Source organism: Lactuca serriola, chromosome 3 (genome assembly GCF_051521515.1).
Source record: "Lactuca serriola cultivar US96UC23 chromosome 3, Lser_US96UC23_V15, whole genome shotgun sequence".
Classification (NCBI taxonomy): Eukaryota; Viridiplantae; Streptophyta; class Magnoliopsida; order Asterales; family Asteraceae; genus Lactuca; species Lactuca serriola.
Genome location: NC_136410.1, coordinates 185,910,628 through 185,982,716, shown reverse-complemented (window position 1 = coordinate 185,982,716; position 72,089 = coordinate 185,910,628). Strand labels below are relative to the sequence as shown.

General features: G+C 35.6%; 2 protein-coding genes across 2 annotated transcripts; both read right to left on the bottom strand.

Annotated features, from left to right (window-relative positions):
- Positions 1 to 37,310: 37,310 nt before the first annotated feature.
- Positions 37,311 to 39,816, bottom strand: LOC145093443 (basic salivary proline-rich-like protein (DUF1421)). Its single transcript, XM_079031572.1, has 3 exons — positions 39,281 to 39,816; positions 38,565 to 38,843; positions 37,311 to 38,437 (listed from the first exon to the last, which is right to left on the bottom strand). Exons 1-3 carry the CDS (start codon positions 39,572 to 39,574, stop codon positions 37,475 to 37,477), a joined length of 1,536 nt encoding a protein of 511 aa, XP_078887698.1. The 5' UTR covers positions 39,575 to 39,816; the 3' UTR covers positions 37,311 to 37,474.
- A 12,567-nt stretch (positions 39,817 to 52,383) lies between these two features.
- On the bottom strand, positions 52,384 to 55,276 carry LOC145093442 (Raffinose synthase family protein). The gene is made up of 4 exons (XM_079031571.1): positions 53,987 to 55,276; positions 53,594 to 53,771; positions 53,137 to 53,504; positions 52,384 to 53,054 (listed from the first exon to the last, which is right to left on the bottom strand). The coding sequence occupies exons 1-4, from the start codon at positions 55,181 to 55,183 to the stop codon at positions 52,485 to 52,487; spliced, it is 2,313 nt and encodes a 770-aa protein (XP_078887697.1). The 5' UTR covers positions 55,184 to 55,276; the 3' UTR covers positions 52,384 to 52,484.
- Positions 55,277 to 72,089: the final 16,813 nt, after the last annotated feature.

Sequence of the window (72,089 nt, the reverse complement as noted above, 5' to 3'; positions counted from 1 at the left end):
CAGTAATGTTGGCTAACTATTAAGTGAATATGTTAGGTTACATGTTGCGTGGATTAGATAATTTTAGAAGGTTAGGTTTAACTCTATTATGCAGCTCTTATTTGAGTCCAACCGTTATAGTGTAGATCTTGCAATCGAAGAATTGTCTAGTGCCTGTGGCATGTAAGTTTATTCGTGAGGTAGTTAGCAGGTATTAAAGGAAGTTTCATTTGCAGCTAATGACGGTGAGTGGTGTGAAGGGAACCTTAGGAAAGCCTAGGAAGAACATTAGAATGTGCTTATGTGAGCATTTTTAAAAGAGAGATTCTAAAAGGGGAATCTCGAAAGATTAGCAATGTTGGTAGAAGTTCCTAGCATCGCAGAAGTAAGTTAGTTAGAGGATGCCTTTTTATATTTTATGGCCTATAGAATGTTATTGCGTGAATGTTGCTTGCTTTGTGCTTTGTAGGACCCATATTAATGTGGGTTAACTATTAAACTAATACGTTAAGTCACATGCTGCAAAAGTTAAATAATTCTATAATGATTGATTTGGCCATATTGTGCAGCTCTCGTTTGAGTCTAACCATTGTAGGTTTGGGTCATTTATTTGAAAGATTATTTAAGTTTTGTTACATGTAATTGTATTCATGAAGTAGTTAGTTGATATTAGTAGGGATTCTTTAGTAGCTGATGGTAGGGTGAGTTGGGAATCCTAGGAGAATCTAGGAAGCAACTTAGAGGAATTTGTGTGCTATTTAGCAGTGTATATTCATTTGAGAGTGAGTATATGTGATTGGAACGGACAGTAGTAGACATGAGTAGTTACTTAGAGGATCCGGAATGATTCGTGAGGATAGTACGGATAGGTGTGGAAGGTAGTATTGGGCCCGTAGTAATGAAAGCATACGATACATACTCGAATCAAGGAAAACTTTCAAAGATTCAAAGGAGCTAACTGAGGGTAGATTGTATGGTTTGGCACCATGATTCATTGCAATGTGTGTTCTTCTTATTCGGTTTATTGGTTATGGTTGTTCAGGATAATGAACGGCATGGTGATTGCTTGGACTTAATGGCCATGTTAGTTTCGTTTTGAATGATGCAGACCTAGATGATTTAGTTAATTTTAAGTTCTCGATGGCCTTGCTCGCATTAGTGTCAATTGAGTAGCAGGACTCAAGAAAGAAGTGGTTGTGATGATCAACTCGAGGAATGCAGTCGGAGGCTGAGTGATTGGAAGATGGAATGGGATGTTACTATCTACAACAAGGATTATGTCTTTCTAGCCTTCATGTTCAGAGGAAATAGCGAGAGAGAGAGAGAGAGAGATAGAGAGAGAGAGAGAGAAGACATAGGGTTTTTAGAATTGGGATGTAGACCCAACATGGGGTTAGATACTTGCGGTTTTTTGTGGCAAGTATGGCAGTGTGGGAATGCATAATAGGATTCTAGTGGTATGGTTGCCTTGAATTGAGATCAAAGGTGTGCTTCCTTTGAATTTAGTTAGGTTAGGTGCTAGTTAATTATTTCAGGTGATCAAGGAGGTGAATTGGGAATGACGACCTTTTGTTGTATCTGATGTATTCGGGCTAAGTGAATGATGATTCTTATATTTTTGAGTAATGCTCGTGATGAATTGTTTGCTGGGGATTTATAGGTGACATTTATTTAGTTATTCAGTTGAGCAAACATTTAATACAATCCCACGATGCTCAAACCATCCGATATATCAGAACAGGTACTAGTAATAGTATACATGATCAATCATTTATTCCAATCCTACCATATTCATGACTAGAAAAAAACTTTGAGATTCACTCAAGTCCTTGCTATGATGCATATGAAAAATTCCTTTCTTGGAATTTTCCATGTTGAAACTTTTCAACACATTATTCATATATGTGCTTTGACTAAATCCTATTAAACATTCCAATCTATACTTTTAGATCCAAAGTCCAAGTATCAATGTCGCTTCCCCAAATTCCATCATAGCGAAATAATTCCTGAACTTTTACACTTTGAAATTTAGGGACATTGTTTCATATGAGCATTATTGTCATCAACATGCAACACCAAGAATATAACGACACTCCCACTAGCTTTGACATGTACTCAAGACTCATTTGGACTTCTAGAAAGACTATACTCTTGTACTCTTCTCATGTAAGCATAAATTATTGCCACATGATGATTGTCCATATATATAAATAGAATCCTCAAGCTTACGCACCTTGTTTGGATACTTTGTATGTTAAAATCCTTTCAAGATACATCCTTTGAAAGTTTCTATTAGGGAAAGTCATTTAAACATTCATTTTACCATATCTTGTAATCAAAGAATGTAGAAATGGTAACACATAACCAGATAGACATTTTCTCATCTACTGGTGAGAATGTTTCCTCATAATCAATTTCATGAGTCTGAGCGAAACCCTTTTCCACCATACTAGCTTTGAATGTGTGTACATTCCTATCCTTTTTAGTCTTCACATTGAAGATCTAATTGCAACCCACTATCATAAGAATATGTTTCAAATAAACCAATATCAACCATGTTTATCCTTCATGGAATGAATTTTGCTATCCTTAGACCTTTCTCATTGGCAACCTCAAGGCCCGCTATTGCTTCCTAGTAGCTATTCTTATCCAAACTGATTAGTTTTTTTATCACTAACCAACGTGCCTCCTTCTATAGTTAGATGAAATTCATAAAAATCAGGAGGTGCACTAAATCTACTAAATTTAAGAAGAGGTAAGGCAATGCCATTTTACTCAACTAGTATTTCAATCTCAGGTTGAGAGCTAGTGCAAACTATATTTCCATTGTCAGTCATATCTCGAATTTCTTCAAGGTCAACATGACTCCCACTGCCTTTTTGATGTGTATATGGTATTTCTCTAAAGGAACACACCTTTCGAGCTACAAACACCATATTCTCATGGGTCTTCAAAACAAATATCAAAAGTATTTAGTGAATACCTGACAATGTAACACTTCTTAGATCTCGATTCAAGTTGGTCATCAGATTCTCATCTAATGAAATACCTTACAATAACAAACCTAAATGTGATAGAACTTTCCAACTCCACGTTTCATGAGTTGTCTTCAAAATCTACTTAGTCTGTTACAAGGTTCAAAACATGCTCTACTATTTCAAGTGTATATCCCCAAAAAATGTAATTAGTAGCAAATCAGGACTCATCATATATCAAACCATATAGTATTCAATTCTCATTTTAGCAACACCATTACATTAAGGCGTCCTTGTAGAATCTAGTTATGGAAATCAGTTCACAATCTCTAAGATAATCAAAAAAACTCGATCCTAAGGCATTCTACTTTCCTTTCAGATCGGAACCCTTTTATCTTCTTGCCCAAATGATTCCCTACTTTGTTCTGATACTCCTTGAAACTTTTCAAAGTGTCCAACTTATGATTAATCACATAATCATAATCACATATATTGAAACTACTAGTAAATATGATGTAGTAGTGTTTGTGATCCCTTGTGACGGATCTAAAGAGTCCACACACATTAGTGTGTACAAGATCCAACAATCTTTTGTATCCATTATATATCCATGTGAATGGTGATTAAGGTGTTGTTTTTTTTTTCAAAGAGAAAATGTCTGAAGTCTGCTAACCACCTCTGCAACCCTCTATAGCAGAAGAGGGGGACCAAACGGCTGCAACATGTAATAAAAAGTTTGTTTGTTTTTTAGCCTCTGCAGACTGCTGCAATAAGTTAAAGTAAGGTGTGAAAAGGTTTGAAGCAGAGGGTCAAGTGTTGCACCACACAGCACTCGCGCAACAGTTTTTAAGTCAGAAGTCTTCTGAAAAACAAACAACTGCGAAGGGCCAACTATTGTGCGTGTGTTGCGTGACATAACAATAAGTGGTTAGAAGAGATTTTTTAGAAAAAACAAACAACACCTAATTCAACTTGACAAAAAACAAGACTCGCATACATCACCCAACCTAAAGTCGAATGATTCCAAGTCCAATCCAATTAGATCTTGGTGATGTAATTCTTACTTATGTGGCTAATACGATTATGCCACAAGCACGTTCTTCTCTAAACTATTAGAGGAATAAATATTTAATTTAACATTTCTATTATTAGAAACACAAACTACAATTTCATGAATGTTAATTCCAAGAAGATGTTTTAGACCTAAAACCATCATCTTTATAAACCAGAATTGTCACCTTTTTAGTATCAAATGAAAACTGAAATTCATGTTTATACAACACATAAAATGAATTTAGTTTTCTAACATTTCCAAAGAGTAATAGCAAATAACTTGATCTTTCTTAACTCCATTACTAAGCACAAGCTCGAAATCCTTAATCATTGAGACATGCGACATTTTTCCATTCCCAATATTTGATTTAGCTCTTGATGCCTTAGCTTCCTTATTTCCTTTAGATCTTATTATTTCATCCAAATATGATTACCATATCATGCATCAAGGATCCACAAATTGGATGTATTTGGAGTTGATTATTCAAGTACTTGATGTAGAGTCAAACATTTGACTTTACCATCTCAAATATCTTTCAAGCACTTAGGGTAGCTTCATTTCTTATGATCCTTTTCATTACATTAATTGAAATTTACCTCCTTTGAATCATGGTTGCGTGGAATAGAGGACACGTCACTTCCATTCCATCATAATGGAAGGTTTATGTCTAAACCGTTCCTTTCTATTTTCGATTCAAATGTTTCCTCTTCCTTCCGCCAACATTCAAAAAGGTGATAACCACAATTGGATAAGAAATCTAATACTTTTCTAGTTTCCACAGTTTGGAGAAGGTGTTAAGAATTTCATCAATTCCTTCTTCATATTATTCATATGATAAATCAAGAAGAAATTATCATAAGAACTAATGAAAGATCCAAGCACAAAATCTATAGCAAAACTCTTGTCAAGGGAAAATTCAGATTCTCGAGTCTATCTATGTAGCTCTTGGTGAGCACATACAAAACTCTCTCCTTTAGCTTGCATGTAATTAGGAGCTTTTTGATGATTTTCAAATCACTCTTGTCTTGCCTTTAGTTAAAACATTTCACTCAATTTAAAATTCATTTCATGTGTTCACATGTTCACAAAAGATCCTTTGGAACATCGAGGACATAAATATAATGACACAAGAGACCTTTTTGAAAAATCTACATATTTATGGGAATAACAACTTCTTAAAATTTAACACATTATTGATTTGAGGAATACGTTTATTGAGGACATCTTTCCCATTTTTCAATCGAGGAAGATTCCATAGGAAATGAGTTATTCCTGATGGAGAACATAGAGAACCTAGAATTTGAAAGTGTGCGAGGAGATGGGAGAGGATTTCCATCTAACCTAAGAGAGAAAGATTAAAGAATTCGATTCAATCCTTTATTTTTAACCTAATTTTAAATTAAAACTAGGATCCATAAATCTGATTCGTAATATGAAGAGGAATGTCATAATAACATCACAAAACTATTTTAGATAGGTAAAGTACTTTACCAATTTCAATCACAATGAAACTCTTAGATCTTTTGAGATTTATTGAACTATCAATGGTGTGTTAATCTTAGATTATGATCTTCCATTTGTGACTGGGATGTCGATGGCTCACACACAAGATGTGAATAATCATGAAAACCCGAGTAACACTCTCATTCTCATTTATGATCTCACATTGACATGCCGGTTAACCACACACGCTCCATCAACAATCATAAACTCAAGTTGCCACATCATTTCAACTTTGTAGTCCCAAATTAGTGTGTTGGTTAACCATTCATGATCCACTAACGATTCACAAAGAAACAATGTGTGTTATCATGGATTAGCATACAATGTCATATTTTATTTCGAAGTAACTATAGTGAGATTTTAATGTATGTTCTAGTACTTATATGATATACTTTTAACGTGATTAATGTCCTATCATAACCCTTTTGGATAACGACAATCCACCACACAAAGAAGCAGCGGGTGAAAAGGACACCATTGAACAATCATGTTATAAGTTGTTTCCTTATACCTGTCTTACAGTATGGTTTCGTGAATGAGGCCTAGTCTTTGTTTGACTGGCATATATATATATATATATATATATATATATATATATATATATATATACACACACACACACACACCTTAATAAACATTTAGCCTTAAATGCTGAATTTTAAAACGTACAACCTTAAAGCACCAAATACAATTGTTGAAAGCATAGGTATCCTAAATCTTGCACACTTTTGACCCAACCCTTCCCCGAGCAATCGAGTATTTGTTTGAATCTCTCGGCAAACATTTCGGCAAATATATGTTGTTCTTATCTTGACCTAGCCCTTTTCAACCAATTTGTAGTTTAAAACCAACTTTGTCGCCTTTTCTTGAAAAAAAACCTAGACGCCTTATTCTCCATCATTTGAAGAAATGGTATGCACCAAAGACAAAACAAACAGAAACTATTGCATCCGAGGTCTCGGCTTTATCCGCAACCATCTTCATTAACCGTTTGCACGAACTTGGCACCAGTAGCATTATACTGCCACGTACTGGTGACTTGAAGAGGCTGATTCAGTAGGATCAACTCCCTTCTTAGTATATTCACGGCCTATGTTCTCAAATTTGTAAGGAACCTAACCACCACCGCCACTCATTGGTGCGGTTTCTATCTCCTTAGCCATCACCACATCACAACTCACCGCCTTTTGTACCATAGGATGGATCTATAGAATTCAACTTTTTCCACTTGAATGTATCAAAAATGCAGTAAAGGCGTCATCTGTACTCACTTTTTTTTCAAAATATGTACTTACGTTTGGATTTTTATGATATATATGAAAACAAATCTCATTTTGAAGATATAACGGCATACATGTATGCTCTCACATGCTCTTTTCACAACTCTTCTCTCACATAAGTGTTATACAAACGGTTTGTGGTGTTAATATTTTGTTGTTCTTTAGTTCATAATGTGGTTCTTATTTCTTAGGCTCGATTTGGCATCTTAGCTTTAATTTTTTGGTGTAGAAACCCCTCTCTATAAGGTACCTACCAAAGCTTTTTAACGTTTTCTTAATTGTTGATGTATTTGTTGTCTTAATTCTTAAATATTTTAAATAGAGGTCCACATACAAGTTTGAAGTTGGATTATGGGTAATTTGTTATTTCATTTAGTATTGAGTCATTCAAAATAACTTTATTTACAACTTTCTTCCAAATTCCTGATAACTCGCCTTTTGGAACTGGAACTAGCAATTTTCAAACCACGATCGATATGAGTGGGATCATGTCTAGTTCGTAGAGTTTACAACCAATCATAACTTGTTCTGGTTTTTGTTCCTAGATTCTGGAATTCATACTCATCGGGTACTCGATGGTTATTTGAAATGAATTTATATTGAAATTTATATGTTAAATACGTAAATACTAAACAACTAGATATCGGTCAATCGAAAAAATATACAAAGTGGGAACTATATGTATTAATGTTTAAGAAAACTGGGAAATATATAATTGTTAGTATATTTAGACTTTTTGAATTGATTTTTAGGTATTGAATTTCTTTATTACGTGTTGTTTCTTATATTAGGCCGAGGTAAGTTGAAAAATCTTTGTTTGTATAACCATGATATTCGGTATTTTTAATTTAGAATCTAAAGACTAACTTTGATGTTGATACTTATATACACAAATTTTAGTCTACCATATGCTCAATGAAATGTTTAAGGGATTTATTTTTTATTAAAATATAGAAGTTGATCTAGATCCGGTTCATTTCCCTTTCCTTTGATTTCCCAATTTTTTTGTTGATATTCATAATGTTTGTTTCCTGATATAATTGATTTGATTGTTCATTTATATGTTCCCATGTTTTTTATCACGTAGGTTTGATTTTTCCATCATTTTCCATTGTGCATAGATCCATGTAATAATAAAATAGATATTTTGCATCTTTTTACCCTATTGATGTATTTGTTGCAAGAAATACAATAGAAATGGACTTTATGCTTCCTCATAGTGGGTTCATGTATATGATTTGTTTATTGACTTTTTTCTTTGACTAAGTTACTACATTTTTATTTTTTTGTTTTTTTGTATGTATACTTTTCTTTTACTTTTCTCGAAGTTGGGTTATTTATTATATAAAAATATGGCTTATTTGATGTTGTGTTTATTTTGTAAGTTATGATAAAACTTTAGGGTGATTACATATTCCATATTGGTTCTTCAACAAAACCAGGCCCTTGGACAAAACCAGGCCCTTTAGGGTGATTATATATTCCATATTCGTTCTTCAACAAACATTGATATTTTATGTTAATTAGTCATCTAGGTGTTACAGGGAGATGTTAAGTTAAGCCAACAAGATTTGTTTCTTTTCAATCAGCCATCGTTTGATTCCTTTCTAAAACCATCATTGATATTGGTTTTTTTATACAAATAAAATATTAGAAAAGGGGTTCATTTTCTTCACCTCTATTGTGTTTTTTGTTGTTGCGGGTCTGTTGATCTAAAGCAAGAATCGACTAAGTGTTTTATGGCTTCAGTTACAATAAAATGAAGAAATGATGCTGAAATGAATGAATAATTGAAAGTAATTTGCAAATTTTGGTGATGTTTTAATCTTTTGTCATGGTTTTTAACGATTATAATGTATTGGTAGTTGATTTATATTTCAATATATGGTGTTTATATTTTCAAGCGTTTGATTTGCGAAAACATTGGTGTAACGCAAATTGTTGGGACATGTAGGTTAGAAGAAAGCTCCTATCTTTGGCCCAAGTTAATTCGTACTTCGGTTTTATTTTAAAAGAACCGTAAGAAAAAAACTTTTTGTTTCAAAACACATATTCTGTTTTTCTAATGTCATTTACTTTCATCATTATATCGTTAAATGAAACATTAAATACTTTATTTCTTAAAAAATTTTTCTTATGATAAAGTAATCTTTATCATAATTGTAGGTTAACTTACTGTTCTTTCACTTTTTACCATAGGTCCATAGCTAGCTACCACATGGGGTTTCCATCTAATTCCTTCAACATAGTCCTCTCTTTTTATCTTTAATTGAATATACTTTCACTTATGTATATTCATAATTATTCTCAAAAAAACTATAAAATCCATCAAAATAGATAATAACGATTACAAATTTTATGATATGGATTTATAGCAATTTATCTCAACACACATTACAGATTTATGCAAAAGAGTGACATGTGGTAGGTTGGCATTCAACTCAAGGTATATGATGATGCTATTAACACATAGTTTCAGCTTCTTCTGTCACTTGACCAAATAAACATTATATTGTACTTTTGTATCAAGGACGATTTTGGCAATCAACTTTCTATTCAATTGTAACAAGATTTGAAATATGATACAAAAAAACAATTTTTATAATAAGAAACCTCTAAATTTTTTTTCTTTTTTGGAGTGTGATTCCATTTATGTTATTGTTTGTTTGTTAAGAGCTTGAACCAACGCATCCATGTTAGACTTTCGAAATACATTAACTCAAAAAGTATTTGTATGAATTTTCACGATGAATAAATGTTTTAGCTTATTAAATTATCTATGGGACATATATTTTTTTAATTACATAATCATGGATCGAACGAAACAAGATCAAACAAGTATTTTCGTATTTTCTTTTAAGGGGTTCAAAAGTCACCAAACCACATCACAAAATGCAACTTATAATTTCTGGTGTGGTTTATAATATTCTTAGGCTACATTTTATGATCTGGTTTGTAGTTTTAACTCTAAAATGCAATTCAACGGCCAGTAAACTCTATACATCAAAAAACTATGTTCATGTACATTTATAAAGAATCCTAACTTTTCATTTTAATTTAGACAAAAATGGAATTGTAATGCTTTTATTAATTTCATATTGTTTAGATGTAATAAAGTTTTATGCAAAAAACTAATTGCCACTACAAACTAATATTTGAAATAAATTATTCTCACCCAACGCTTAGAGCGGGTAAATGGCTAGTGTGTGTATTATAAAATCTTTTAATAATACAAGGTTTAAATTCACTTAATTAACTTTTAATTAATTAATATTCAAACCAATTTCAGATTTAATATTTATACTTTAATTAAAAAATTAATTAATTCTATTCAATCTTTTAAGGATTAAACAATTATCTTAATTAATCTTATAATTAAATAATATTAATTTCCTTTATACTTCCTCAATTTTCGAATTAGGGTTATCTAATTATCTAGTCTAAAGGTTCAGATTTTAATCATATGAAATAATAATTAAGATCTAATAATTATCCTACAATTCGAAAAAAAAAAAAGTAAATCCCGAAACCCTACTGCAACCAAAAACACGTTGCCCCGGGAGCCAGGCGTGTCGCGCCTTACGACTGATAGGGTTTTTCGGTTCTTTAGGCATTGATTTCAAGTTTCATATATGCACAAATAACTGAAAATCTTAAGCTCATATACCACTTATGGGTTTCTAGGTTACAAAGAGGCGTAATTACACAACATCATCATAATCAAATTATGGATACATATAACCTAGGAGTCTATGTCATTTTCACAATTTATACTTGTGAAACAAATTTCTAACCTATGTAAATCGAAAGAAACAAAGTTAGAAAACATACCTTTTGAAAAAATTGAATAATGTAAACAACTCTATTTGAATCTCTTTTGGAAAGCAAGCCCCAATAATTTTGATGTCTCTAATGGCTCACACCCAAAATCCTAGAACACTAGAAATCAATACGATAAATGAGAGAAATTCGGATTTCTCCTTCTTCGATTGAATAATCACGAAATTTTGAGGCCAAGAGGCTTTATTTATAGATAGAGGATCTCCAGGATAAACTCTGATTTGAATAATAAAATATTTATATTTTACTTGTTCATGGCAGTTATCCTTATTGGCTGTAGGAGGCTTTCAAAAACCCCAAAATTGTCTATACCATGGAGAGTTCTAGAATTGCTTCTTTTGTTCAGCTATTGAACAATTACAATTTAGCCCTTGCACCATTAATTAATTCCAGTTAATCCCGAATTAGTTTCAGATTAATTCTGATTAGTTAATTAATTAATTCCAACTATTTATAACTAATTTATTAATCATATAATTAATTAACAAATCATTTTAACTCTCTACTAATTTTATTTATATCTATTTCTAGTTATTGAGGGTAACCTAAAAATGACTTTAATTTTATTCACTAATATTATACCAATTTAGTTAAAACTTTAGACACATTAATCCAACATATTTGACATGGTCAAATGTTGTTAGTTAAGACCTTAGACACCTTTATCCAACAAATTTGACATGGTTAAATTTTGTTCTTTGTACAGGCAATTATAAAGGCCATTGTCAGGTGTGGTATGAACTATACAATAGGTGTGTGTAGTGAAGATGGGATATTTTTCCTCTTATGTGTTAAGAGCTAGACATCTAATGTGTATTACCCAAAGTTGAACACCAAATGAGATTGATTGCAATCCAATTCTCATGTTCAGCAGGATATGTGTAACAAAATAAAAGTGATAAACTTACCTTATACAACAATTGCAGCTTTGATCATTTGGGAATTGGATACTGATAGAATGGCACAAATTCATATATATTACTAAGGGCAGTGGAATATTGATAGACGTTTCCCACTGTCTGTATCAAATTATGATGAGTCTTGTCCAAGTGGGGGATTGAAAGATTATATGCTTAAGAATCATTATAGGATGATATTTGCTAAATAATATATGATCATAAGGGTTCATACTAACAACAACTTGATGTTAATACATTACTTATTAGAATTTTATCATTGATACATATTTATATTTCTTGTATTTAATTGGAAAATTATTATTTTGTGAAAATAATGTTTTACGAACATAAAATGAATTATTGTTTTTAAGAAATAATAATAAAAAAGAACATTAACTATTTGTATACATATAATATGAATATATAAGTCATGTATACTTATTTGGACACTTCGAGTAATCATCTAAATGTAACAAGTAATTAGCTACTTAGGAATTAAAGAGAAAATAACCATATAGTTTTAACTTTCCTAGTCAAAATCGTAAGTACACACAAACATGGCTTGTATGTTGCTTTTTAGCTTTCCTCCTTCACCATATGTGTAATAAGATGTCATGCTTTAACTTTTAAGAATGTATGGTCCTTTTGTACACATATCTTAGTATATAAAGAAGTTTAAGGGTGAAAAAATAGCTAGTTTTTCCATCTTATTTCTTATCTTCTTTTGCTCCCAAAAAAGAGAACATGTTTATGCTCTCCCATATCCTCTATTGCAATGTGTTTTGTAGAGTTTGAGTGCTTATAAATTGATTCTCCTTAATACTAACTTGGTATTAGTTATTAATGTCTTAAAAAGAGTTTAAAACAAGAAAGGCTAGCATCCATGTCAAGTTGAGTTATTGTTGGTGTTTCTACTTAGGTGGAGTTCTACATCTACATTCTTCATCAAATTCCAAAATACCAAGATAAATCAAAGTCTTGAAAGGTTGTCGATATTTTGTTTCTATAGATGTGTTTTAATCTTTCCATGCTTTGCGGAATTATGTTTTGTGGGTTAAAATGGTTTTGAGATTATTCACATTTTTAAAGCTTCCGTTGTCGTTTCTAATGTCTTTAAAAACTGATTTTTGATTAAAACCTAACATGTATTCCATTAAATTTATTTATTAAATAACCTTTTCCTTGGTTTAAATTCGTGGGGGGCAAAGTGTAATAAAAGGATTCTTTATCATATATATGGGTTAAGGAGTAATATTGTGATTCTTTGAGGGCCAAGTATAAACTATATGGACTATTTAAAGAGGAATAGCCCTAAGATATAGCTTTGTAACCATATTTTCAGCCATTAACTCAAATTAGAGACTGTTTGTGATAGGGCTTCTTCCTTTGGGGATTGAAGTTAATTCAAGTGAAGAAGAAGTGTATTTTTGAAGAATTTATAGTGAAATTGGTGTTGGATCCTCCTCATCAATCTCTCCTACGATTCCTCAAGATTTCTATAGGTTAGTAATCTATTTTTTAACCTCTTTTCTATATGTAAGTCATGGAATTGGTATGATGTGTGTATTTGTTGAGTTTATGAACAAATGTGGTGGTTTTAACAAAAGTTAGAAATCTGGATAGAAGTATTTACCTGTCTTGCAAGGGCTGTAGAGGCCATCCTGGTCTGCATTAGACAAAATTACCACAGGAACAAAGTTTTGTTTAATCAAGTCTAGTCCCCAGAAACTCTGATATCAACCCATTTCAAGTTGTACATTATGTTTTATTCTCAAAACATTGAATAAAATTCGGGCTGGAAAATCTTAAAACTCAATAAAGTAGCACAAATTGTAGTCAAGGTTGTTCAGTTAGTATTCACTTGATAAATAGTTGTTATTGGTGTACTACTAGGGGAGGTATTGGAAAATTCAAATGAGTATGACACTTGAAGTAATTGTAGGCATTCATCAAGGTTAAGGTGAGTTAACCTATGTTGCAAATCTAATACATATGTGGGAAATTGCATGTCTTAGAAAGATTTGGTTGGTCTAGAACTTGATATGCTAAGTTGTATCCCTGTTTATGTATGATATATGTGTTATAAATGTGATGCTTCACTATAGAGAAGTTATTTAGGATATTATGCATTCTAGATAACTCTTTGTATTGTATTGGCGTGGATTGTGATGTTATGTTCATGCTAGTGTGAGGAACATATTTGAAATGTGCTATGTGATGTTTTATGTATTCTATTATTCTTGATATATTCTTGTCTATCATTTAGGAATTCGCATGGTAGTGATGTAATGTGCTTTAAAATGTTGTGTTGTGCTATGTGACAACCCGAAATTTTTCATTTGTACAATCATTAAAGTCAAGCACTTCAATTAAAAGTCAATTACATTTCTGATAATTTTTAGCCAATTTAAAGTTCGTTTGAGTATTTTTAATAATTATTCTTTAGACGAACAGGTGAAAGGAAGTACCGTCTCGAGTCTTGGAGTTTCAAAACCGCACATACCACCTAGTTAAGAAGATCACGGCCACACTTTTAGAGTTTGGTCCGTAAACTCTTCCTAAACCGTAAACTCATGCCTTAAGCATGATTTTACTCCCCAAACTCCTCACTTCTTACTTTCATTCTCAAGAACACCTCCCATTCTCTCTCAACTATCATCCCGTCTTTCACCCGATCTCCCGAAAATGTAAGTGTTTCTTGACTTGATTTGTTGTTATAACATAACACCTAGTGATTATACATCATTTCATCCATTCATTTTTCATGTTTTGCTTAGATCTTCAAAGCACCAAGAACACACACTAGTGTTCTTGGGCCTTTAGCACCTCTTCAAGCTTCTACATAGTAAGTACTTCTATCCTAGAGTCTTATAGAGCTTGTTACACTTCCATACATCAAGAAAACGTCCAAGAAACACCAAGAACAAGGTGTTTATGGTCCAATATGTTCTTCGACCGTAAACCCTAAATTAGGGTGCCAAAGTGTGCCTTAGTCCTTCATAAGCCTTGAAAACTTACTTAAAACCCTTCCTTGATGAGTTAGGGACTTGAAAACATCAAATAAACATAAACCATATGAGTTTACGGTAGTAAACTCAAAGGAAAACGGTCTAAGAACCGTAAACCCTAAATTAGGGTGCCAAAGTGTGCCTTAGTCCTTCATAAGCCTTGAAACTTACTTAAAACCCTTCCTTGATGAGTTAGGGACTTGAAAACATCAAATGACCATAAACCATATGAGTTTACGGTAGTAAACTCAAAGGAAAATGGTCTAAAAACCGAAAACTCCATTTAGGAGTGAAATGGTGCCCTAATCTCTTCCATAGACTTATACTTTAAGTGGAAATGCTTCTAAGGGACTTGTAAGGCTTCAAAACAACAAATGGTCAAGGAAGCATGAGATTACGGCCATAAACTCATGAGTTTACGACCGTAAACTCATTTGTTGGTGGTTATAAAACCGTAAACTCCAATATGGGGTTTTCCTTGAACCCTAAACACAATAGCTATGCCCTACAACACTTAGATGCAACCCTTGTGACTTTTAACACTTAAATAAGGTGTTTTCATGTCCTAGGATGTCTTAACATTGTTAATTAGTTGTTAATTGACTAATTAGATATATATATATATATATATATATATATATGTGTGTGTGTGTGTGTGTGTGTATGGTTATTATATGTTAACTAGGATCGTTGGTGTATTCAAAGTCCTTATGTAACACCTAGCACCTTGTCCAACACTTCCGGCACTTCCAAACAAGCCACTCACTACAGGTGAGTTCATACCCCTTAACTAACCTTTGAAATGCTTTTAAATGTTTTTAAATGCTTTATGGGGGAAATACAAGTTGAACCATGTTGGTTATTAGATCAATCACATGTGATTAATAACTAACATGCAAATGGATTTTTCATTCTTTAAAATGTTTTACCAAACAAATGTCTCCAAACTCTTTATCAAATTCATTTTTTTATACTAAGCCTTTTCTTTACAGTTTTTAAACTTATATATTGTTAAAAACCATGTCTACTACATATATAGTTATATAAATAAGGTTTGAAGGACTTAGGAGAGATAACCCACTTTACTTCCTGTCCTCGTTTGGTTGTGGTCCTAAAGTACCTGGTTGTTTGTCCGAGTGTCGTTGAATCCTTACTTATATATTATGTATATATGTATAGATATAAAGATTTATATCTCAGTTCAGTACATTCAGTCATTCATCAATTTTACTAATAAACTATAATAGGTATAGTTTAGGGGTATACTACTTACTACTTCTAGTTCAATGAAACATACAAGAGTCGGTTCATTCAAGAGTCATTCTTTATTACTACAAGAACATATACAACTATACTAGAATGAAAACATATACAATTATACTATGATGAGAACATATACAACTATACTAGAAAGAGAACATATACAACGATACTATGAAGAGTAACAATACATTACATATACAAGTATACGGTAACACAAATGTGATCCACTGTATCGGAGCATGCCTTCATTGTCATGGCCCGAGTTGTAGCCAGAATCTCCTGGAGGGAGAGCATGAGTTTGCGTATAGATCTATACTGTATTGACTATCCTACACCTTGTTGCTAGCTACAGTCGGACCTACAGGTCTGCGGGTGCCAAACGTCATACCTTCTTACGACTTACAATTGTCATGTTTTTCTGTCGATAGTATGGTACAATTAATCACATTATACCTTAATATAAATCTGGTTTAAGGTAGTTAGTACAGCAGTAGTTCCTATAATACAACACTACAGTACTACATTAATTTACCCTTTACATTTAATTGGTGGTCATTTCACTTAAACATTAATGTACAAACTATATTTTGATAATGATAGTTACACTTGGGAAAATTACACACTTTTACAAGAAACAAACATACAAAACAGTTGTGCCTTGGTATAAGGCTACTTTTAATAGGAAATATAGGATTTTCTAGGAGTTACAAACTTTTACAAACACTTACAAACATTCACATAATTTTATTGCACGCGTTTACAAACTCATACTTCAATCAGCGTTCAAACATTTTGATACAAACACCGACACTAAATACTTATGAACTCACCAGCTTTAATGTTGATAAACTCTTTCAAAATAATTTGTATTCTCAGGTCAACAGTAGACAGGTACCGATGCCAGCTTTTGAGAAGATGGAGCGCATTCAAGACTCATCTTTATTTTGATACATATTTTTGGTGTCTATAACTGTACAGAACACACTTGTATTAAAATTATATGTTTAATGCAATGGATGATGTTGTTTACTTGTTTGCTATTATACTGTGTTGTGATACTTTACATGACGTCCTCCGCCCCAGAACGTTTCTGCCGTTCTCGGTTTTGGGGTGTGACATGCTATGCATGATTACATACTTAAGAATAGTGAATCAATATGCCTAACAACATTATATAACAAATAAACATAAGTAACTAGTGATGAATAGTGAATAATGTTGTATAAATCTTACAAGTGAATTAATAATAAATTAATTAAAAATGGGAATACACTTAGAGGGGGCTAGGGTAGTAACCTAAACTTAGGGGTGTACCCTATCTGGATTCAACGATTGCCTAATAGTTTAAAAGAGTACCTATACGATAAGAGATTAAGCCATAGCAAACTCGAGTGGTTTCTATAAAAACCATTCGATACATGGTACACTTGCGATGGGACTATATGGATGTTTCTAACGATGATGCCAATATCAAACTGCACGTGAAATGTTAGAGTAGCGAACACAATGAATTGAGGGCAATGTTATCGGTAGAATCGTGCCTCACTTAGTGCATTGGGTCAAGCCAATTACGTTAGTAGTGAATGGGGTAAGTACCTTTAGATTTAGCGACAATATAGACCCATAATAGCAAAGAATAATGTGATGAATTAAGAGATGAATTAAGTGAAGAAATAATGTGATGTACAAAGCGATGAATAAAAAATAGTAATTATAGTGAAGAATAATTCATATATATATATATATATATATATATATATATATATATATAAGAAGGAAAATCCTTAGTAACAGTAAAGTTCCTAAGGTTTTGACATATTTGGTCCCCTATTTATTTCTCTATGGTCAATTTTGTCTGGCCTTTCATGTTTATCAAAATTGCCCCACTTCTTTCTTGAAATTATAGTTTGCTCCCTCTAAGTGTTTGTAGAAATCTTATGTCTAGGTCGGTATGGTGGACAAGTGTTTGACACGTGTTTTGTTTCTAGAATTTTCCACCGCCTCTCCGATAAAATGCCCTTTCTATCCTCTTTCTCCATTCCACTATTCTTTCCGATCACGTGTCTATTTTGTGTCCATTGAAGAGGCGTTCCCCATCCCGTTGTTCTTTCCAATCACAACAAACTCTCACAAACCCTAATTTATTTCAATCACCATCTATTTGACCATTAAAACATTTACAAGATTGAACAATTCCTACATGCCATCAAGCTGCCCCAGATTTTAGAAACGAAGTCAACCTTAGCTTTACCTAATATTGTTTTCGTTCATTAGTAGAACTTCAAGTCAACCAATGGTTGGGTCTCCTTCTACTCAAACCATCACCGGTGCCGCTACTTATTTGACCCCTCCACCGTCTCTTACTGTCTATGTTCTCGTGCTCTTCTCCTGTCTCTCTCTCACCCTAAATCCGGACGGCGACCCATTTTTTCCTATATCCACCATCGCCTGCTTTCGCTAATATCCACCTCTGAACTCTCACGAACGCAAATGGAAACAATCTGTGTCGATTTCCCTATTGGTCTATAGGGTGATCTAATTTCAGACATGATCTTCAGGTTTGTGTTATAACTCTTCTTTCTTACTTGGATTCTCTAGGCATATGCTACTATGACGGTACGGTCGGTGGCAAGTCAACCTCAATTTCATAACATTTTAAGGGTTTCAAATATTTTTTTTATTTATGTTAGAGTAAAGAAGAGCAGATGATTGATATATATATATATATGTGTGTGTGTGTGTGTGTTGAAAAGGTCTGATACTTCTTCTGAATCAAGTAAGTATTGAATCAAATAGTTTATAGAAATTAGAATCTATGGTGAAAGAGGTTATGCTTGGTGAATACTCATCCTACTAGTTTCACGTGGTTAGCTTAATTTTTTATACCATTATCAATAATTTTTCATTTATGTTTGCCTATGGTTAGGTTGATCTATAAACACATGATAAAGCTCATGGAGTTGATCTGAAGAAGTGAATTGAAGCTTATTAAACACAGTACTAGAAAAACAACCTTTTCCGACACGCAATGTGTGTCGTAAAACGCTCAGACGACATGCAAATATGAGTCAAGGAAGACCCTGTCATAATGAAAGACAACACACTTTTGCGCATCGTCTATTTACGACGCGCATTGTGTGTCAAGGAAAGCCCAGTCATAAAGGTAGATGACACGCATTTTTGTGTCGTAACCTTACGACATGCGTTTAGGACACGCATTGTGTTCATTCAAGCCCCTGTCATAAACGAAGATTACACGCATTTGCGTGTCATAAACTTCAACAACCATTTACGATATACATTTACGACGCGTCTTTATGATACTCATTTACGCATAATACAAAACTATGGAAACAAATATATACCAAAACAATCAATTTCATCCAATAACATCATGTCAAAAAATTGTAATACATTGGTATTAAGGGGATCTGATTTTACATTGTTATTAAGAGGTTTTCCTTAACTATATAACCTAATACTTGCTATTAAGGAACACCTCCTTGTTTTTACTTCTTATTGTTATGCTTCTGTTCCCACATGATACCTGTTTTCATCATCAACACATTAGTATTCAGAAAGGCTTCAGGCATCATCAATCTATGTTATAAAATATTAAAATTTAATACACATGTAGTAAAATACCTTTTGTGTGTGTGTGTGTGTGTGTGTGTGTATATATATATATATATATATATATATATCATACAATTACAAAAACAAGTAGCTCACCTGTTTACTTAAGAGTTTGGAAAGTAGCTCCATAACAAAGTCAACCTGGACCATGAATATTATGAAACGAAACCAAGCCACAAGTTACAAACTGATAAACAAAGTCAACCAAGTTTAGACTAAGATGATGGGATCTAAAATGCCATACCAATTTAGGAAAAGCATGCATCGCCACCTGGACTACTATAAAGGGTAAGAAGGTAAAATCAGTTGTAAAAAAAAGAATAATAATGTAAATTCATTGGTAAAATGGTAAAAAGGTAAGTAAACTCAATTGTAGAAGGGTAAAGTTAACTAGCCCAAACCAATTAAGGTTAATCACAAGAAAAAATTCCATATAGTAAAAACTATATATATATATATATATATATATATATATATATATATATATATATATATATAATGGGAATGGGATCAAAAGAAGTATTGAAGTAAAAGGGTAAAATGGTAAACTGACATGTAAAGAAGCAAATCTATTTCTGACAGGTTTCCTCCACGGACTTCATTTTGATTTCATGTTCAGACCAGCGGGCTTCATTTTAAAAGCAAATTTGTACTTTCTTTCTCCTTTTGAATCTGAGACATGTCTCCCTTGATGATCAGATTCTACAGCTCTATAACATCCGAGGGCATAGTCGGAATATTATCTTGCAACATACCTTATACACTAAAAAAATAACTCTTAAGCTACAATACTCCACATCCATTTTGTTATTATAATTATATTTAGTTTCTAAAATAAAATAATGGGGCCATATTCATATAATTGAAAAGGTAAAACAACTTTCTAATAATAGAAGAAAATTCACATACCAAAGCAACACACTTAGAAAGTTCAGTTTAGAGATAATAAACCTGAAGTCTTCATCTTCATATGAGCAAAATATTCCCGAAGTCCAGCAACACTATTTAACATTTGTAGCAAACAATGCTGCTGAAATGATGACACATAATCCACACCCCCATCCCTTCAGATCAATCTGCATAAGATGTTGAATTTGTGTTCTTGGCCTCCCTTGAGCAAAACATCACAACTGCAAGATGATGAAAACATACAATCATAACTACATGTCTAGGAGAATGTGGATGGTTGACTATCTGTGATTGGTTATCCTTCAGTTTTGGTTTATTAGAGTTCAATGCCTAAAAAAAGTTTTTAAAAATTAGATTAACACACAAGAAAGTCTATTTACTTTTAGTAAACTCCAAAAAAGGTAATAACTTTTCATTTAGCTGGACCAAAATCCTTTATAAATTTATAGAGAGCTCGTTGGCATTATTCTCTTCAACAAGCCTGTGCAAAAACGTGGGTCATTACTCATATAATAATATGATTATAAGCAAACATACCTCTCCAGAAATTTTCTTAGACTTAGATTTCAAAACCAATGTGCAATACTTTCTGCATTAATAAGATTATGAAATTGATATAGCAATTAGCAAGTAACTTTAGAAAGAAAGATTAAGGAATATATTTGAAACCTATAAATAGACTGGTCTTTTATGAAAAATTAAGGAATATATCCTATCGTTTCGACCATATGCAAGACATGCCGCTTTTTCATTGTGGAATTTCTCCCATTTTTTCCCATGAAATGACTGAAAAAAAATCCTCATTTTCACATCAACATTATTTGATATTTACTTTTAATTCAACTGAATCATAATTTACTGAAGACAACACAACAAACTAACCTTGTGAAGCTGCACTATCTGAAGTGGATCAATCATGTTTATAAATGCATACCCCATATTGTACCTATTATGTTAAAAGGTACACATGTATAACTGTATATGCAACTTCACCTTTTATATGATTATATCAATGGATGTTTAAAAAAATGTGAAATAATACTTGCCTTGAAGTCAAGAGGCAGATAAATGAAATCATAAGTTCCTTGATTATGTTCACCAATTGCAGCCAACAACATTGTTGAACTATACCTGCAATGATAAGTAACAACACTTTTAATAAACCCTAAACCCAAACATATTGAATCTTGATGATATATATTATATAGAAGAAATTGTAGAATGAGAAATAATTACTTATTTGGAATATTTTTTTATCACCAATGTTGTTCTAAAGTCTTCACCACACAAGACACGTTCAATATCAAGTTCATAATTTTTGTCATCTGTGTGAGTGTGACAGGAAACAGTTTCATGTCTACCATGTGATGTTCTTCTTGTTCTTCCCCTTGGCTTTATAAAAGATAATGGCAATGTATTTTCTATTTCCCTTTTGGGAGATTTATGGGCTTTAATAATATGTGGAGATGACATCATGGAATTAGGTGATGCTACTGGAATAAGATCTGGTTTACAAGACTCCTCCATATAAGATTGTGGTGATCTGATTTCGATTTTGATCGTATGTTGTTTATGTATAGGTGAAAATGAGAAGACAGGTAGCAAAATTTTTGACAACCCATGAAGATTGGGGAAGCTATGAGCACAGATGTTATGATTATGAACATATGGAGGAGAATGTGACTAGATTATAGGGTTTTGATGATGATGATGATGATGATGATTATGGAAGGTGTTAATGTTATCAGGTGAACCTCTTAACATGTGTTCCATTTGTGGGATATATGGATTCAACATATTATAGAAACCTTCATGGCTAATGCGTTGTGATTGATGATGGAAAGTATGGTGTTCACAGGGAATTGAAAAGTCTAAACTAATTTGAATTTGATTAGTGTTATTAAGTCCTTTAGCAATTGCAGGATTCTGTTGAGTGAAATATAATTTAGAATTTTCTTCCATTTCCATGCCTCCACTACTGCTGAAAAGATCAAAATCTTCATCATCACCATTGACAGTAGTAGTACTATAAGTAAAACCCAATTCATCAAGCACCCCAAAGAAGAGATCTTCTTCATCAGGAAGAAGACTTTCAATAGTTTGTGAATTTTTGGTACAAATTAATGATTTTTCCTCTTTAAGGGAGGTAGGTTTGGGTGGAGTAACTACAGAAAACTAATACTTAACTAGCTATGCATATAATAAAATAATCATGGCAACTACTCCAGTTTTACTAGTATTAGTGCAGACTGGATAATGCTCACCTTGCTTATCAACTTTGAGAGTTGATTTTCCAGCATGTTCCTTGAAAATTAAGGGACATTATCTTTCAGAAACTTAATAACAGTTAAAGATCTTTCAAGAAGACAATAAAGGCACCAGGTGTCCCGTATAGGACATGAAAGAATAAAACAAACACATTAAATATTGAAAATAGTTAAAGGGGTACCTCACTGGGAAAGTATGTTCTGTGATTGTATGTATCCTGTTGATCCTTAACAACAACTGGCATGATAGGCAAAAGAAATGTAACGCCCGCAAATCCGGGCTAATCAAATTAGAGGCAATAGGAGTCGAAAATGAATTTTCGACAAAAGATTATTTAGAATAAATAATCTTAACCAAGTTGTAGAGTATGTCACAAGGTTTCCGTACATATAAAGAACGCCGAAATCCGAGTTATAACGAAGAAGTTATGGCCCGTCGAAGTTTTACGGCAAAACTGGCACGACACCGGGAAGCGTAAATAGTAAATTTACGATAGAGCGAGATTTAGCCTTAGCGATCTAAACGTAAGTCATAGAATATGTTAAACTAAGAACATCGATAGAAAGAACGCCCAAATCTGACTTCGTATGAAGAAGTTATGATTTTTCGAAGTTTCGAACTAGCAGTATACAGCCCGAAATTCGAATATTTGATCAAGCGGTTTTTAGCCGACACGACCTGAACGAGAATCGAAGATCTCGTTAAGAGTAGCGTAACGAGAAAAAGATGGGCAAAAACGGATGTCGGATGAAGAAGTTATGAGGATTTAACGGACCAAATCGTGTCCCGGCCCGTTAATAATATAAAATTTAAAATCGAGCCAAAATTAGCCGACGAAGTCTAAACGAAAGTTGTAGAGTACGTTCCCACCTTCGCGTGGATATAAAGAACGTCGAAAAAGGAGCTCGTATGCGAAAGTTATGATTTTTAGAAGTCGAGAATGCAATTTGTGAAGGCTGATAAGGAGCTGATGACGTGGCGCATTGTGGGCCGTCCATCGCTGATCAGATCTCGCTTCGGATGAAGAACACGTCGCCCTCGCTTACGCCCCGCGTCCGAAGTCTGTACGCCCCGCGTACCCTCGCCCTGATCCACTCCGAGTGTTAGACAGTTGGACCCTCGCTGGCACTCTTATCCAATGACTACGCCCCGCGTAGGTCCGAGGTACGCCCAGCGTACCGAGGCCTCGCAGGGCTATAAAAGGGGGCCGATTTTCCTTCATTTTTCACACCTTTCTTCACTCTCTCTCTAACTTCTTTCTCTCTCTAAGTGTTCTAAACATCCCTAAACCCTAGTTAAGCCCCTTAGCACCCTAGGGAAGCCCCGAGGCTCCCGGAGTCCCGAGAAAAAGGAGTTTTTCAGTTTCGAAACGCTGCTCCAATTAAGTCCCGGTTTTCGATAAAATTCGCTGTAAGTGTGCTACGCTTATGCAATTTTTAATATAGCTTTCAAATAATTATAGGAATGTTATTAGGTCCTTAAAATAATTATTTGGGCTATTATTATGAGTTATATCGAGTATTATTAACGCTTAATAATAGTCAGACTAATTAATTTGTCGCGGTTATCGTTAAACTAAACCCTAGTGGTATCGGTACTAGGTTTTATCGAAGGAATGTCGTTTTGAGAGTATCGAAGCGCTGTCCGAGTACTGAGTCACCACCTACTCAGGTGAGTGCATAGTCCCTTTCATCTTACACATAGATATGAAGTATTTTATATAAACTACGTGCTATGTGTACATATTATCTGAATACTTGATGTCTATGCTGGATGAACGTTTTATACATGTTTTAAAGAATTTAAACTGTATACGTATTTTATATATACGAAAATGTTGGGTATGAGATGGGTAGATGAATGATGAGAGATAGAAGATGACGTGAGTATACATTGGCAGCTACAGACTTAGTGCCTATGGGACAAACACCGGTAGCTATGAACTTAGTACCTTTTAGACGTTGGTAGCTATGGATTTAGTACCTGTTGGGAATTGGTAGCTATGGACTTAGTACCTATTAGTTAGACGCTGGTAGCTAAGGATTTAGTACCTGTTGAACATTGGTAGCTATGGACTTAGTACCTATTAGATAAAGACCGGTAGCTATGGATTTAGTACCCGATGAATAGACTATAGCAGCTATGGAATTAGTGCTTTATGAACAAACATTGGCAGCTATGGATTTAGTGCCAGTCCTATAACCCTGGAAGTAAGGGACTTCGGAATAAACGAATGCAGGATAGATGACTCTTAGGTTAAATCCTTAAGAGTACAGAAGATAACGGGGATGGGTAATGGGGTTAATTGTTTGATGATTAAACATAACAATTATATTATTGTGGGTTGAAAACCCTATGTACTCACCAGGTTTCCCAACCTGACCCACTCAGTCTATGTATATCACAGGTGACGAAGTGAAGTGACATTATGCTGAGAGATTTAAAGAGATATAGATCACTAGTGTAAATCATTGTAAGTTCTGTTTATGCTTATGTTTCGGTATTAACGATGACATCCCAAACGTTTTAAAATGAAATAAATACGTTTCCTCGAAAATGTTTTAATAACGTATTTACCATGTTTTTCTGGGAACAAATTCCGCAACCTTTTTATAAAATGAAGTACTCTGATTTTTATAAAGCATAAACAAAATCGGTCTTTTCTGGCCGTGATTTTGGGGATGTCACAGTTGGTATCAGAGCATTAGTTTAAGCGAACTAGGAATATGGATTTATTTCTAGACTTAAACTTAGAATGCTAAGCGATGATTGTGAGGTGTGAGCACTAGCTTATTTTAGGAATGATGCCTAAAATGCTTTTATGTGCTAAATACTTGTGCCTGATATGCTGTTAGTTGTTCGGATCTATGGTCTGTTGCCGACCGGATCTGGAAACCTTATGTGTTTAGGATTCTAAACGTACGAATACGATATTAGAACTAGCATGTAAACGTTTCGGAGTGATAAGGATGATTTAAACGTCAATCCTAAGTAAAGGTCTAGATTCACCTCATTAGGTGTATAGATCAAGATGGTAAGAACCCGTAGCGGAAACGTAAACGCAAATGGGAACAGGAACCAACCCCCAGTGGTTCAGCAAATACCTATTGTAGAAGAAGTTGCGCCTGAGCCAGTCACCATGGCTGGAGTTCAAGCCATGATTCGGGCTATGTTGGCTGAACAAAGGGAAGAAATGAGACGGATGTTGAATAGGGACGAACCTACTATGCCCATTGAGCAACCCGAACTGATTCCCGAGCAATCTGAGGAAGGGAACTACAGCCGCCAAGTGAGTCAAGTAGGGACTCAAGGTGAGCAAAGGGATGGCCCAGAAGGGAGAAACAACAAGGATGGGCGGATGTACAAGAATTTCTTGGGTGCGAAACCACCAAGTCTCTCAGGAAGCCCAAAGCCGGTTGAGATTATGGATTGGATCTCTGAGATGGAGATGGTGTTTGAAAGTTGCAGCTGTAACGAGAATCAGAAGACTGTCTTCGCTGTAAGACAACTGAAAACTAGAGTCTTGAGCTGGTGGAAGCTATTGGCAGATACGATGCCACGAGGAGAAGCCTTAAGGATGTCGTGGGAAGAGTTTTTGGAACAGTTGAAAATGCAGTACTGCTCAGAGGTAGATCTGATAGACCTAAACAACGAGTTTCAGAACCTGAAGAAAGGGAAGATGAGTGTTGATGAGTATGCCACCGCATTCACCGAGAGGATGAAGCTATTCCCCTACTTGGTGCCTACTGAACTCTCCAAGATTGATAGGTTTGCTAACGGACTGCCCACTGACTTTGGCCCAATGGTCAAGATGGCAACTACCTTGAAAGCAGCTGTTAGGGCAGCTAAGAACGTAGAGGCCCAGATAAGAGAAAAAGGTCTAGAAAAAGATAAGGCAGGAGAGAAGCGGAAGTTTGAAGGATCTTCGAGGTCGAACAAGGAAAGAAAATTCTCAAAGCTTGGAGGAGGAGATGGAGGTGAAGCAAGATGGTGTGATAGATGCAAGAAGAAGCATAGTGGGAAGTGCAATGAAGAAGTGACTTGTTACAAGTGTGGGAGGACTGGTCACTATTCCAAAGACTGCACACATGATGATAAAGTATGCTACGGATGTGGAGGCAAGGGGCATATGTCCAGAAACTGCCCAAAGAAAAATAAAGCAGTAAGACCAGAAACGCCACCAAGGCCAAGGGCATTTCACATGATCCTCGACGAAGCAGAAAACCGTGCGAGGAATCAAGGATGAGGACTTCATATCAGAAGATCAAGTTATGTAGTAGCCATAGTATTTTATGATGTAGCCTAGTAGAGGCATAGTCTAGGGTGAACTTGAACACCTATGTAATCGTTTCAAGAATTAATATAAAACCTTCGTTTTGTTATCTGATGTGTCGAATGATTGTGTGATTTGCTGCATGGTGACTTGGGAAACTGCGAGACAATACTTGGGACGAGTATGAGTAGGTGTGAATGGTAGTAGAGGCCTATACTACCGGAAGCACAGGACTCACACTTGGATCAGGGAAAGTCACAAGGTTACCAAGAAGCTAGTAATTGATTTCGTTTTATTCAAGTGTGTTGTTACCATCGTTTCGGTAATGACTAAGAAGATTGTTGATATTCCGACCCTTGTGGTCATATCAAATCAAGTCCGACTACGATGAGTATGTTGTGTGGTTCAGAGAAACAAGTTTGATGTAGCGTCCGACATTAAACCAAACGGTTGAAATTAAAGCGATCAATAGAAGTATCGCAATCGTTGTTAAAGAAGTTGGTGGTTAGAAATGCCTAATGTTAAAGTGTGATTATATCACATTAGAACATGAAGGAAGGCATAGTCTGTTTTAGAATTTAACTCTAAGAGACCTAAGTCTGAGTGTTGCAACATACGATGATAGGTCATTAGAATATGACACATCGATCTATAGTAGTAATAAAAGAACTTATCTCAAGTCCGTATCCAGCAAGGATCGAGATTGTGACTTGAAGGTCATAATTTGGAGTCTAACCTGAGGTAGAGAGCAGGTGCACGATCGAGTACTCTTACAGTCAATGAGTTTAAGAGATAGAATTGAAGGAATATAGAAGTTATAATTATTACCTAGGATGAAGAGATGACGTAGGGAGTCATTATACGACCATGTTTCGTTGATGATTCCGGGACGTAATCATCCTAAGGGGGAGATAATTGTAACGCCCGCAAATCCGGGCTAATCAAATTAGAGGCAATAGGAGTCGAAAATGACTTTTCGACAAAAGATTATTTAGAATAAATAATCTTAACCAAGTTGTAGAGTATGTCACAAGGTTTCCGTACATATAAAGAACGCCGAAATCCGAGTTATAACGAAGAAGTTATGGCCCGTCGAAGTTTTACGGCAAAACTGGCACGGCACCGGGAAGCGTAAATAGTAAATTTACGATAGAGCGAGATTTAGCCTTAGCGATCTAAATGGAAGTCGTAGAATATGTTAAAATAAGAACATCGATAAAAAGAACGCCCAAATCTGACTTCGTATGAAGAAGTTATGATTTTTCGAAGTTTCGAACTAGCAGTATACAGCCCGAAATTCGAATATTTGATCAAGCGGTTTTTAGCCGACACGACCTGAACGAGAATCGAAGATCTCGTTAAGAGTAGCGTAACGAGAAAAAGATGGGCAAAAACGGATGTCGGATGAAGAAGTTATGAGGATTTAACGGACCAAATCGTGTCCCGGCCCGTTAATAATATAAAATTTAAAATCGAGCCAAAATTAGCCGACGAAGTCTAAACGAAAGTTGTAGAGTACGTTCCCACCTTCGCGTGGATATAAAGAACGTCGAAAACGGAGCTCGTATACGAAAGTTATGATTTTTAGAAGTCGAGAATGCAATTTGTGAAGGCTGATAAGGAGCTGATGACGTGGCGCATTGTGGGCCGTCCATCGCTGATCAGATCTCGCTTCGGATGAAGAACACGTCGCCCTCGCTTACGCCCCGCGTCCGAAGTCTGTACGCCCCGCGTACCCTCGCCCTGATCCACTCCGAGTGTTAGACAGCTGGACCCTTGCTGGCACTCTTATCCAATGACTACGCCCCGCGTAGGTCCGAGGTACGCCCAGCGTACCGAGGCCTCGCAGGGCTATAAAAGGGGGCCGATTTTCCTTCATTTTTCACACCTTTCTTCACTCTCTCTCTAACTTCTTTCTCTCTCTAAGTGTTCTAAACATCCCTAAACCCTAGTTAAGCCCCTTAGCACCCTAGGGAAGCCCCGAGGCTCCTGGAGTCCCGAGAAAAAGGAGTTTTTCGGTTTCGAAACGCTGCTCCAATTAAGTCCCGGTTTTCGATAAAATTCGCTGTAAGTGTGCTACGCTTACGCAATTTTTAATATAGCTTTCAAATAATTATAGGAATGTTATTAGGTCCTTAAAATAATTATTTGGGCTATTATTATGAGTTATATCGAGTATTATTAACGCTTAATAATAGTCAGACTAATTAATTTGTCGCGGTTATCGTTAAACTAAACCCTAGTGGTATCGGTACTAGGTTTTATCGAAGGAATATCGTTTTGAGAGTATCGAAGCGCTGTCCGAGTACTGAGTCACCACCTACTCAGGTGAGTGCATAGTCCCTTTCATCTTACACATAGATATGAAGTATTTTATATAAACTACGTGCTATGTGTACATATTATCTGAATACTTGTTGTCTATGCTGGATGAACGTTTTATACATGTTTTAAAGAATTTAAACTGTATACGTATTTTATATATACGAAAATGTTGGGTATGAGATGGGTAGATGAATGATGAGAGATAGAAGATGACGTGAGTATACATTGGCAGCTACAGACTTAGTGCCTATGGGACAAACACCGGTAGCTATGAACTTAGTACCTTTTAGACGTTGGTAGCTATGGATTTAGTACCTGTTGGGAATTGGTAGCTATGGACTTAGTACCTATTAGTTAGACGCTGGTAGCTAAGGATTTAGTACCTGTTGAACATTGGTAGCTATGGACTTAGTACGTATTAGATAAAGACTGGTAGCTATGGATTTAGTACCCGATGAATAGACTATAGCAGCTATGGAATTAGTGCTTTATGAACAAACATTGGCAGCTATGGATTTAGTGCCAGTCCTATAACCCTGGAAGTAAGGGACTTCGGAATAAACGAATGCAGGATAGATGACTCTTAGGTTAAATCCTTAAGAGTACAGAAGATAACGGGGATGGGTAATGGGGTTAATTGTTTGATGATTAAACATAACAATTATATTATTGTGGGTTGAAAACCCTATGTACTCACCAGGTTTCCCAACCTGACCCACTCAGTCTATGTATATCACAGGTGACGAAGTGAAGTGACATTACGCTGAGAGATTTAAAGAGATATAGATCACTAGTGTAAATCATTGTAAGTTCTGTTTATGCTTATGTTTCGGTATTAACGATGACATCCCAAACGTTTTAAACTGAAATAAATACGTTTCCTTGAAAATGTTTTAATAACGTATTTACCATGTTTTTCTGGGAACAAATTCCGCAACCTTTTTATAAAATGAAGTACTCTGATTTTTATAAAGCATAAACAAAATCGGTCTTTTCTGGCCGTGATTTTGGGGATGTCACAAGAAACCAACTGATGATTGATTAAAGTTGTTGAGGCTTTGAATTAGTATAACTTAATCCCTCTTACAAGATTATCTGAAAATGATAAGCACTCATTCAGTATAGAAAGATTAAACTTAACAGTTAACAAAATATATGTTAAGAAAACATACACATGAACATGGAGGTTTTAAGCACATAAAATACTGGTAACCAAACCCACTTTAAAAGAAATGAAATAGATCACTCAAAACTTTTGAAAATACTTGTGAATAGCATCACAAGTTAATTACAAGTCTTCTTTCTTCTGTTTTTGGGTTATCCAAACGAATTCTTCCAACATTCGTACAAACCGCTTCATATTGTTGAAATTCGACTAAAATTATACGAAACCCTAGCAGTGAGTTGTCTCAAGGAAAGTGGGTTGGAAGTAGGAAAGAAAGTGTGTGATGAGAGGGGAAACCGAGTAGAGCAAAGAAGAAATTCGACGATGCCAAAACAAACAAAGATCCACGGTGATGATCACCATTATTATACAAAACCCTAGCAGTCTGCTGCAACAACTGTTGTTGCTTCTGCTGCTGCTACTGCTGAAATTGTTGTTGTTGAGCTTGTCTAGGATCAGTCTGTAGGGACAACATAACTGATCGGCCAGAAAATTTCCTAGAATGGAGATCGTCGTCGCCGATTAAACATCTTTGTTATCAAACAAAATTCATGGAACGCAATGATAATGAGTATACCGTTTCATAAAACTAGAGGATCAAAAACAAAGGATGATGATCCTCCCTCTATTTCTCGATTGCGAAGATGAAAGATAGAAAGAAGGTAAAAAAGAACAAGGCGGGTTTTCAAAATTTTGGGGATTTCGTTTCCCCCGTATCTACTAAACGCGCCTTTCATTAAAGTTATAAAGAGACACTTATAGAGGACGCACATTTAAGATACAGCGCCCTCCGTGTTTTTAATTTTTTTTCTTGTGACACTAATTTAAGATATATGCTTAAAATTTCTGAAGAGATGACACTATTTTAAGGTCACTCTCTTTTGCGAAACATAAATCGGTGCGTGTCATGGTTTGCATGTCATTAAAGACATATATTCTAGTAGTGCAGGTAGTTTGCATATAATATACTATCAAACAAAAAAAAATTGCTTCCTTACAAAGGATTAGTTGAACGTTGTCATATCTATCCATTACAAAAAAGGAATCGTGTTGATGTTTCATTGTCTTCTTCATCAATTTCATGCCATCTTATGGTTATTATTAGCCAAGAACAACATAAATGTATATGTTTTCCTATTGCTTTTGGCAAAAGGTTGGCATGTCTTTGTAATGGGATGTTTTTCATTTTAGTAATGTTTTCAGCCTTTTCATTTTGATGAATTTTATATGTATATGCTTCCCCATATGTTTTTCATCGAAAACTTAAATTAATTCCATAATGACCAGATCCATGAAGCATTTTGTTATGTTTTTTTTTCTTTTTTTTTGTCAATAGCCAAAACAAGCATCATGTAATCATCACTTTTGGTTTTTACTTTGCTTTTATGTTGTTATGTTCTTATTTATAATGATCAAGAGTAACATCACTGTATTTTATATATATATATATATATATATATATATATATATATATATATATATATCAAAACCTATATAAATAGTTAAATACATATTTTTATGTAATTAGTAATTAATGTGTGTACATATGAATTGGATAGGACTTGATGCAACCATTGGAGACGTGAAAAGTGTAATATAGCTTAATATAAAACCGTCAACATGTTCTTTATACAAATTGCATATTTAAGGTTTGTTTAATCAGTGGTTTATTGAATTTCTTGTATGAGATAAAGAGAATTTTGTTGCTTATTTAATTGTCCTTTTTTGTTTAACATGTTTTTCAATCTTAACAGATCCCCTCCAGTCCCAAATGCAAATTTATTATCAATAAATGGCTACTACTTTGGGGTGTTGTTATCAAGAGTATAAAATCGAACATCATTTGTTGTGAATTTTCAATTTCAGCTATTGTAAATATTTATAAAAATATTTAAGCTCTTATTGACCTTTCGTATAACTTTGGTCTTTCATTTTTGAATACAAGGAACTTCATGGCTACATATAGAATCATATTTAATATAGAAGAAATTATTCTTGTCTGGAAAATGTCCCATTGTAACTCTGGTTTACAGATTTGTTCGATTGGAGCTGACTCAGCAATACACACTCTGCTTTGGTCACTGGGGGTGCCTTTGGAATTGGTATATTTTTCAAATTTTTAACTCGTTTTATAAGGTTTAGCATCATGTTGACTATTTTCAATTTTTTTGACTGATTTAGACTCCAATAAACCATTCAGAACAAACAGCCTATCGGTTTACATTGATAGTTCCAATTGGTTTCTTTACAATTTCGTAATGTTGTGTAGTGGGACCAAGTTTAAAAGTAAGATGTTATAAGCAAAATATACATGAAAGTACGTTGCTATTTCTTGTACGACTTATTGCTTTAATTTTTTTTGTTTTGTATAAATGTACGAACTGTTGGTTAACTACTGATTTGAAGCACCATCTACAATATATATTTTTCATTTTATGCATTAAATTAAAAGTGATACGAAATTGAATTATACAATGGTAGCAGAAAAGTTTTTAAATCGTTGGAAGGAGAAGAAAAGACATATCATTTGTCACCTCAAAACTGTTAAATTGGAAAAATGATTGAAACTTTTATCGTTTAATTGGCATGATCGTTTCTTATCTAAAGGAGTTATTATGTAAATATGTGAAATTGCAGATTCCAAAAATAGAGGAAATTGCAGGCATGGATGTACTTTGCAGTGATAAAACAATGACTTTTACACCGAATAAACTTACCGTTGACAAAAATTAATAGAGGTTTGATTAATCCTCCGAATTGAATGGGTTTTAAAATATTTTTCTTTAAAAATTTTAATTAATCTTTTTTTGGTAGATATTTTCTTAATGAGTGGATGCTGACATGGAAACAATGTTCCATAGGAGCTGATGCTTAGAAACACCTTTTTCACCTACCCTTCACGGTGTCTCTCCCCCTGGAGTTCTTCTCAACCTCTTATTAAGATTCCTTTTATGATTTTCAGATTGTGGTGTTCTTCTCAACCTTTGATTAAGATTACTTTTGTGATTTTCAGATTGTGGTGTTCTTCTTAACCTGTCATCTTCATATGCTTTCTTACATCCACCGCTAAAGGTGGCAAAAATTGACATGATACGAAACCCGACACGAACCCGACACGAAATAAACGGGTTTGGGTAAGATATTTAAACCCGTTTAAATAAACGGGTTGACACGACACGACATGAAAATTAAATAGGTAAGATTAAGGTTGAGAATTTCAACTCGAATATGACTCGAAAATGACCCGTTTATTTATATGCAAGTTTTTTGAATTATTTAAATAATCTAGAAAGATACAAAACCAAAACCATAAGTAAAAGAAAACCTTCGAATTGAATTGTTTTGTAATGTTGAAATGATTTAACCGTCTAGATCAAGACTTCATTTCAGTTTTTTCATTCTTTCCTAAACTACCCAGTCTCTTTCACCACTCTCACATCCTCATGACCTTGTCATCTGCCTCCACAACTCCCACTCTTTTAATTTTGTCATCTAAACTTGCTATGACTTCATCTATTCTGCCTCCAAACTATTAGATTTTTCTTTCCGCCTACGCAACTCCTACTCTTTCAACATTCTCAATTTTTTATCCTCACATGACACGACATATTTCATGGTATAGTCCTAACCTGAAACCTGACACGAACTCGACACGAAAATAAATGGGTTGACACGACACGACACGTTAATTAAATGGGTCGGGTTAGGGTCAAACACTTTCAACCCGTTTAGTGTTTCGACACGACACGAACCCGACACGATTACCACCTCTATACACCGCCACATTGATGTTTCATTAAGTCCAGATACGTTTCACAATTTGAGTTTAAGGTGTTTTTCCTTATATACATTAGATTTCAATGTTGGTTTATGGAGATTTTGATCTCTATACGTATGGATCATCGAATCTTTATATTCATGTGGTGATTTTGATAGTTTGGGATTACTTTTAGGGTTTGAATTATATTTGTGTTTTTGTCTATAGGGAATGGCTGCTTTCCTTAGATCACTGAATTTACATAATATTCAAGAGGTAATATTTAACTCAAAATTTACTCTTCTTTTTATTTTTTTTTACAGAAACATGTGGTAAATGAAAAAAAAATTGTTTACTTGACTTTTCTTAACAGGTTGTTGATGTTACTGTTTATCTTGCAATACAACATATTTGACTATTATGCATTTGTAAATGGACGAATGTACTATACTTTCACAAAAAAGTCGCACCTTCCGACCCCCGCAAAGCGGGACAACTTTCTAGTTATTAATAATAGTGCAAAGAATAAAAGCGACATAAGGTGTAGATTAACACATGTAATGTATATAGCAGTGATATGTGTTATATATGTGAAGCAATACGATGTATGGTGTAGGAATATGATATGTGTTGATTATGTGATTGATTTATATGTATAAGACATGTATGTTTCCTTCCTTCTTGTACTTGTGATTGGATCACTAAGTTGTTGTTGACGTTTGGTCTTATTGTGTTTTACCATGATATGCCTTGTAACGGTACAGGTTGCTAGGGAGTGAGACTTGGTGAGGTGGTGATTTTCTTTAGGTAGTTATGTTTTATTATATTCATACCACTTGGTCATGTCATGTTGGTTATCATGGAGTTTTGGAACTATCGTATTTCTTTTACATTTTGTGTCGAAGGGATTTAAAGTTTTTATGTTTGTATGAAAAAGTTTAAATAAAGTCTTATGTTGCTAAATTATTTTAAATGATGTTTTAAAATAAAGAAAAATTGGTGAAAATCATGGTGTTATATTATAAATCTTAATTATATAGGTTATGTTTTGAGTGGATTCTTATTCTTTATTTCTAGTCTAGATCATCATGAAGTTGCATTTGATCAATGCTTAATTTTCATCTCTGTTTATGGAATTGGGTGAATTGAGATACCTAACTTCATGAATGAGTTGTAAATTGGCTAGATTGAGTTGTATATTAGTTCTTAGTCATGATAAATTATTGAAATCTAGGATTAATGCAGTATATGTTGATTTATAAGTTCTCTTTGTCATAATTCCATGATTTCCATTTGTTATTGTTTTGGAATTTGTGATTACCATTGGAATTGAATATGATGAATTGGAAACAAAGTCAAGTGTTGAATATAATGAATTGGAAACAAAGTCAAGTGTTAAAAAATGGATTTATAAACTCAAATGAGTAATTCAATGAAAATATAGAATGATTTTGGTTTACTAAAGGATGATTCAAAGTTCTAAATGATTTTATAACCTCTATGATGGAATAGAATCAACAACTCATATATGTGATGAAATTATAACAGAAAGATGAAATTATTGTTTAGTATTTGGCTTATGATTAACGTTATACTTGAGATGTGGTTTAGAAGATCTTAGAAGTCTTAAAGTCTTATTGGAGTTGTTAATAGCTCCTTGAAGTCAATAATGACTTAACACATATTGCATGCTTGATTGTCCATGGAAGCCTAAATTACATGAGATATTGAGAGTTTTGCATATTAAGTTGTTAAAGGATTAAGAGGTATTTAAATAGTAAATCAAGTTATTAGGACTTATTGCACTCATAAAAATCATTTGGAAGCTTTGTTTAGGAGAAGGGTTCAATTGGCCCAAAGTTTAATACCAATATGAAATTTTTTTGAAACATGCTAATGAGTCGACCAAAAGCACGATCATGCTTTTCTCTTTCTCTCGGTTTAAGTTACATGGCCGTGTAATCAACCGAAACAAAACTTGAAAAAGTCAATAACATTTTCATATGGAGCCCGATGCATGTTTCATTTTCATCGGTGTTCTTCTAAATACATAAGGATGGGCTTTAAATAATAAATTTTTACATTTAGGATTAAGAACTTAATAAGTGATGTAATGGATCAATATGAGATGTTTGACCCAATTATGTTTATCTTTAGGTGACCACTAAGCTCATCAACTACTCTAAGAGGAAAATGAAGCATAAGGACTTTTACACTTGAGGTAAGTACATAACCAGATTACATGTCCTTTATTGTTACATTTGGAAAAAAATTGGTATTAGTTATAATTGTGTACTCTTATGTGTTATGTTGCCTTTAAGGGATGATTGTTACATATGGTTTGAATGAGAAAAATCTATACTTATTTTAAGCTTTGATTTAGCATCATATATGTACATATCATGCTAGGATATGGGTTTATTTAAGCTTTGACACTTGTGTGATATCCTAATATTGGTAATACGGACCCTTTCCACCTTCATAATCTAGACGTGGGATTATTGTAAGTTAGATATGGGCTTAGTTGACAAAAGGAACACTTTCCCTCTTTATAAGCTATAAGCCATAGGTGGCTTATTGTGAGCTAGATATGGGTTTATTTTGTTGAGGGAACATTTTCTCTCTTTATAAGCTAGATGTGGGCTTATTGTATGTTAGATGTGGACTTATTATAAGCTAGATGTGGGCTTAATTAATTGACAACACTGACACTTTCCCATTTTAATAAGTTAGCATGTGAGGGCCTTAGATTGAGTTTAGATGCATGTGAATCATTCGTAATAAAGTACATTGGCATTGCTAGTTAATTTTCACACCAATTACGTACATTAACTCTTATTTACATTACTAATGAAAAACATTGCTATATTTAATCACTTGATATATTAAGCCACTCCCACATTTACTCACATACAATGCTATTAAGTCATTTGCCACATATAATTCCATGTTTGTATTCCATATAATCAAAATGGACCACATTTGTAAATGTGGCATACAAAACGATCAACATCACAAACACTTCTTCCAATACATAGTGGATTCGTCATGGAATACCAAAATAAATCTAACAAATTCTAAGGATTTCATCACTAAGAAACCCTCTTCATGATATACCTAAACCTTTTTACAATCACAATACCTAAGCGAAAGAAAACGTAAATTAAAATATGAGGTGAGAAATGAAAGTACACTTTGATAAATCCAATCATATAACATCCATCAGCCAAATTGGTTCGAATTTATGTACATTAATCACAAAATATAATCCCCAAAACAAAACAAAACAAAATAATAATAATAATAAAAAAAAAAAATTAAAAAAAAAACATATCAAGTATTAACGACCAAACCAAGCTCTGGGCCCTTGACTTTCAACCCCATCAGTCATCAACTTATCCAACACCACATTCAAGTCAACCGCCTGACCATTTTCAGTCAACTTTCTAACAGTCGCCCTCACTTGCTCTCTCGGGAACCCCATATTAGTAACCTTATCAACCACATCATCAATCGGAACCCTATTCCCACCGCTCCCAGAACCACCACCACCACCGCCAACTGCCGCCGCAGTAGGAACAGCTTGCGGCAAAATCCTGGCTGTAGGAAGCTGAGAGAATCCACCTCCGCCACTTCCGCCGCCATGGGATTTTACAGGTGACCCGCTGCCATACTGAGAACCAGAACCAGAACCAGAGCCAGATCCAGGACCACCGTAATTGTAAGGCTCGTTAAACCCAGGTGATGGCCCGTACTGGCCGGAAAACCCTGGCCCGGATGGATTATTGTGAAACTGTGGTGGAGGTGGGCCGCTGCCGCCAGGTTGCCGGAAACTCGGTGGATAAGATAAATAAGGTGGTTCTTCGGAATGAGGGGGGTTAGGGTTAGGGTTAGGGTTAGGGTTAGGGTTATGGTGTTGCAGGGACATTGGCGGTGGTTGAGAGTACTGATACTGTGGCTGTGGTGATGGCGGTGAGAGCTTAGGCGGTGGCGGCAGTTGGTACTGCTGTGGTTGTGGTGGTGGTTCGGCGGTTTGACCGGGCGGTGGGTAGTAAGAATCATGCTGTGGAATGGACATCATGTTCGCCGGAAATTGGGGTGGTGGATGGTGGATGGGAGGTGGCGGAGATGGAAGTGCCGCCGCCTGCTGCTGCAATGATCCCATATGGCCGGAAATTTGGGGTTCTGGTTGTGGTGGTGGTGGTGGTGGTTGTTCGGGTTTTGAAATTTGTACTTGTGATAGCTGCAGCTGAGTCTCCAGTATTTCTTGCTTATCTTTCACAACCTGTACACCTGCGTGTACCTGTTGAGAAAAGTACAGTACATAACATGACATAACAGAACAGATCAGGTTATACTGTTAACAGAAATACAGTCCAATGTATGTCAAACAGAGTAGAACTGTATAGGGTATAATGAGATTGGTTTACCTCTCTGATTATGTTTTCAATCTGCCTTAATTTCCCATCAGTGTTTCCATGATTATTACCAACAGATGTTCTTAAATCATCAACAGAGTTCTCAAGGTTCCTAGATCTGCTCTCGAGTTGAGAAATTCGTGCACTGACACCTTCCAAAGCATGCATCAGATTATCAGCGTGTTTTTTCATTGTTCTATCAATCTCTGATATCAGAGCTGCATCGATGACACTATGATCGTTCTTCATAATCACCTTAGTGGGTTCAACTGAATCAAGAGAACCATAGTTCTGTACATGCAAAAAAAAAGTAAAAATGATGAATTTCATCTCGTAGGCATCCCCACCATAATCAGCAAACAGGAAGAAATGTAATTCATAGACTAGTTTGTAAAATCTATTCTGCGTGTGTACTTGTTCGATTGTTAATTCAACATTGAAACGAAACTTCTGTAACATAATTTTATCGATCGATAGGATTTTCGCGGTTATCACTTTCATCGATTACTCAACCAAAAGGAAGTTCAAGTATCATATCCTACACATATCGAAGTTTTAACTAAGCTAGAGCATAGTCAATTGCAAGAATATCTACTCCAACAGATGGTTTTTAGTCTTCTAGAACTATTAACGATAAATCATTGAAACAATACTTCTGAAACCACAAAATTTAAACAGGATAAAAGCGGAAACAGTAAGAAGAAACGAAATTGGGATAACCGACTTACTCGGGTGCCAAAATTAGTCTTAGATTCAGCTGAGGCCCAAACCCTAGCTCCACCACTGCTACTAGATTCAAAATTGGAAGGCTGAGATGATACGATCGGACGGATTGGCTGGAAGTCATAGCTAGGTAGGATCTCATCCGTCTTATCACCACCGCCGCCAACGACGACGTCTTGTTGATCGTCTTCTTGAGGAGGTTGATTGTTCAGATCCATGAAATCTTTGTCTGCGTTATTTTTATTTTGCGAGCTCGATAGATCCATGATCTGCTTGTCCATAAACGGTGATGTATTCATTTACTGGTGTTTTCACCGATTCACGAGCATTTAAAATCGATTATATCGGAAGGAACTGATTATGAGCTCAAGCAAACAGTTAGACAGAGAACTCCAGAAAGGAACCTGATTCCGCAATTGGCATAAAGAAGTATTTGATCGGAAGATGCGATGGGAGATATCAGATATGCAATGGTGTTTCCCCTTTGATGAAGGAGAAGAAGACTATAGTTGCTTCAGGAAGATGATCAACCCGTATTGGGCTATACAGCTTGTATAGTTAGACTAGACTCTTCTGGAGTGGAGCGGAGCCGAATTTCGAGATAATTAAACCGGCCCATTATAGAAACCGTTTGAATAAAAAAACATTATTTATAATTTCGGATTGAAATGATTAAAAATAAATAAATAAAATAAAATAAAATAAAAACTTGTAGGTGACTCGGGCTTATAGATGTTTTTTCTTATTAAGATATTATATTTTGAAAAATCAATTATAACATTCTACTATATAAGGGTATATATAAATTTATAGGTTTTTTTGTTTTCCCGTCTCACGAGTCGAACCAAGTTCATTTGTAGGATTGTTTGCCTAGAAAAACATCAAATTGTAAGACATCATGTTTTAAAAAGTAGAAATAATGTTGTCTTGATGTTTCAATTTTTATGTTTTAATTAACAGATATGAACACTGTCTTCTACTGTCTACATTAAGTAAAAAAGCAGAACGAAAAAAATGATGTGTTTTTTCACATTTACAACACCATAACTAAAAGTCCAAAAGCTCATCACAGCCAACCAATATAACCTCTAAATTTAATTTCCTCACCTGGTAGAGGGCATTCTTGAAACTTTTAAACAAAATATGTAACAATTGACCTGACATGCACCCCCTTGCTTTTCATGTCTATTTCAAAGCTTATATGTATATCAATATCATTGAGATCAAGTGAAAGTTGCATATTTAAAAGGACAAAGCTTGAAAAAAAAAACAAACAGAAGTTGTCTATACGGAAATTGAAATTAATAAACATACACATAATGCCAACTAAAGATTTTTTTTAAATGGCAAACATATTTTACTCACACATGTAATATGCTTTATTTTTTAATCACAACATCAATGTACTTACGCTTTTTTTATTGATACTAACTTGTTACTTATAAAATATCAACAAAAGGAATATAGTTATTTTTTTAGAAGATCCTAAGAATCAATAGCTAAATCAAAGTATTCCATGTTTAGGTATAACCTTCAACGGTAGCAACTTGTTGTAGAAGCAGAGTATCCAACATAACATCAATAAGTGTTATGCAATCTCATGAATTTTGTTATATGTTGAACTTAAAATTTCAAAAAATAATACATGTTAAATATGACTCGAGCATTTGGATCATGTTCATGGAGTATTTGAAATAGTTGGAACTCAGGAGTACTTGGGGTTCATGGAGCATGTGACAAAGGAATTGATCATCTGAGAAATGAATGGATCGTCTGAAAAAGGAACGGATCAAGTGTCCAAGGAACAGATCATACAGAAGGGGGTTTGGAGCACCTAGAAGAGGTTTGGAGTACTTGGGAGTGATATGGAGCAACAATGGAACCTTGTTGCGCCATATGTTGAAGAGATGGGCCAAGAAGGATGTTGTTGCACCAAGAGCATTCCTTCTTGTGCCATTATGCTCCTTCTTGTGCCATGAGGATCCCTCTTGCGTCATGGGGTACTCCTGTTGAGAGATGAAGTATGATCTTGCACCATGCATGGCCTTGTTGTGCCATGTATGTTCCTGTTGAGCTAAGGTTGTGTTGTTACTTCAATCTTGATGTTCTTGTGCCACACTTGAAGCCTGTTGCGCCATCCATACACTTGCTGTGCCATCATGGTGCAAGTTGAACCATCTTGGTCCTTAATTAGCCAAGTATGCTATGAAGTCATCTATGGTGCTCAAGATCGTTCAAGGATGCTTAAAAGTTGGTATTGCTCGAGGATTATACCATGTTGGGCCACCATGATGGATGTTGGGCCATTAGTGTTTATGATACGCCACTTATACATCATGATGCTCCAATATGGCTCAAGGTGCTCCATCATGTGTATTGCTAATGCTCATGGGTTGTATAACATGGAAGAATGTTCTAGAAGATGTTGCATGGCGGAATATGATTGGTTGTCACCACTCATGGGCCTATGGGCCAATGGGATTGGTCCGTTAGGGTTTTAGGTCTGATCCCTCAAGTATAAATAAAGGATGAATGTAGAGTCATTTGAAGTATTGTGTCTTGTATCTTGTACCCTTAGTGATTAGGGCGAATCTCTGGTGAATTGTACTTGTAACCTCTGCTTGAGAACTCTGAAATAAATAATACTCACCTCCTGCCCGTGGACATAGGTTACCTTGATCGAACCACGTAAATATTTTGTCTTTGTGTGCTTATAGTTTTGTTTGTTATCTGCATTACTTCTTAACAAGGATCATTAGAACTTGGCAAGTGGCATCAAATTTGTTCTGAGTCTTGAAAAGTATCGCCTATTTTCCCTAACAAGTGGTATTAGAGTTGCGGTTGGTGTTCTATTGATTAAAGATGGCATCTTACAAGTTCGATTTGGAGAAGTTCAATGGTTCGAATGATTTCACTTTGTGGAAGGTAAAGATGAAGGCTCTTCTAGTTCAACAAGGATGTGTATCGGCACTAGAAGGAGAAGGAAAACTTCCAAAGGACATGGCAGCTGAAAGGAAGGTGGATATTCTTGAAAGAGAGCATAGTGTTATTCTGTTGACTTTGATAGACGAAGTACTAAGAGAGGCCGTGGATCAAACGAGTGCTGATGGGCTTTGGAAGAAATTATGTGAAAAGTATCAGAACAATTCTTTGATGAACAGGCTATACCAAAAGCAACTTTTGTATACTCTTAAATGTCGGAAGTACCGAAGTGAAGGATCATATGGACAACTTCAATATGATCATCTTGGACCTACAAGGTGTGAATGTAAAGCTTGAAGATGAAGATCAAGCACTTATCCTCTTATGTTCACTAACGAATTCTTATGATAATTTCGTTGATACCATGTTGCATGGTAGGACAACGATTACTGTGAATGATGTGAAGGATTCTTTGTTGTCTAAGGAACTGAAAAGAAAAGTTTCAGTTGGAGAAGAAGTTTCTAGTTCCAGTTTGTGTGCAGGCATAAGAAGAACATCGGATAGAGGTGGAGGTAACAAAGGGAAGTCAAGTTTTGTATCTAAAGCCAACATCAAATGTTATAACGACAGGGAAAAGGGGCACCTCATAAGAGATTGTCCATTGCTGAAGAAAGGGAATAATGGTGTTGGACCAAGCAACAACAATGTTGTTGTGTGTGACATCCCCAAATTCACTGCCAGAAAAGACCGATTTGTTTATGCTTTATTTGAAAATCAGAGTATATTTTTTTTAACGAAATATATTGCGGAATTTGTTCCCAAAAAAATATGATAAAGAATTTATCAAAGTATTTCCGAAGAAATGTATTATATTAAAAACCTCGGGATGTCATCTACCCATATTTTACCCTAGCATATTTGTAGATATAAAATACATATACAGTTTAAACCATTTAAAACATGTATAAAACGTTCATCCAACATAGATATCGGGTAAACAGGTAATATGCACACATAGCACGTAATTTATATAAAATACTCCATATCTATGTGTAAGATGAAAGTAACTATGCACTCACATTAGTAGCGTGAGTTTATAGAATCTAACTAGAAATGGTCGGCGGTTCATGATCGTCGGGCTCGGAACGTAGAAACGACCTTCGGAAAACCAGAGAGAACGAAAATAGAAGGTGTAATGAAAGAATGGGTATCGATTGCTATTTATAGGCTGATTTTGGATCTCTCACATCATGAGGAATCAATGCTCACATCATGAGCCATGGCTGTATCATCTCGTAGACTTGCCATATGTGTTTATAGCTCTGAAATGTGTTCGGACGACGTCTCACGTCGTGAGAATGATATGCTCACGTCGTGAGCTTCCAAGAGTCATCCTGTAGCCTTCCTAGGTGTTTTTTAGGCTTGATTAGTGTCCGTTTGGACTCATCACGTCGTGAGAATTGACGCTCACGTCGTGAGACCAGTCAGATTAGGGTTTCTAACATGTGTCATGCTCTCAGACAGCTACATCTTCAAAAGGCCATAACTTTTGCATATGAGCTCCGTTTTTGACGTTCTTTATATCCACGCGAAGGTGGAGACGTACTCTACAACTTTAATTTAGAACCCTAAGGCTTAAAATGTAATCTATCATAAACTCACTTTTTACGATTCCCGGTGTTGTGTCGGTTTTGTAACCACATCTTGTACATCTAGTTTTGCTGATGCTTGGGTCTTGGACTATGGAGCATCCTATCATATGACATGCAATCGCGACTTGTTCGACTCTTTCAAAGAGTGGAATGAGACAGTCAGTATGGGTGATGATTGTGTGAGCAGTATCAAGGGTAATGGCACGGTGCAGATCAAGATGCATCATGGTATAGTCAGGAAACTGGATTGTGGTTCGTCCCAGAGCTTCGAAAGAATTTGATTTCTCTTGGAACTTTGGCGAAGGATGGATTGAAGTATTCTGGAGAGGGTGACTGATTAAGAGTCTCCAAGGGTGCTCTTGTAGTTATAAAGGGAAGGATGAATCCTCATGGTATTGATATTCTATATGGTTGTACAATTGGGAGAATGGTGACTGTATCCCAATCCTTGGATCAATATGATGATGAAAGAAAGGACATGAGAGCAAGAAGGGGTTGTTTAGTGGAGATGCAACTAGAAAAGTTGAACCTAGTGAAGCTTGTGTTAAAGAGATACAAAGCAAGGTGAATTTCAGTTCAGTTCAACACTCAAGCAAGGAGATTCTCGAGTGTGTTCAATCATATCTATGGGGTCCTTCTCATGTGAAGGCTCATGGTAGATGTCAATACTTTGTGACTTTTATCAATGATTACTCAAGGAAGACCTAGGCGTATTTTATGAAGAAAAAGGATGAAGATGAAGTGTTTAGGCGGTTAAAGGAGTGATGCAACAACATCCCCTAGAGTTTTCCACATTGGAAATTAATGATATTGATGGGTTTTGTACAAACAATCCTATGTGTGCATGCAACCCTAGAGTTGGATCTATGTTTTCACTATTAGTTATACAACTTTATGAATACAAAAAGAAACCTGGCATGCTAGTACTATTTTCGAAATCCACATAGAAGAATAGAATACATACCTTTTGTTGTTATATAGCAATAACAACTAGTTCCTTGAATTTTCTTAGCTTTGAAAGTAAGTACCACAAGTGTAGTACCTCTAATGGCTCACAAACACACTAGGTGAAAGGATGAATATGGGAGAGAGGAGAGAAGGGTATCTTGCCCTAGAATTCGTCCCTTTTAGGGTTTCCCAAAGCTTGGACGAAATCTTAGTACCTTAGGGTGCTATTTATACTTAAGGCTAACTAGGGTTGCAAGGTGCATGTAAACCCTAATCCCTTAGCTTAGGGCCTAAGCAAGTCCATGGACTCCTTTCCTTAAGCCCTTGGACGAAACTCCTAGATCCTTCTAGGATTTTCGTTCAAGCCTTAATAAAGGTGATCCAATGGCCCAAAGCCTCAACTATTGAATAATTACAAAATAGCCCCTGCACTTTCAATCAATTCCTTTAATCCCAAAATTAATTCTAAATTAATTTCTGATTAAATACTAATTAATAATATGATTCCAAATTAATATATTATTCATATAATATATTAACAAATCATATTTATACCCTAATTTATTATTCTTAACAATAAACCAGCCTCTCTCCTCAACAATCATCCTGTCTAGTCACCAGTGTGAAGGCAACCCAAAAGGACCATGCTCACAATCAGGTCAAGTACATACCAAAATAGTTATGGACTTAGACACTAATCCAACAGATATTACTCTGATGTTAAAATAATATATTCACTTTGATCGGTTTTGGAACATCTCGTTGTATGTTTTAATATTTTAAAAATGAAAATTTTACCTTGGATTTTCAGGACGGTAACATTCCACTAAACTAAGATATCAAATCCCCAATTGACCACTGAGACTGACAATTTCACACTGTACGGACCAAAATGCCAATCCTTTAAAATACTAGGGTTAAAAGTGTACCTTCTTAGAACGGGTGTTACACTACTTTGACTGGATACTTCTTTCCGGTTTCCAATTCGTATGACTTTAAGTCACATGTGTGCCCTCTTCAAGAAAAACCCTAATGTTGAAATCAATCAGCACCCCCTGATTCTTCCATGAAGACGATTAACCACAAGGAAGACGAAGAACAACACACTAAATTCATAGTCGAAACCTCTGAATTCGAGAATAAAGAAAAAAAAGAAGAACATCAACAACAGTTACTAAGAGTTTTGGATATTCAATTAGTTGTAGCTAGCGTCGCTCGCCTCTACTCCTTCAAATCTCCCTTATTTTCAGAACTATTCTACTTCGATTGGATACTTCTTTCTGATTTCCTATTCGTATGAATTTAATTAACATGTGTTCCCTCTTCAAGAAAACCCCAATTTTGAAATCAATTGGTGAGCCATGATTCTTCCATAAAGACGACTGGCCACGACGAAGACGAAGAACAACACACTAAATTCACAGTTGAAACCTATGAATTCGGGAAAAAAGAAAAAGAAGAAGTATATCAATAACAGTTACTATGTGACATCCATAAAAACCATGAAAATTTTAAACTTTTAAAACCAACATAAAATCATAAATTGTTTACAATATAGTTTTCAAAACATGTTCAATATCAGAGTTTCTCAAAATCATAATTTAAAACACGAGGATGTATATGGTTATGCCTTCTCCTTCCTGCGATCGTCTGAAGTACTTGAAACATAACCCAAAACTATAAGCCCAAAGCTTAACGAGTTCCCCCAAAGTACCAACACATAAACAAATAACACATATACAATAACAGCATTCAATGGGTCCACAACTAAAAGACTGGATTACCCCTAAGCCCACATCATAATTCTAGCTTGCCCTCGGGGCCCACAACTAATGTTTGACTCGTTTCCCGACCAGATCAGTCCTCAGACTGAATACCACCAAGCTCTCAGTACGAGTCTAGCATGCCCTACCTGGCCCTCAACTCATATCTGGATTGCTCCAGGGTTTGTTAGCTACTGCACGGAGCAGTACAACCTCAACCCAACCCACACAATATGTCGACATATAACAAATACTAACATATTCAAATAATCATACATACAGTATCATAGGTAGTCCTACCAATCTACCAGACTAGCATATCAAAAGTAGCATGCATATCTATTACATACTCAGCATATCAACGGATATCATGTTATCAAACCAATGGGTCGGCTTTGGTGACTTCGACCCGTAAGTACAGTGAGGAAAACTCACCTCGCAAACTGAATAGAAGCTGATAAGGTCCTGACTCTGAATCTCAACTCCGACTGCCTCCTAGTCTACCCAAATGACCAAACCAATTAGAATTTCCAAAATACCCTTAAGGTCAAACTTGGTCAAATTCAACTGGTCAAACCCACTAAGTCAATTGAGTCAACCCAGTATAGTCAACCCAACCGAGCTGACCCAGTATGAGTATGCAGCGCGTACTCTGGAGGTACGTTGGGCATACTCCAACCCTTGTAGTTGACCACCATCGGGGTGGTTGACCTCGTATGCAGGGCGTACTCCGAGTACGTGGGGCGTACCCTCACAAACTTCAAAACCTCATTAAGAGCTTAATGTCTTAAGCTCTTACGTCCTAACTTCATACCCATAACCAAAACACACTCTATAGTCATAAAGTTTCCAACTTTATGACTTTACACGCCTAATAAGAGCTTAACACAAGGTCTTAATCCATTAAGACCTTCTACAAGATGCATGGAGCAATTCTAACCAATGGGACTTCATTTTTATGGCTAAGGACCCCTCTTAGGGTCTGAAAGGACAAATCAAAACGTCTACAACAAGGCATGCTCAAGATGAGACTTTTGGGACCAAAAAGGGACACAAAAACACCCACAAACAAGATCTAGAAAACTAGCCATCAAGGTATGAACTTAATACCTTGAAATGATGTAGAAAGGTGCAAAACTTCCATATCCAAGATGCTTCTTCCCTCCAAGATGATATTGGTTCCTTCCTTCTTCTTCTAAGCACACAAACACACACTTTAATGCTTGAAATGGCTTCATAAGGTGGTTCTAGGGTTATGATCATGAAAGAGAGGGTGGGGGCTGTCAAGGTGAAGGGAAATGAGGCCATAAGGATGCTTAAATACCAACCAAACCCTAAAAAATAGGGTTTCCTCATTTAGTAAGTACGCCCAACGTACATAGATGTATGCCCACCGTACTAGGGCACGCCCTAGTACGCTCAGCGTACACACTAGTATGCATGGCGTACTCCTCCCTGCCGAAATTACGAAAATGCCACTATGGCTCCAATGCATATTTCTTGGACTTGGGGACCAAAACGCAATATAATAAAATTAAAGGGTTGAAATTTGAAGTACCTTAACATCGGGATGTTACATGCTAAGAGTTACTAAGAGGAATTAATTCATTGTTCACTCCTAAACCATATATGACTCCTAGAATAGCAATTTCTAATTCCAATTATGTTTTCCTTTCTCTTGTGTCTTAATTATGATGAAATACTTATGAGCATGGCTAGATACTTCAGTTGGGGTTGTTCTTTTAATATACTTCTTCAAAGTCCCTTTCCAATCACCTTTTCCAAGCTTTTCTAAACCAATCAAGGATGATTGTGTTTATTTGTTGTCCATGGCAACTCTGATCAATGATTATTTTTATAGAAAACATGAACAAAAACAATGAGGATAAAAAGTTTTTCTTGAATAGGTTTCGTAAATACTTACTTTCTCTTGAAGTAGAGTCTGATTCTTGCTAAATGATAACTCTAGGATGTCTAGGTCCATCTACTGATCAATTTAACTATATAACAAAGCAATTTTGTGATATAAATTTAGTTAATTTAGCTCAAACTCACAACTTCATTTGTAAAAAACTAAAATTAAAACAATACGTAGCTTTTTCAACGTAAAATGTTAGAACAAAATTATTCAATATTAGCTTGTAAGGCGAAAGGCGATTGCATAATTCGTTTTAGTTGGGTGGATTGATTAAAAAGAAGTGAAACATTGTTGCATATTTGCAACATTGTGACCAAGAATCAAGTTAAATGCTTTCTAGTGAGACAATGTTTCATTTTCTTAGTAATCTACAAAATCAATGCTTCATTTTTTGTGGTTCTAACAGAAACATTGTTGCATGCTTCATGTAAAAACCAAATTCTTGCAGGAACTGAAAGGAAAACATAAAAGTTGTTTCATAAATGCATGCTTATCGTTCAACATGTCGCACCTGTAATACTGCAAGGTGTTGCTCTCTTAGCAGCCTACATGAAAGGAGATGTTAAGGTCATAACTCATAAGTTAAAGGATTATATGCAAGAAACAATTTTTATTTTTTAAATACATCAAGAAAATTCTCAAATCTTTCTATCTTTTTCATTTTAGAAAGTAATTTTAAAGTTTCCAACATATTATCATGTTTATCTACTCAAAACAAACTCTACTTGGGGTTCTATTTTGAATTAGGATAATTATCATCCCTAGAATCAGATTTTTAAAATTAATTGAATCTATTGTCCCTTAAAATCCACAATTTTCTTTTTTAAAATCTAGATTAATCGACTAGACTACCCTTATAGTGAGATTTTTGTGATTATTCTATTTGGTTTAATTTAGTAATATAGATAAATCACTTTCCTAAATTAATAAAAATGATTTGACCACAATCATTCATACACCCATCACTAGTAACAAGTAAGATCATATATGCTTCTCGACATATTGAATATATGGTGACTTTCAACTTAAAATATAAATTTTAAACATCTACTACTGAAAAAGACATCAACAAAATCATCGTACTGCATTTTATGTATCACTAGACGACTACCCGTACGTTGCGCAAAATACATCAATATATTTGAAATCTTTACAAATATATATTTTTAAATATATCAATGATGTTGTTGTTAGCTCTTATATAATAAATCTTATAATAAGTTGGTATAAACATTGTTTGTTTTTAATTATATAATAATGTAGTTATATTTTGAAATTATGTAATCTTCATTGTCTCAATAGTTTGTATTTGCAGCTACTCTTGAATCAAATTAAATATAATATATGACTCAATGATATTTGTAATTATTGTTATGATTAATTAATTTTAAAACGTTTATTTTCTTACATTTTTAATTTTTATTATTGTAATTATTTAAAACATCAAACATTGTTTTTGTTTTTAAAGGTAACAATATAACTTTTATATATAATGTTACTTTTAACTATTATTGTTGTAAGTTATTTAAAAAAATTAAAATAACGTATTTGGAAACTCTTAATTATTTTAGTTTGCTTTCAGAAATTTATTTATTTTTTTAAATTTATTTGATGAATATTTTTAGTTTCTTTTTTTTTTTTGTAATTATTTAAAACAACAAACATTGTTTTTGTTTTTAAAGATAATATTAAAATTTTTATATAATGTTACTTTTAATTATTCTTATTGTAAGTTATTTTTAAGATATTTATGTAGAAAATTTTTAATGATTATAAAAAATAGTTTCATGGTTTTCTTTTGTTAGTTAAGGATTACAATTTAGGTTTAACACTATAATTTATAACTTTTAACTATTTATAAAATAGTCAATTGATTTTTTTTTCAAGTTTAGTTGAAATTTGATTTAAGTTAACCGTTTAATATTATATTGAAATTAATATAAAATCATAAATATACAAAAGTTGTGACTTTAAAATAATAATTGCTCAATACGACAACATATCTAAACTAATACGATAACTATAATATGTTAAAAAGTTAAAGTTATGATTTTATAAATAGAAGTAAAATATGATATTTTAATATTGTAGTTTAGTTAATTTATGAAAAAAATTTAGTTTTTGGATTAATTCAACATTATTAACCAATTTATAATAATTATTAGAAATAACTTGAAAAGTCAAGGAGTTTTTAAATACGCGTGGTGCAAATATACTGTATATATAGATAGATTAGAATCATAAAAGTTGAAGTCGGCTGATTCAACATAATTTATCCATTCTCATATTTTTTTTAAATGACAAACTAATGTATACTCCTAACTATCATCACATATGTCTCAAGCGAGACCTAAACCCATGACCTCTCAAATGAGAGAGTAATTCCATATCGTTAGGCCAAAGACCATTTAAAAACTGATTGATGTTAAAACTCATAAACAGATTGTGAAGGCAGGACTCATGCCAAGTTGCCAACTAAATTAAGATGGTTTAGTGGAGATACATCGATTGAAAGAATTAGAGCCTAACATATTCAGAAAGTTGTGAGATTTTGTTAAACGTATGGTTCAGTTTATAATATCAACTGTGTAAAAATCGCAAGAAGGTCGCTTGACCATAAAGATAAAGGCCGACATAAAAGCTTTCAAGAACTTAATAATTTTTGCGAATTTGCTTTGAAATCACAATATGTCAGAAAAAGCTAATTTGCTAATTCGTGAGTCATTTTCCACGATTTAAGCATGTTATGACGGACAAAACGTCGTTATTTATACATAATCAAACAAGAATATATCCAATTTCAAAAGTGTTGATTTGTTCAACGAGCTCAGTCTCACAAATAAATACTCAATCAATCTCGAGCCAATTTTTAACATTCGAGTTTTTTTATTGGAATCGAACTTAAATTTCACATTGTAGCCACTAGTTTCGGCTCGATTTCACCCACACAAATTTATGTGATCTAACTAATAATTGGAAAATAAAGTAACATATAAATATTTAAGAAACCGAAAGAAATTTAATTTCGAATCCTAAATAAATATATTTGGATAAGATGTTAGATGGTCATGACAAATCGCCATATAACGTATGTTAGAAACATCTATGTGTATTGTTTATATTTTAAAACAATTTATTTTTTAAACAACTTATACACATAGCGTGTCGTGCGGTTAGCCCACATGTATGGTTTTAGGATCGTTTATTTTAAACAACTTAATCTTTTTCAAAATGATTATTAATTTATAAGTATTTTAAAATATAGTTTTAAAAAAATGTTCGAATCAATTATTCGGTAACAAAAGTTAATAACTTGATAAATTATATTTTAGTGCTCGGCAAAATTTGCTTATAAATATAATGAGTAAATAACTTATCAAAAAATTCTTATTTAAGTCAAATAAGAATGAAATAACTTAGTAAAAAAGTTTTATTTAAAACAATAAGTGTCATAAACATATCATTATCCAGAATAAATAAATAAACAATTCAAAAAAGTAATTGTTTTGTATATTCAACATTTTGCTAGCTATTTTTTCTAATATTTATCATGCTTTAATCGATCCACGAATTTGTAATTAAACTGCTCCATCTGCTTGACTGTTTGTATAGTTGTATATGACAAATGACAATCACAAATCACAATAATTCATTAATTTGTGATAAATAAACTGAGATTACTGAGCCATGAAATTGGGCTTTATAATGGGCAGACCCATCGATATTTAGACTACAAAAGAAAATTATGGTATAAATAGTGATATTTATACTACGATGTTTCATCCAATTCATTTCTGGTTTCCAATTCAGATTTCACAAAAATACAAAATCGATTATATCCGAACAAGAGTACCGTAGAACCTATAGTTAAACCAAAAATAACATATATATACCACTTCCCAACATTAACTTATAAAAAGTTTGAAATTAATAAATATTTACATGATGATAGTTTTGCCACATAAAAAAGCAAATATAAAAAAACCCGAAAGATTAGTCCTATCTTTCAAAACACATACTCAATAATGCATGAACTTGTAGTAGACCATGACACTTTAACTATGACCATATGATCCACATACTTAAAGTCAACATTTTTCCCGTCTATATGACATTCACTTGGTTCTTCGGATGCGAAAATCACCATTTCTCCCGCACCCTTGACTTTGACTTGAACGATACACACTCCATCGACTTCCGACACAAATGTGATTGATTTGATAGCCCCACCCGAGTTGAGCATGTTGACTAGCCCAATGGGAGCAAATTGTATTGATTTTTGGGCCAAAATAGTGATAGGGGAGACCGTTATGAGCTCAAAGTCGAATGACTCTAATGAAAGTTCTATGTTAGCACTTGGTTTTACTAGGATGAGTTTCTTCTGATGGAATAGGTATAACGCGAAGGTGTCAACACTGTCCACGAACATTTGTGGTTTCCCATTCTGCCATTCAACGTCGTTAGGACTTATCGTTGAGGTCAGGATGCGAGAGTACTCAGAAGCGCATTGGTTGCGTCTTGTTTCACGACACCATCCTCCCCCTTGACAATTAAATGCTCCAATAACGCCAGTATACTGATAATGTAATAAAACATTGTAAGTTTACAATGATATATTGTAAAATTAAAATAGATGACTTAGATTTTATAAAGTTTACCTTGTTTAAATTCCAAATCTTGAGCATTGTTTTTCCATCGTGGAGTGGGTCTTCGAATAGACAATCACGGGTAGGTAGGGCATAATACTGACAACGTAAGATTGAACCATCGGGCAAAACAAAGGTTTTAAGCAAATCAAAGTTGTGTTTCCCAACAGTATCACTGATGTAGATGGGCCCACCTGAAATAGCCCTAGAAGCCGCATGAAACTCGGCACATGGGTGAGTTGATTGAAACATGTCCCAATCCGGTTGTATGAAATTTCCCATCCACAAACTATTATAAGCACAATGCACCATGTGACACCCTTGTAACCAATATGTACCATTAGGGTCGCCGGATGGATCAGTGCACCAAAAATCGTCACCTATTAAAATGTTTTAAGTCAATAAGTATGACACAAGTCGTTATTATAATTATTATTAAACAGTGTAAATGAAAATGTGAACAACATACCAACACGACCAAGTGCAATGGCTTCGGTGCCTAGGAACATGAAGTCGTTACAATGCTCCATACTTGCAATTACCCCATTGCCCTTGAAGTGGTTCTTCACCGAAGATGTCAATGCTTTGAAGTATGCCTTTGCTAGCTCTACTCTTCCACCGTAATCCTCACTTAACATCTCCAATAACTATGGGTAAAATCAGGTAAACAATATTCATATCAAATATTTTAAATTATCTCGACATAAGAAAAATGATTTTTTTTTATAATATGGTTAATTAGAAAAATATTGTAAAACTTACATATTTATCCTTTATAGTGTATATGTTGGTTGATATGAGAAAATACTTTTCAACGAAAAATTAAAACAAAAATATAATAAAATGGTAGGAAGAAACATACATGGATGACGTCAACTTTGACTCCATCAATGCCGACAGATGCCAAGTGAGAGTGTAGACCTTCGTACAGCTCATTAACTTTCTCCGGTGGGACCAACCCAACTCCGTTATTAACGATTTTATCAACGGCTAGATCTTCCATCGTCTTCTTGAGTCCAGGCGATAACATGGGTTGCACCACACTAGATTCTGGAAGCCCAGGGGTATTGGGCCTTACACCACCCCAATATCCACAAAGAGCATGCCACACATAAACATAATCTACACTTTTAAAGTCTTCCTTTAAATCTCTAACAAAGGCCCCCATGCCTGTGTTAGGGTTTTCTGGTTTCGGACTCTTATAGTCCCGAAACTTATAATTTTCTACAAATTTAGTCAGTCTGCAGGGCATTTGCTCCCCTGCAGCTGTTCGGTTCATACCTTCAGAATCAACTGGATCGTCATCGTGACTAATGGATTGCCACCCGTCATCAAGCAAAACGAGCCCAGGTGGGCACCCACCTTCGACAAGGGCTTTCACACCTTCGAAGACACCTTGAGGTTCCACGGTTAGATAAAACGCGTCCCATGTACACCATCCAAACTTGTCGACAATGCCAGGTGGCGTCTTATCCTCTAATAGCTTAAACGTACCAAGATGCTCTTGAACAACTCTCATTGCTTTTTTAACAAGGGCATAGGGGTCATACCCTGCTTCCATGTAAATGACACTTTTGAAAGAAGTGTCAGATACTTTTGTGGACCCACTCTCCACACAAACATCAACCAAATCGTCATTTCCGGACTGGATAGAAGCCCGGAAAGGACCTTCCAGTATTGGAAGTATAAAAACATACGGACGACCAGAGTCAGACTTCTCAAGCATGACCATCTGTGTCTCCTGCTCGAGGTCTCGACCGTTTGAACCAACCCAGTGAGTAGACCACCAGACTTTAAACCGGAAAATACTCATGAACCGAATGCCACTAAGCTTCCCAATTGGAACCACGTGTCGGCTATTCGATTCGGAAGCATCAAAACCAACAAAACAACCATTTGAAGCTGTATAACAAGTAGTAATATTCGATGGGACGTCAGATAAAATGACATGGTCGTTAGCCATGAAATTTGATCCAACCAGTTTCACCATAGGCGTAGGATGAACATCAACCAACATGTCGGTATCATCGGATTCAATCTTGAATAAAGTAGGTGTCATTTAGATGAAATTTGGGAAAACTAAGATAGGATTTGAAGAGGGTGTATTTGTAGGAAAGTGAATGGATCTGTGTTATAATTCAATGTGGATGTTGGTGGTGGTTAGTGGGGAATTTATAGGGGAATTGCTGTGCATACGGGGCAGGTTCCAGAGAAGGTCCACATGGTCGGTAAGATTGTTTCTATTTTTATTTATGTTTATTTTACTTCATACGTTAATAATATATTTGAGCAATTTATTTAAAATATAAAAGCTTAGTCAAAAGTTCAAAAATATTTCCATGATACGTGTCACGACGTATCTATACAGATGTAAGTTCGATTTTCTCATTTATGAATGCATCAATTTATTTATTATGTTTGATGTTTGATTTATAACGAAAAAAATGGATGAATAGAATGATATATTTAAAGAAATATGACAAATAAATATAACGTGTTCAAAATGATGAAGATAGTTGTTCAAAATGTATTTTTAATATTTTTTTTTGCTTTATTCAAGAAAAAGATTACTACGGTAACAAAGTATTGTAAAAATAGACTCGGATATCAAGATTTACTCCGCCAGATCCAAATATCATGGCTAAAAGACAACCAACATGTTGATCATAAACATCTACAAATTTAAAGATTAGACTAGGATATTTTCATGTTGATCAAGTCTACGGACATGATAGCACAATATATTTATTTAAGACAAAACTGTGTTCCTGTATATATATTTTTTCAGAATTTAGTCTAAACTATTATATTTTTGGATTTATCGTCTTTTTAAGTTAGTTTATGTGTGGTTTTGATTTCTTAGACAAATGAAAAGACTAAAATGTTCTTTGATATATTTTGATATATTTTTCTATTTAATTTAATGTTTTATTAATAATAATATAGGAGGGAGTTTGGCGTTGTTGTCGTTGTAGGTAGTGAGAGACTTTTGCCTCTTGAATAGGTGTTACAAAGGTTTTTTTGAAGGGGATCTTCAGTATCACGAAGTCCCTCAAGTGGAGACGCTACCGGATCCAGCCAAAGTTGGCCCGGTTTTTAAGGGCGATGTCCATCCTATCGAGGCATGGGTCAAGGCTGCTTCTCCGATCAGGGGAACAGGTGTGACTAGCGGTCAAGTCGTCTCCCAACGTTGGTCTGCTGCTGTGGATTCTACTCTTGAGGAGGATATCGGTGGCAATATTATTGGCCGACGTTTATGTCGGAAACGCAATATCGATCCTCTGCTCGCTAAGTCACTCATTGTTATTGAGATTGCTTATGGTGATGACCCGCAAGCAATGGAGACGGCATGTTTGCGTCGGATGGCGAGTCCTTCGTCTTTGAGTGCTCTTGGTGTGTATCTCCCAGGGTGGAACCTTATGTCAGATTCCCTTTTATTGGAACAGGGTCCCGCCCGTGAGTGGTGTCGACATGCGTTTCCTTCGGCTACCCTGTAGCCCTCGAGGCTCTTTCTTATTCTCACATGGCGAACGATCTTCAATATGTCATAGCTCAGGTTGCTCCTTACTTGGTGGCGGCTGCTGGTCGTCTTCGTTACATAGGGGCCGATTTAGCGGAGTTGGCTGCTATTAATTCAGAGCATGACGAGCTTGCAAAGAAGGTTTGGCTTATCGAAGAGGAGCAACACAAGTTTGATGAACGCTACCTCGTGCTTTCTGGGGAGAAGATTGATGTAGAAGCTCAGGTGGCGACTCTGGATGGGGAGGTTAGTCTCTTATCCCAGCAGGTCCAGAATTTGGTCTCGAAGAAAGAAGCACTGACGGAGCATTTGGCACTACCAGAAGATCAGTTCGCCGCTTAGGTCTCGAGGAGGAAATTCTTGGAGGCTGATTTAGCTTGGGTTCTTCAGAAGGGGGTGGTTCGTGTGGTGGACCATGTTGTCGAGAGTAGCGAGTTCGCGCTTGGGATTCGTTGTGTGAAAGCCGTGTGTGTGGTTGCTGGTGTAGAGAGAGGGAAGTGGATGACATGAGTGTGGTCGGATGACAGCGGTCCTAGCTCGTTCGATTCGGACGTTGCGGAACGGTCTGTCGATGCAATGGATGATGCCATTAGGGCTTTTTCCGAGATGGACTTCGCGTTCTATCTCCGTTTGAGCGAGCTCGGCCTTGCTAATGTTTGCCAACTATGCTATGAAGTGGAGGATCTTGTTTCAGACGGTGGTGTTGAGGGCACTGCCTCGACTCAACCTCGACAGGGTTGATTTGTGTAGTATGTTTTTGTATGTTTATTGTTTGTTTTTCATTTTTTCTAGACAAAACTTCAAAAATGGTCCCTGTGGTTTTTGAAAATATCAAGTTTAGTCCCTAAGTTCAAAAAACCTCACAGATGTTCCTTGTGGTTTCAAAACTTTTAACAAATGGTCATTCCGCTTAACTCCGTCAGCTTTCTACCGTTAAGTGAGGGACATTTTCGTCATTTCAATACACATGGACCATTTATGAGGTTTTCTCTATTAAAAAAAAGAAAAAAAATAGAATTATTTAATTAAAGGGCCCCACCCCCTCATTTCAGTACACAAAACACTCCACCCGTCATTTCAATACACAAGAGAGATTGATCATCCAAAAAAAGAAAATAATAAATGGATAACAAATAAATAAGTTACATCTTATACAAAAAAGATCCGATTTTTACGGAGATGAAGCATCAAACAAAACCTCATTAAGCATATCATCCTCACCATTAGCGACTGCAAAAAATTCTGCATCTTTTTCATCATCATTTGAGAAATCCCTTCTTTCAACCCTAGAATGAGCAGCAATAAAGATCAATTTATGAGCTTTTTCCATTCCACTCCACGATTTAGCCCATTTCAAGAAAGACCAATTCCATTTAAACCCACGTGACGTGGCATGAAGAAAAATCAACCTCACTACAACTTTCCTCAAAGAATTAAACTCTGTTAAATAAGTTTCCCAAACTAACCTGCTACTTTGTGGATTAGCGATTTTCATTTTACCCAAAATGGGGTCTCTTTGTTTTAATTGAGCAGCTTGCGCATACACTGGATCTAGCCCTTCTGTTCGCCATTTCATGAGTTCCATTAATGTGATATGAGCTTATTGTTGGGATACGAGACGTGTTATGTGTTTGTCTACATCTTTTTCTTGATCGGGAGTTAAACATTTGAAAGGTGGTAAATACTTCCCTGTTCTATCTCGGATTAGATAGAATGGGCCGAGGATGAATGCTGCAGCCCATTCGGGGTGATAGTTTCTCTTAAACCTTTTGTCGAACACCTTGACGACGTTGGTTTCGTTCATCTGAAACTTTAAGCACCAGTCTTTGAGTTTCACTCTGAGTTCTTCCCATAGTGGTAGACATTGTCCGATTCGTGGTCTTTCCTTTGAGATTTCATGAGCCATGGATTTAATTAGCTTGACTAAGGAATGAACGGCTTCGATTTCCCTCCAAAATTAAAGAAGAAGATGGGTGGAGTGTTTTGGGTTAAGTGCTTATGAGAGAGAGAGAGAGAGAGAGAGAGAGAAGGCGGGGCCCTTTAATTAAATAATTATATATATTTTTCTTTTTTTTAAATAGAGAAAACCTCATAAATGGTCCCTGTGTATTAACATGACGAAAATGCCCCTCACTTAACGGTAGAAAGCTGACGGAGTTAGGCGGAAGGACCATTTGTTAAAAGTTTTGAAACCACAGGGACCATCTGTGAGGTTTTTTAAACTTAGGGATTAAACTTGATATTTTTGGAAACCACAGGGACCATTTTTGAAGTTTTGTATTTTTTCTATGTACTTTCTGGAATGTTATTGTATTCGACATTGCGGGGTCTTCATCGTCAGTGTTTGCTTGTTTTTGCGAGCTTCTCTTTTTGTTTGGGAGGTGTCTCCCCAAAGATTATTTTTTAGGCCTTGCTTTTGGTCCTTAGCTGGGTGACCATTTGCCTCTCTTTTTTGGTCGCTTAAGGTGAGTCGAGATCGTCACCTTGATACTCCCTGGACTCGTGTGTGTTAAATTTTTAGGGGAAGGTTATGATCCTTCGAAACCTTTGAGTATGTATGGTTCGAGAGCCTGGAAGCTTTATTGCTTGTTTGAACCGGCATGTTCATAGAGGGGTCATCTCCTATTGAGATTTATGTTTGCATGTTGGCGGTTTGTTTTGCTTAAACGATGTGGGTGATTAGCCCGTGCTGTCGTTTGGAAAATTCATGCACCCTTTCTTCTCTGTTTTTGTTTATTGTGTTTGTATTTATGTTTATATACATATGTGCGTACATCGACTAGTAAGGTTAGTCTACTATCTTATGAAACTTTATTAATCGGAAAGTTTTGGAGACAACTTAAGGATCTTCATGTCAAAATTTGACTGAGGTGTAGTTCTTAGGCTGGAGGTCTGGGCGTCATTACCCCCTCCTTTGGTTATACCATTTTCCAGTTGTTTTACAAATAAAAGTGGCGCAGGTTGCCCGCATTCCATGTTCGAGGTATCAGTATCCCTTCTTGTGCTTCATGTATGTATGCTCCGTCCCGGTGCATCCCCACTACTTTGTATGGTCCTTCCCAGGTCACCCTTAGCTTACCCAATGGCTCCGAGTGGATAGCCTCGTTCTTCCTCAACACCCATTCTCCTACTTTGATGTTCTTTACCTGCACCCGTTTGTTGTAAAAATTTTCTATACGGGCTTTGTAGGCCGCTTGTCGCAGTCGAGTAGCTTGACGTTTCTCTTCTAGCATGTCCAGGTCTTACCGTCGCTGTGCCTCGTTTGAGCCTGCGTCGAAACCGGTTACCCGTAATGATTCACTCAGAATCTTGAGTGGGAGCACCGCTTCCGTGCCGTATGTAAGGCTGAAGGGTGTCTCTCACATCCCTGACCTCACGGTAGTACGGTATGGCCTATGTATTATTGGCAGTTCTTCCGTCCAGGCCCCTTTTGTTTTCATCAGGCGTTTCTTAAGCCCGTTCACGATGGTCCTGTTTGATACTTCGGTCTGGTCGTTCGCCTGGGGGTGTGTGACTTGTGAGAACAAAGATACGATGCGTAGGGACAAGGTTCGAAAACTCAAACCTTGAGTTAGTACTTAAGATAAATGTCTGCTTGTAATTATATGTTATAGTCAAGTCTGGCAAGACCAGTCGAGACTGAAGATAGAGATCAACAAAGTACTTCAAGTATTAAATTTGGAATAATGAGTATAATCAAGGTAAATACAATAAATGAACAAATAGAATGTTTTGAAAGAGTTAGATATGAGAAAAAATGTAAAATAGAGTTAATGTGAAAATATGCAATCTTTGGAAGAACAATCTGTCATCTATTCTTGTCATTAAACACTCCTTATATAGGAAAAGGAGGTACAACTTACAAATCAAAATGCATACAAAGGACTAGATAAAAAAGTTACATATGACACTCTGATTATCTAAATGGACAAAAATACTTAGTCCTATGTAAGGTTACATCAAACAAAAGACAAGAATAATTAATGCATAGATTGACACACTATCTCAGAACATTTCTTCATCTTGTACCACAAAATCCACTTTGGGCTTCAACCACCATCTAGTACCATAACCATTTCAGACTTAAGCTTGACTTCGGAACTGCAAGGGTTAGAGATTGTTAGAGGTTCACTTTCAGGTTTCAAGAATCTCCCCTAAGTGAACTTAGCAATCCAGTCAGCTTAGTTCGATTCTTCCTCGATAAATACATATGGCCGGTACAACCAATCTCTAACTTCAATGTACCACTACAACTGGCTTATAAACTTTGACTTCACATGCTCTGGTGCGTCGGAATTTGATGCACGATTGATAAACTTCCAAAGAGCCTTGGTGGTGTACCGGGTGGTTGAGAGCCCTAAGTTCTCACTCAGGGTCAGGGGGATGAAGGAGGCGTGTATGGTTGTCGGTGTGGAGGGTGGCAAGCAAGTTGTTAGGGAGCAAGTTGCTACCGGTAAGTTTAATCCAGGGGAGCCAAGTGTTATCGTTGAGCACACCTAGGTGATGCATGCCTCTGTGAAGGCCTTCATGGAGACGAACTTTACCTCCTACCTTCGTCTTGGCGAGCTCGATATAGAAGGCATCCACCAATTATGCAGCGATGCTAACATTCAAGACAACCACCTCGAAGGTAGCTCCTCTAGAACCGGGCCCTCCTCCAATACTCCTGGTAAGTGATCCTTTCTCCTCTCTTTGATGTTTGAACAAGTTTGAACAACAATTGGTTTGCTTTTGGCCTTGTGTGGCCTTTGTCTACGTTCAGGGAATGTCTGACGAACAATATATTTGCCTCTTTTTTGTGTATGTGTAGTGCTAAATGTACGGTTGTTCTGCGTTTAAGGTTTCTTCACCTGTCATCCCATGTGGTTTGTGTTGGCCATCCTAGGGGTTGATTCTTCCCAAGGTTAGTGTTGGCCTTTGGGGTAATTTTGTTTTTCATTTTTTTGCACCAAAGATGATGAGTGTGTGCCTTAGGAGCTTAGTGAGTGTAATTCCTACTTGTTTGGTAAGTTTTTAGGGCCCAAAGCATGCTCTTTTTTTGGTTGTTGGGAGTTGTTCGTTCTTAGCCATAGTGCTTTTGGCTTTGGCTTGTGAGCCCGCTCTAGTAAGCTAAGAGAGTTGCATTATGGCCCTAGTCATCTAAGTTGAGCCGAGATCGTCACCTCGAGGCATTTAAAAATTAGGTATTGTTGTATCAAGGGAAAGATTATGGGCTATTGAAGCCTTTGTCCATGTCATGCATGAAGGTGATAGATTTTTTATTTTATTTTTTTTTTTTTTTTAAATTAGGCAAACAAGTTTAGGGAAAGATAATAAGCCTTTGAAGCCTATGGTTGCCTTCTTGCACTGATTTCGCTCAAGTGACGTGGATGATCAGTCCTTGTTGTCACTTGGTAAATGTATACAACCTCTTTGTTAATATAGTACCAAGTTTGGATAATAGTGAAACATCTGAATTGGCTTTTTTTTTTTTTTTTTTTTGAAATAGTCAGTTTTCACCATTTTATTGATAGTAGTTTTGAGACATCAACTTTGTCAAATGAGAGTAACAATGACTAAAAATTCGCACAAAAGCGGGACTAAAACTAGAGCTACTTGATGGGGGTGTGATTATCCGTGACAACCCGTTATTTTAGAGTCTGTAAAAGTCAACCAAAGTCAATAAAAGTCAAAACTTGTAAAAAAAAGGCAAACTCGTTGATTTATTTATTTATTAGAAGCTTATCTAAAGTTTTGATACAACTAAACCCTCTTAATTTATAAGTGTTGCAAAATAATGATCCAAATGCGAGGACCAAAAACCCTCGCATAAGTGAAAGCCCTCGGACCGAAAACGAGTTCTCGGCCGCAAATCCTTCGGACCGCAAACCTTTGCATGGTGCCCGTTCTCGGTCAAAAACTGTTTCTCGGATAGAGTTCCTAACCGAGAACCCCTAAATCCTATTCATTGGCACGAGATTCTAAGTGTTTTTCTAGTCCCAACGAAGGTGTCCCATCATATTTTCGGTCTTATATATATATATATATATATATATATATATATATATATATATATATATATATATATATATATATATATATATATATATATATATATGGACTGAAATCAATCCTTCACTCTTACACTTGCCAACCGAAAACACCCTTTTTCCCTCTCAAGAACACAACCGAAAACACCCCCTTTTCTCTCAACTATCATCCGAAAACACCTTCCAATCTTCATATCATGGACCGAAAAACCCATATCTTCTTGTGTTCACCAAGAACACCAAGAACTCTTCGAATCATTAAGCAACTGAAAACCCCCACGTAACCGAAAACTCCTATTTTCGGTTGATTCTAACACTTTTTATAAGTGTTTCTTACATAATCAATGTGTTATTTATCACTTAGATTGTTAACTTATTAACTTGAGTTCTATATTGGGTATAATTATTATTTAGGATACGACTTCTTGCACGAGTTCTATACTAGAGGATCATTATTAATACATTGTATCTTCACTCGGACACTCACATAAGGTGAGTTCATACCCCTATGTTTTAACATTTTTAAATGCTTTTAGGGGGAGAATACAAGCAAAACACAAGATAGTCGTGTGGCAATTAAATACGATTATAAATCATTTTAAGATATTAAATACTTTTAGAAACTTATCAACCCTTTCTAAACTGTTTTTCAACCTCTTAAATTACTGTTTTTATCAAACTATATTCATATTCATATATATATATATATATATGTATGTATGTATGTATGTATGTATGTATGTATGTATGTATGTATAATTAGGATTTAATAGACTTAGGACTATTGCTCTTGTCTTAACTCTTGTTCCTTGTTTGGTTGTAGGCTTAGGATAGGAACAGCTGTCCAATTGTCAGTTAAACCTTAATTATACATGCCAAATATACATATGAGTATTAAACTTATTTCAATAACATTGTGAATAATTTCCTGCACAAACATAACACTTGTAAACTATAATAGGTATAGTTTTGAGATCCATTCACACTATTTTCTAATTCAAAGGATACATTACATAAATCAATTCATAAGTACAAATTACTTTTCATTACAAGTACATTATTCATTTACAAGAACCCAAAAATACATACACACTATATGTAAACGAGTTAATACTAGAATGTTAGACATTACTTCATGGTACCTTCTAAGGTACGTGCAAAGTCCTATTTTATAACGAGGGTCTCCTGGAGGGAGAGCGTGAATTTATGTATAGATTTATACGAGACTGACAATTGCACACCTCGATTGTTAGCTACAGTTGGACCGACAGTTCTAGGGGTGACAAATGTCATAAAATTATGACGCCTAAAGAACGTCGTGTGGGCTACTAGTCTGTTCATTATAGTTATAATCTCATTGACATTAAGCATTAACTAAACATTTTGGTTTACATAACAAACATTACTTCAGTAGTTTTATTCTAAGTGATAGGACTACCTATCATTATTTTCCAACACTAATACACTATAAAGTTCATAAAAGTGCAGTACACTATTTTCTATCAAAGATAACATAAATTTATGGGAAACATACACTTACACTATTTCAGAGTACAATAACATACAAACATTTTGGTATTAAGGCCTAAGACTACTTTTCATTTAGAGAAAATATTGAAATTTCTGGAGAAACACACTAACATTTTCATGAAACAAAGACAAATTTCTAATACTAAATGATTATGAACTCAACAACTTAAATGTTGATACTCTTTTTTCAAAATAACTTATATTCTCAGGGAACCAGTAGACAGGTCTTACTCAGGTTTTTAAGAAGACGAAGCTTGTTCAAGACTCTTATTTTATTTTGCTATACATTTTTGGTGTCATACAATCAATTCTAAGAACACACATGTATTAACTATATTTTAAACACAACGGATGTTGTTGCGTGTTTTACTATTATGCAATGGTTATAATACTGTACATGACGTCCTCCGCCCCCGAACGTTTCCGCTTTTCCGGTTTGGGGGTGTGATAGATTGGTATCAGAGCATTGTTTATAGTGAACTAAGTATATCAACCCATGAAAGATATACAACTATAAACACAATGGGATAAAACACTCTGACCAAGAGTTATACTTTTAATATATATATAAAAGTATACATACATACATACAAGATCAGTATTATAATCTGAACAAAACAAAAGTATTATTATTGTTAAATAGCACGAGTAAGCCTTGGGATATATAATCAATTATGGGATGAATATAGCTTGATCAATTATATTTATTCGAGAGGATATTAGCATATGCCTAGGAATGGTCGTGGTGTTGTAACAAGTCTAAAAGCTTACTAACTCTTACTACAAAGGAACACTATAACATATCATAGATTTAAATACTATAGGAGTATTTTTAACACGATAACATACCATTCTAGATCTATTAAATGTCTATTATACCTCTATTCTCACATAGATATCATGGCTGGATTTCATCTACTGGGAGACCCGTACTTTCCCAATCAGGGAAACGGAGGATGGCTCGAAGAAGAACCAAAAGACGACCATGTGGCCCCAATAGAAGAAGATTTCGAGGAAGAGGATGAAAAGGAAATTCAGGAAGACTCTGACTCAAAACCAGAAGTCTACGATCCACCTCAAGTTACCCAAAATCCTAATCCCCGACAGAACTTCCAAGGTCCGACACCTCTATGGACAGTAAACTTAGAGGGGTGGAGTCGTGGACAGGGTTAGCACCTTCCTTATAATGGGGAACGAAGATTCTACAACCTTGATGAGGGAGGCTCAGCAGACAGAGCCATCCCTGTGTTAGTACATCGATTTGCTCGTAACGATGAGTAAGCAAGAACAGCCATCCACTGAGTCATGGATGTTGGTGCTACCACGGTAGTCACCACGATTCACCTCCGCCACCTAAACGAAGACCAAGAATTAACCAGACCGAGGCCCTGCAGAGGGAGCTAACTTCCAACTAAGCCAAGGTTAGAGAACTTCGGGAGCGCCAAGTAACCTTAGAAATGCGTGTGTTTGAAACAGAATGACAGTTGGCTAAATCCGTGGCTGAAACTACTACAAAACAGAACAACACTCCTCGTGAGTAGGACATACCCTACTTACTCTTTTGGATATAGATTAAGTCTACTTATATACACTAGTGTTATTTTTCATATTTATGGTTAGACCTCAAAAGTTAATTTTTCGATAGGTCGGTATGCTGTCAAAGTTTTCTCGTTAAGTTGGTATCTTGTAGACCTACTTCAAGGTCAAATTTTCCAAACTCTATACTGTTGGATTAATGTCTAAGTCCATAACTATAATTGGTAAGAGTTGACCCGACCCGGCATGGTCCATTTGGGTTGCATGGCATCATGCATTTGGATAGACTATAATGAGAGAAATAACACTTAAGGTTGGTTAATATATTATAAGTTCTAATATATTAATAAGACTATTTAATTAGTATTGATCAAGAATTAATCTAGGAGTAATTAAGTGATCAAAATAAGACTAATTAAATATATGGGTTGATTGTGTAAATCATCCATACTTATATAGTGGGCTAATGCTCCATGGATTATCTAGTTGGGCTAAAACCCATATGATGCATCATGGATGCTCCATGGTGTTTTTTGTACCCATGGATCATGGAAATGAAAGGTCATGTCAATTAGGGTTTACATGGTGTAACCCTAACTATATATGCATCTTATTCTTGACCAAAATCGGCACTAGTATCATTCTAGAGAGGGCTAGCCGATTTTCATGAAGTGTAGAATTTTCTCAAGTCTTTCCAAGTGCATATGATGTTGTGTGAACCATTTGAGGTGTCACACTTGGGGCACTAGGCACTCAAGCTTCATGAAGACATTCTACATCAAAGAGGTATGTAATTCTAACTCCATATATTCATATGAATCAATGTTATTATGCTAGTTAGGATGAATACCTTAGAAAGTTCATATTTGCATGTATAATAGAGAAAACATAGATCCAAGGTATTTAGGGTTGCATGTACACTTATGAGTGTTAGAATGCTCAAAACCCAAAAGTGGTATCAGAGACTAGGCTTGTTTTCTTGTTATACTTGCAAAATTGGCTGAAAAATCGAGTTTTTATGTTGTCTGCCCAGCAGACTCGCCGAGTCCAAGGCAAAATGCATCCAACTCGCCGAGTTTGTTCGTGCACTCGACGAGTTGGACCCCCAGACAGCATATATTCGACTTTTTTGGCTGGAATTGGACTAGGAACATTACCCTAAGATGTTTTTGGACTTATAAACTTGTTTTTGATGTGGTAATGTTCATGTTAATCCAATTTCAAAGATAATTGTCAATAGATTCATGTTTTGTATTAGTTTAAGGTTTAGACTAATTACATGAAAAAGTTTGATTTGAATTATCTTGTTCTTATGAGTTGCTTAGATTAATAGAAAAGTTAATTGATTATGTGTTTTCAATCCATTTTAATCTAAGAGTTGATTCTAAAATGTGTTTTTGTAACTTGTCCTTAAGTTATATGAAAACTCACATTTAAGTTTCATAAAACTCATAAAAGTTGGCAATGGTTACAAAAAATGAAGAGTCTTGTCCACAAGTTATGGAGGTTCAAGAGTCACTTCATTAAGTAATAAAATGTGTAACCTTAATTAATTACATAAGTTACAAAATAAAGAAAATGTATATTCTTTTATTAGTTTAAAGTTTTCCATAACTTCTCCTCAAGTTATGGAACTGGAAGATTCTTTTAATTAAAACTACTTTAAGCACATAAGTTATGAAATTAATTAGTTTTGAATAGTTTCAAAACTTGCCCTCAAGTTTTGGAATTTGAAAAGTTTTCACTTATGAATAATTTAATTCCAAGTTAGCCCTTAGAATTTTAAAAGTTAAAATTCAACCCTTATACTTTATAATATTATAAGTTAATAATATTTATATATATGTATAAGAGTAAAGTCAGTCTTACCGTTAGTAGGCCTCATTCACGAAGCCAGTCTATAAGGGTGGTATAAGGTTACTGTCTATAAAATGGCAGTTTAATGGGTGTCCACTCTCACCCACCGCTTCCTTGACCGGTGGAGGGTCGTTAGCCGAACGGGTAGGACAAGGACTAGAATTCTCCCTTCATTAAAAGTATTAATGATAAATACTAAGTAACTAAACCTTTTATTAATACCCAATCTTAGTTACTTAGGAAAATGTGAATAAGGTGCTAATCCATGAAATTACACTTTGCACTTTGTTTAATTCGGTTAGTGGAGCATGTGTGGTTAACCGGCACACTAACTCGTATTTAACAAGGTAGGCAAAGGGTAACTTAATGTTTATCATAGTATCGATGGAGCGTGTGTGGTTAACTGGCACATCGATTGAGGGGTAAACACTTAAGGGTACCAAGTAATTTGCATGGTTACTTCACACCTTGTTTTGTGATCCTCGGCATCCTAGTCACAAAACCTGAAGGGCACACTCGAGATTGAAACATGCCATTGAAAAGTTCAATGAATCTCAAAAGATCTAGGAGTTCCAAATCCAATTAAAACCTAATAATACATTTCATTTATCTTGGTGGAAATTGGTGAATCGTCATTCACCTACCTTCAAATATTTTATAGCTTGGATTACGACATCCCTCTTCTAAGTTATAAAATAGTTTGTTGGGTCCCAGCCTTAATATTTCATATTGGGTGTCATATTAAGGACTTTAGATCAACTATCTTGAATATCTCCCAAAAGATGTCTGGTTTAGACATCTATGATCTTCCCAAATCTCTTGAAACAAGCTTTCCTAAATGAAGATGATGTCCCATGGAAATCATACTTCTTTCACTTCCTCCAATTATTCTCCCTAACCCACAAGTTCTTGAAAAGTTTAAGGTCACTCAAGCCCTATTGGCAAGCAAAGGTCTATGTGTGATCACATCATGGAGATGTAGTCACATATTGACAAGCCGGGAGAGTTGGGTGTCAAAGTCATGAGAAAGTTGGTGGCTCAACTACTTTCTAAGTCACATAGTGAGTTGCTTTGGGACTCCTATGAAACAGAGTAAGACAATACCCTTAATGATCTTATCCATTTGCTAAGATCAACTTCCTAAAAATTTACGGACATTGACAATGATGACATTGGATATCCAGTAAAGCTTTCTCTTCCCAATGGAAAAGGATCGACCATAGTCAACTCGGTTGACCAAATGGTAAAGAGAAAAGCTAAGTCTATGATAGTCCCGTGTACCATTACCAAAGGGTCCATATGTTTATATTGCCAAAGGAAGGGGCATTGGTTGCGAAGCTGCCAAATTACCTAAGGGTGTTAAAGTCAATAAGTTTGACTCTACTTCAGGTAAAGTCCACTATCTAACTCTGATAAGTTTCTATTATGAGATTCTTGATACATGATGTGACTGGGTCACATGTTGATGTTTTAAGAATCAAAGAAAAATGAAGAAACTTAAAGAAAGAATATGCTGAATTTGATCGCGTAGATGGATTTCTATCGCATAGTTTGAAGATCGGACTCTTGAGCTACTTCTTAGGAGTTATGAGATATTGCTTAGGAATAGATAACAACAAAGTTTACAGAGTCTGACCTTTGACTTTGTTGACTTTGAGGATTGGTCAACAATGGAGTCTTCGTGTCAAGAGAGGGTTGAGTCTAGTCTCTAGAGTTATATTTATGAGAGTATTTTACTTTATGTGATTAGGAGGAGGCTAGACCGTATTGCTACAGAGTCAGAGATTTACCGAGACATCTGAGGTGAGTCTTCTCACTATACTTTACCTTGAGTGGTAAGTAGGGTTTTGTGATAGAGTATCTTGTATGTTATGTATGTGATGTGTTGCACTGCATTATTTCTATGTGATTTATGTTGTGTGTATTCCAGAGTTTACAGAGTTAGGACGAGAGGGTCCACAGAGTTAGGGCCAGTGGGCCCACAGAGTTATAGCCTCGAGTGGATAACATGTGTTATATGTGGTATTTTGGGGAACTCACTAAGCTTTATGCTTATAGTGTTATGTGTTATGTGTTTCAGGTACCAGTGATGATCGAAGGGAAGGCGCCGACATGATTCGTACACACACATGAGATTTTATGTATTTCGATCTTGGGAAATGTTTTTGTGAAACAAAGATATGATACAATCAGATTTTGTTAATAAATGTGTTTTGAAAATTAGAAATTGTTTTAATTCTTACGGTGTTACAAGTTGGTATCAGAGCCTTGGTTTGAGGGATACAGATGCATCTTCGGGCGTATTTGAACTCAAACAGAGGATTTGAGAAAATTTTTGTTAACAAAACAATTTTTAAAGAGTAAAGAGGAGTTTTAAGACAAACAGAGCGGAGCCGTGTGTACGATCAGCCAGCGCCCGGACGGTGATTTCCTAAAATACCCTTGTAATAAGTGTTACGAGATATATTATGTTATGTTATATGATGAGCTATATTACGCATGCTAGAGTAGACTAGGTATCCTTATTAGGACTAGAGTGACCTGATATATGATGCCTTAGTCTAGGAGTTTTGCTGCTAGGGATGCTTGAGAGTGTTTAGATAGCAGCGAGGAGCTTATGAGAGATCAGCTAGTGAGTAGCATATGATTTAAGAGAGTAGAGTTCTTGGAATTTGGGACTTTGGGAGGAGGACTTGGGATGAATGCTGAGGCAGTGTGGTCGGTAGTATTGGGCCCGTACTACCGAAGGCACCGGGTCAGTGCGCAGCCCAAGTAAGAATCCTTAGGGTACCAGGGATCAAGTAGGATTGGGATATCGAGTGTATGTACACCTGAGCGAGTCTCTGATATCTTGTGTTGTATTTCAGAGAGGCATCATGCTAGGGACGCGCCACAGACCAGGGACTAGTGGGGGGGTGTGAGCGATGAGGAGCTCCGCCAGATGATTCATGATGAGGTGGTTACTGCCATCCGTGCTGAGATTCCAGAGATGTTCGGGTCTATCAAGACCACCCTGATAGAGACATTTGACGAGTAATACACTGATCTTTCTGATGCTGTTGTTGTTGCGGCCACTGCAGTTGTAGCTGCGGCTAGACCGCAAGGTGGTGATGCGTTGCTGTTTCGGGAGTTCAGCAACACAAAACCACCGGAGTTTGATGGGACCCATGACCCGATTGCAGCGATGAGGTGGATTTCAGACATCGAGGGGTGTTTCTTCACCTGCTCATCTCCAGAGAATTTGAGAGTCCGATTCGCGTTGAACCAGTTTCGCTTGGGAGCAAAGTACTGGTGGAAGTTTGTGATGGCGCATTATTTGCCTGCTGAGCTTGCTGCAGTGACTTGGGAGAGGTTCACTGCTATGTTCCGAGATGAGTACGTTCCCCAGGTGGAGAAGGAGCCTTTGGCCCAGGAGTTTCTGACCCTCAAGCAGGGTACTGAGTCTGTCACAGTGATTACAAGGATGTTCCATGAGCGGGCGATGTTCTGCCCAGAGCACGTGTCCTCCGAGCATGCACGTATGAGCCGATATCTGAGCATTTTGAGGAGGGATATACGGGAGTTCGTGGCGAACTAGACTTACCGGACATTTGCTGAGCTTCAGGCAAATGCTCGGAAGAGGGAGATAGAGCTAGAGACCTAGGCTAGGGAGGAGGCTGAGTCTCAGGGGAGGGATCGGCGACTGTGACAACCCGAAATTTCCATTCTGAACAAACCATATCAAGCCAATAGAAGTTAGAACAGTTTCAGCAAAATTCCAAACTTTGGGTATAAGTTTGGCAGTTTTCAGGATTTACACTTAAGGAGATATCAGGAGAGTGGTTGCACTAGGGTTTTGTGCAACATTGTTATTCCAACACTCGGTTAAATTAGAAATCATTTCGGGAATAAAAATATTTTCTGCCAAAAATATCTCAGGACTATAAATAGAATTCTGAACCAAATTATGTCATTATTCGCATTTCCAACTAGAGAAAATCCATTTTCTCTCTCACGGATCTTCGGGTTTTTATCCCAAATCGTGAGTACACTTCTCTAGTTGTCTTATAATGCTTATTATGTGCTTAATAACTTAGATTACATATCAAATCTGTGAGATTCGGGAGTTTACCGCCCAAGAACGTTCTTGGAGAGTAAACTCCTATATGTGGCTTAAATGCTACCTAGTCTTTTCCCCATGTTAGGTAACGAACTTAGGCTTGTATATAAGTGTGTTTGAGACTAGAAAACAAACAAAACCCAAAGATTCGGGAGTTTACCGCCCAAGAACACTTGGGGAGTAAACTCCATTTTAAGGGCTAAAGGTGTCCCAAAGTCCCTCAAGGCCTCGGATCTCAAACTAGAAGCCTACATTACATGTTTAGACCACCAAATCAATTAATATTCAAGGGAGAAAGAGAGTTCACGGCCCAAAAGGTTATAGGGCCGTGAACTCCAATAAATGATGCCATAATTCCTCCTAAGGCCTTGAACAATTGCCTAGAACATACCCT

Excerpts from the sequence above, each read along its gene's own strand:
- LOC145093443 (XM_079031572.1), bottom strand. The coding sequence starts at position 39,574 with ATGAATACATCACCGTTTATGGACAAGCAGATCATGGATCTATCGAGC. Across the intron at positions 38,844-39,280 it reads AGACTAATTTTGGCACCCGA|AACTATGGTTCTCTTGATTC; the intron begins GTAAGTCGGTTA and ends TTGCATGTACAG. Across the intron at positions 38,438-38,564 it reads TTGAAAACATAATCAGAGAG|GTACACGCAGGTGTACAGGT; the intron begins GTAAACCAATCT and ends TTTTCTCAACAG.
- LOC145093442 (XM_079031571.1), bottom strand. The coding sequence starts at position 55,183 with ATGACACCTACTTTATTCAAGATTGAATCCGATGATACCGACATGTTG. Across the intron at positions 53,772-53,986 it reads TCAAAGTTGACGTCATCCAT|TTATTGGAGATGTTAAGTGA; the intron begins GTATGTTTCTTC and ends TTTTACCCATAG. Across the intron at positions 53,055-53,136 it reads AGATTTGGAATTTAAACAAG|TATACTGGCGTTATTGGAGC; the intron begins GTAAACTTTATA and ends TTACATTATCAG.